The sequence below is a fragment of the Schistocerca serialis genome, chromosome 3, assembly GCF_023864345.2.
Source record: "Schistocerca serialis cubense isolate TAMUIC-IGC-003099 chromosome 3, iqSchSeri2.2, whole genome shotgun sequence".
Lineage (NCBI taxonomy): Eukaryota > Metazoa > Arthropoda > Insecta > Orthoptera > Acrididae > Schistocerca > Schistocerca serialis.
In genome coordinates this window covers 382524863-382596951 of record NC_064640.1, presented here as the reverse complement: position 1 = coordinate 382596951, position 72089 = coordinate 382524863, and positions in this window count along the sequence as shown.

Genomic DNA, 72089 nt, shown 5'->3' with positions numbered 1-72089 from the left:
AAACTTTGTGACGATGTCATTAAATAATGTCGGGCGCGAACAAGAGAAGGACGCGATACTAAAGGAGGTGAAAGAGAAGTGGAAGGACAGGTCCCAAGCTGCTATTCGGCAGTACTACCGAATAGAGAACGGAATCCTCTTCCGGAAACGGAGCATAGAAGATCCGCGATGGCTGGTGGTAATACCTGAGGAGCTAATAAATAAGCTAGTGTGGTATATACACCTAAGTTACGGACACTTCGGAGCACGGAAGTGCTTCCAGAAGTTACGAGAGGCCTGTTACTTCAATAACATGCTAAAGAGGATACAGCGGGTAATTAGAGTGTGTAAACCATGCCAAAGGACGAAACCGCCCACCACAACTTTTGCTGCACCGATGTACCCGATCATTCCAAGCAGGTTGCGAGAGGTCGCCGCGGTGGACTTGTTTGGGCCAATAACTCGAACGAAATCTGGCTACGCGTTCATTCTTGTAGCCGTGGAATTGACATCGAAGTTCGTTTGCTCTACTCCGCTGAGGAAAGCAACGGGGAAAACGGTGGCGGCGGCATTCGCGAACGATTTCTTGCGCGAGGTCGGGCCGGTGAAACGAGTGATATCGGATAACGGACCGCAATTCCGATCTAAACATTGGCTGCGGATGTTGAGGCGGAGGAAAATAAAGCCGAATTTTATATCCTTGTTCGACCCGTCGTCTAACCCCGCCGAGAGAATAATGAAGGAATTAGGGCGGCTGTGCAGGCTGTGCTGTTATAGGAAGCATAACACGTGAGACATACACCTAAAGGCGTTTCAGGAGATCTTAAATGAATTGCCAAATGCCTCTACGATGTTGCCACCAGTGTTAGTGCTAAAGAATAAGGAGCCCCCTAATCGAATCCGGGAAGTCATACCTTGGCCAAAGGAAAGACAACCAAGACACAAGGAGGTCGTTGATCTCGCGCTGGAAAATATCAAGAGTGCGGCAGACCGGAGGCAAAAGGCGTACCAAAAGAAAACGAGAAAAATAAAATTCTTCATTGGACAGAAGGTGTGGGTTCGGTCACACAAACTGTCAAACAAAGGTAAGGGAATCTGCTAGAAGTTCCTAAGCCTGTACAATGGTCCGAACCGTGTGTGGCGTATCCCTCATCCGAACGCAATAGAAGTACAGACACTGAGGACGAGAAAATCGAGAGGGCTCCATCACGTATCAAACGTGAAACCCCTCATTGAATAAAAACTGTGGAACAATAGAATATAGGTAAAATAGATTTAGAGTATATTGTATATGTTGTGTGTAAAATGTATTAGGATAAATTGTATTCCGAGCAATAAGATGTACCATGTGATCAATGAGCAGATAAGTCGCACATGAAAGTAAGGAGAGTAAGGACGAAATTACTCCAGAAGGAGATAAATATTTAAGGAGAAAGGTTAATCCGTATCCAGAAGTTGTGTTACAGGAAGGAGCGGTAACCAGAATGAAGAGGAACGATGCAAAAACCTCAAATGAGGTGTACAAAGGAAAAAGGGTGTAAGTTATCGTAGAAACTGGTTGTAGTGGGAGTAGCGGAAATTGTGTGTGTAGGATTTTGTTACTATAAGGCATGTTTTGGTTGTTAATTATATGTTTCGTAGTTGTTACAATAGTGCATGTTTTGTAGTAAATTCTCTGTTATACCTGTTATAGTAGCGCATGTACTGTAAACTAGAGGGGAAGGTTGCCCTAAATGAGAAATTGTGGATGCGAAATGTGTGACGTCACAAGGAATGCTTGCTATGTAGCTAGTAAGGAGTGCCTATGTGTGTATGTTGCATTTATGTGAGAAGAATGAGAAATGAATGACTGAAGGATGTGGAAGTGTGATAAGTTAGTCTTAAGAATACTATAGATCATAATCTAAAACAAATGGAATTCTAGTTCTATCCATTTCTTGTCCATCAGTAAAGAAAATATAGTAGATTAATGTTGATTAAAATATCCCTATTATAAAGCCACTGAGGGATCAAATAAGGAATAAAAAAATTGTTGTAAATTGATAGGATAATGATTCATGCATGAAAAGGCGGCTAAATTAAAAGCCATGTTAAAATATCATTGGAAGGATAATGCCCATAAGGCACAGTAGGAGAAGGAGAGAGAGAAATAGAATCTGAGTAATGTAGGAAGACCTTATGGATTGCTCAGAACAGTCGGGGACTGTGATGGAAAATTTGTCTGAAATGTATCGGTATAGCCAAGCTTCCCTGAGTTTAGATTAGCAACCAGGGCCCGCGCCAGCAGGTGACACGCCCCCAACTCTGAGGGCGCCGCACAGCAGCAGATGGTAACGGGCAGTCCATATGGACGACCCGTGAGGTGACGCGCTGCCACGCCTGGTAGACATCGTCACAAACAAACCCGGGATGGAAACTGCAGCACCTGCAAGAGGCGAGCTTGGCGTATCCAGGTCAGGCGTCGCGGTGCAGCAGCGCCAGGGGCGTGGCACCAGTGGCGGCGTGTCAACAACGTCACCACCACACCTACAACGTCCGCAGTACCGATTCAAGAGGCATGTCAAACTCACCACTTGAGTCGGACATGCCGGGACTGCAGACGGAAGAGAGAGGCGAGTGACGTTACCGAGGGGATGACGTCATGAGTGTGGCTGTCGGCAATAATTGCGGATATGCTCACATATCGACGAGAGGTAGCCAGACGGGTCCGGGCGCTCACGATGCGGCACGCGGCAACGACTGCTAGGGGGATGCTATTCTGCCCTGGAGGTCGACGCCCACCTGACGCGGAAACGCGTGCCACCACGTCCTGAGGCAGCCATCAACGCGAGGCAACATGGGTCCTGGGGAGCTGACAAAGGTGAGGGAGCGGCCGAATGCAAGGAGGCGGCCGACATGATCGACGGAGAGCCTGCAGTTGCTGACACCTGCAGAATAACTTCCCCCCCTGTCCTCCAAGTAGCCCAAAACTGTGGTCCTCCAAGTACCCCGATCCCATAGTGAAGTGCAATGTGTTTGGAAGTGCCACGTACATTCAATATGTAGCGCGTGTGTTTACTTTTCAGCAGAACTGATTTTGCATATATTATGGCTAGTTACTAAAGTAAATAGGGAAAGAGATAAAGAAAAAACTTGAACACGTCAATCCAGAAGTGAACGAACGAAATTGCTTAAAGATGTAATATGATTTACTGAAAATTTCTCTAACTAATAGATTTTGTATGTTTTCTATACTTCGCAAATGTTTCAAAGTGGGATACAAATGCGAAAAGACGCTAAGAATTTAAATGCCCACAAGCTTAATACCAACTTATCTATATGTTGTATGAAATTCAATTCTTTATATAATTTGTTTAAATTGTGCATTTTCAAGAATTTAGGTGTTTTGATAGATCTTGTGAAATACTTCAAAGTGGGACACACTGGCAACAGGACTTTAATAATTTAAGTGCCCACAAAGATTTAAATGTCTAGTATATAAGAACTGATTATGTTTGTCGAAAAATTTAAAGTTTTCACTCATGTTACATTTGAAAAACGGATGCTTGGCCTAGATGATAGGTAAAATTTGTGTTAAACTGAAATATTAATGGTAAATTGTATATGTTTCAATGATGATGTTTAAGAGGGGCATAGGCCCATATGTTTATGCGTTAATAGCTGCATAATGCTCTCAGAAGGAGACAACCATGTGTGAGGGTTTTGAATGTTAAATTTTGTAGTCTGAGTTTTGAATTTGAATACTATGTTCTACGGAACAGATGAGGAGGATGTGTAGTAAACTCAGTAAAGAATCAAATACATAAATTACACACCTCCGACCACTCGACCACTAGGTTTAAAAAAAAAATGCTTGAAAGTGCCCTTCCAAAGGCAAGGACACTTGCTGCCCATTTTTTCGTCAGAAGGGGAGGGTTATGTAACGGCTCCATGTAAGCCGCTACATGGCTTGACCCCACAACTAAAGACACCTCAGTGCCCTTCCAACACTCAGGGAAGAGTCCGTTGATGATTAGTAAGATAGGGTTATTTAAATATAGACGATCATTTTAATATTAGATATGGTAATTGTCTGCAAGGTGTGAATGCGAACGTATGATGGGGTATGCGTGAGATGTCGGCTGTGGGTGTGGTATAGGCATAGTGGAAGTGTAGCCAACCTCGAATCTAGTAGAGCGCGACTGCACTGGACCAGAGAGGCATAAGCTCCACGCGCGTCATTAGCGCTCGTTAGGTTGGCAAATAACCGTGTGCGGTATCTCTGAGTCCCTGCGGCCACGATGTGTGGACCTGGACGAGGGAGACCGTATCGGCGTTGTTGCTGGGAAGACCTGGGTGAGTAAGCACGCTCTGCTCTATCGCTCTGATAGTTAGCGAAGATTTAGAATTCCATGTTCACTTTGAACTTGGAAGCAGCTTCCCTGCTGAGGAAAGCCACTATGGTATTTCCTAGAATCATCGCGGTTAGGAGAGATAGGGAGATGATTTCTTTTGCCAAGTAATTTCATGGGAATTATGTTCACTGCACTTGGGAGTGAAGAGGCGCTCATTGCCGAGTAATACACAGAATTGCTCAATTTGCATTTCAGTGTGAGTGTGAAGTATATATGCAAAGTGTATTTTATTTAAATGTGTTTATTGACTCCTGATTGTGGAGAGATTGGTAACACGTGGTCCGCAGACCCCGTGCATTTCTTGGTGATAAGCTTCAGCTCGACGTAATCACATTTCGTGATCTAGCTGGATCTTCTACGTAAATTCACGCGTGTGATTTAATTGTTCCTTCATAACATCCAGTAAAACTCGGGGAGCTAGTTAAACGTGAAGACGGGACTTGCCCGAATTAAAGTTACAGTTGGAACCATGTGCTCTCTCCCAATGTTGTCCCACTTGGTGTATGGGAACCTTCCTCTTTTATCTGTTAGATAAAATGAATAGAGTGAATGTTATTGTGTGTGTGTGTGTGTGTGTGTGTGTGTGTGTGTGTGTGTGTGTGTGTGTGGCTAAATGATGATAGAAATGTGCAGGCGGTAGACATTGTCGATTCACGGCACATGTTAGCCGGATGTTTAACTAAGTTTACTTAGATATGATACTATTTGTATCACGCCAGCATTCCGTGATAAGTGAGAGGGAATATCTGAGATGGTAATGTTTATTGAATAAATGTGATTGCGTTATTATATAAATATGTTACAGTGACCTCTCCCAGCCACACCATATTCCCTTATCATTTCACAGAATATTTGGTATGCGTATTTCAGTTAATCACCTGTCTATGTCCCACTCATGGACATATTTCATTTAATAAACTCTGTAAGGTGGTATTAAAACTTCATTATAATAATATTATAATTCTAACTTGATCAAAACCACCGAATAAAACTTTAGTTTGAGTATTGATGCTTGTTGCTGCAAATGGCCGCCGGCGTCTTCTATAGTACAGGTGCCATTTATAAAATTGAGAAGGCCTGCCGAGGGTGTGGAAAGCAAGTATCATAGATAATGGCGACCCTTTAGCCTAGGATCTCGTTCAATTTAGAGAATGGATTGCGTTTGTGTATTACCACTAAAATGTCGGGAATAGGATCTGTGATCTAAGTCCATCTGCTGTCAAGAGCAGCGTGTCAAACTACAGAAGTTTTCTAATCTCCCAGGCCACAGATGCATGGAAGTCTGATGACATTGGAGCAGTTGCTCTTACTGGGTTTCTGAACTGGCAGGGCCATCGCCCAGCAGCGGTGTCCAGTGTTTGGGGTTCCAGCGCTTTGTCCATGGTTCTGTCGGTGTCTAGTCTGCTGCAGTGGAATTTAATTATATCCCACGTTTTACCATCGACTTTTTCTTGTAAAGCTATCATGATGGTCGTAGTGTAATTGTGTGTAATTGTGTGTAATTGTGACATTGGCCAGACGGGTAAGGATTTTACCACAATGTTTCGAGAACATGGGCTGCCGTATGAGGGAGACTGGCATAAGCTGGCCCCAATAGAAGATAGCCTAAGGACTCTGCACTTAGAACGAAAAGGGAAGATTTTAGATAACCTTGAAGATCTGGAGATCTATGCACGTATACAGCACGCTGCCCACTCAGTCTTTAATGAACACATTTCCGGTGGGAACAACTGGTTTTTTGGCTTGCTTGGACGGATAATATTTTGAGTTTGGTGTCTGTTAGCTCCTCATAAGAAGTTATGATAGCGTATTTTATAGGAGTTGGCGGTTTTCTGTGCACGTACCGTTATGAGAGGCTAGGTGCTTTTTTTCTGAGTGATTGGCTATTGGCTAGTTTAACGTCATATGGGGAAAGTTAGATGGGTAGATAGGTTGGCATATACGGATTTGTTCACCACCGTACCCTTTGGGTGGTCCTTGGTGGCTCAATGGTTTATTTTATTGATTTGAGACTTTAAAGTTTTAACACTTTTAATGATTTGTTTTTTTTTTTTTTTTTTTTAAATCTAGAGCTCCCTAGTATCCGGATACCATAGGTAGGACTCGGGCAATTGTCGTGCCACTAGTTTATATAAGGAATGTATGAGGTATAACCCACATGTGTCTTTTGGGATTTTATGAAAATGTTCTTCCTCTCATCATTAAACTTTTTTCCATGTGGTAGAGGGGTGTATGTTGTTGTTTGAAGGCTTCTATTTGGACAATCATGACCCATGAATATCACTTGGTTGTAATTCGATAGGCTTGTGGCTGTCGCCGACGTGGTTGCCGTTGGCTTTAACAGATGTCACCTAAGACGTTTGCTTACGCGAGCTGATCACAGGGTTTTTGTGTAAGATGTATAACGTTGCTTATATTTAATTTGTTGGTATTCTTTTAGAGATATGGGAGGTTGATAGGTTTATTCATGAAGGAACACCCCCCCCCCTATTATTTATTTTATATTGACATATGGTTTGAGTTATGCTTAGTGCCACTACTGGCTATAGGTATAGTATGGCAATGAAAGAAATTTTGGAGTTTTTAATATTTAAAAAAATCCATTAGTATTAACGTGTACAGAAGTACCATTCCGGCTGCTAGTCGTAATTACACCCTGTTGGATGTTATATGCTGAGTATATTATTATTAAATTACATGTGGACGCATGGAGCACGTGACCATGCAGCGCCCCCTACCGAGGGCGCTTCGCTGCTAGTTGACTTGTTTAGCGACAGTATACGCTCTGCTTAAAGACTGCTTGTGTCGCAGTTATAGTCATACGTTATTGGACACTTTCTTTTAGTTGTCAAGGCTGTATGCCTGGTTGGTTAGGAAGGAGTTGAAATTTGTGGTATGTAATTCATATGACCCGATCTCATTTTCTGTAACGTTGTCACTTGTAGAGTGCCATATTCACTTATGTTTTGTACTTTTTGTAACAGATGTCTGAAGATGGGAGTACTCCCGAAACTCGTAACATGTTCTAATAAAAGATTCAATTGAACATCTCATGACTTTATTGCGATTGTACAGCATTGATTGCCAAGTATTAGTAATTGAGAGTGTCTAATAATATGACTGCTGTGAGTAGTTTTATCGTCAGTATAATTTGTTTCATTGCTACTTCACTGCTTTTCACATGATGTAATTACACATCCAATAAACTTCTCTTTGGGGGCCATATGAATTATAAATTTACTACAGTCTTTGTTTTAAAATGCTCGAAGTAGGTTTGTGTAACCCTCAACACTTTCATCCTTTCTGATTTTTTATCAGAAATCTCTCTCTGAATACACTTTTTATGCAACCTGCAGTTTCACCTATAGGCGTCCATTAAGGACAACAGCATATTTCTCCCACCCTCAACCTTCCACACCGTGGTACACGGAAGTTGGCCAAAGGAACACCTGGAATAGAACCTGAATGATTGGCGTTGTATTCTCTTCACCAACGTGTGCAGGATTTTCTTTTGCGCCAGATGATGGCCATAGAAACGTGTGAATGTAATCAGGTACCAACGCATGTCTCAGGGATGCAATCTCATGAGTTCACCAGGGTTGGTCAGTCACGCTTTAGGCTAGTATTTTGTACTTATGCTGCTAACGTTCTCATCGTTATTGACTATAATTTCAGTGCTGTCCAATGTCGAGGCAGGATCTTCCAGACCACTGACCAGCCCTATAGTCAACATTTCATTGATGGGTTTGCTTTTCAAGATGATAATGCACGACTGAGCCACTCTCACCACGTGAACACTTTTCTTCAATAGAAAGCAATCAGCCAAATGGAATGGCCTGCGGAATTTGCTCACATGAAGAAGATTGAGGATTCTTAAGTTCCACATGCAATGCGACATTTTAGAAACGTTCCTCAAGAAAACAGAAAATTTTTGCTTGATTGAGTGTCCAGTTATATTACGTGAAGGGGTCCTGCGTCTCTTAACCTATAGCTACATCGGAGGATACACAAAAATTGACTGAACGAGCACGAATACCTGTAAATAATAATTTATTGATGAAAAAATTACGGCGTGAGCTACTTCAAATCTGAAATTATCGTACGAGTATTTAAAATCAAACTGTATATTATTCCAGAAAATTCAGTCCATTGATGTCGCCTTTCGTAGGAAACGCGAAACGTCCCTCGAAATTAAATATTAATATGGTGGCTAGAAACTGGGCTTTAATTCATACAAGAAAATTAATATCATAGATTCGTAAAGATTATTCCTTCATTATAAATTTCCGCACCGTTACAGTTATACAAGTGTTGCAAATGTTGCACACATGTAGTTGCAAGTGTCTCTCATTACAAAATTGTTTTTGTCATGTGTCCAGTAAAATTAACATTTACTTTCATCTTACCTACGTGTTTTGTACGGTATATTAAGACCTGACGTACTCTATCATACGCCCCGACCGTTACTTATCGGAATTTTGGGTCGTCTTGAGGCGACTCAGTTGTAGTTTTCACGCAGACAACAAATTCCTAAAACGGATGGCCAGCGTTTTCTGAATTTTGTGTTTGCTGAAATTCAACACAGAGATGCACTCTGTCACCCTATTTCTGTTTCAGATTTTAAAATAAGTACTGTACTAATGGTCCGAACTAACCCTTTTTTTGTTATACAAGAGTTAAAATCCATTCATGTAAAAATTTTGTGTCGCTCTGTACATGGTGTTTAATCTGCCGTCTTACTCTGAGCTTGCGCGTACTTTGTGTTATACCGCCGGCACATACCATCATCTGTGCTTCAAAAAACGTTTTCTTCGAGATCGCCTTAGAAAGCACAAGTGTGCTGTGCCGAGTGCTGATAGTGCTACCTCCCTGTCACCCGTCTAGCTCTTTCTCCTCCCTTGCGCGTTCCTCTCCGCTCTTTCCCTCCCGCAAGACGTCTGTTACGACGCCGCAGATAATACACCCTCCATCACCGTACTAGAGAGAAGCGCCATTAAAGTTTGTCGACGTCACACACGCGTATGTCTCCTTCCCCACTGGACAAGCCACATGCTCTCTCGTCAGTCGGAAGCTTGTTTACACAGTGCGTGCGCATCTGTCGCCCAAAACAACATTCTAGCTGTGAATATTTTCGTATTTCATGAATTGATTATAAACTCAATACATTCTTTCCCTTCCTTTATGTGAAGTTTTATGAACAGGACGAGGATGTTGTTAGCTGTTTTATTACTATGGACACACATTTTAATTATCTTTTCTAGACTATGGCCTTGCGAGGTCCCGTGGCTAGCAGTGTATTTAACACTAAATTCTTCTAGAATCTACATATATAAATGATGCTCTAAGCCCCCCCCCCCCCTATTCTAACTCCGACTTTTGCTGTTGCACAAGGATTAAAAAAAATACGCGAACTGACTCTAATCAACCCTGCCAGTGGAGTAGAAGAGAGTTTGGCACCTGCAATAATTTAATTTGATAAATAAGTTAAATAAACGAGGGTTTCATTAACATAGTGAGGAATGGTAGGGTTGCTGTACCGATTAACAGAATTAAAGTTCTGTCCAAAATAACAATATGATTTATTAAGTCTAAACACAAAATAATAAACAAAACACATGAAACATTTACAATACATCAAATTGGCTCAAATTGAATACTCAAACAAACGCTGTGAATGTGAAGTTGGCAAATGGTTCAAATGGCTCTGAACACTATGGGACTCAACTGCTGAGGTCATTAGTCCCCTAGAACTTAGAACTAGTTAAACCTAACTAACCTAAGGACATCACAAACATCCATGCCCGGGGCAGGATTCGAACCTGCGACCGTAGCGGTCTTGCGGTTCCAGACTAATGTGAAGTTGTCCCTCAACTAGATTGTGAGGATTATGACGAAGTGGTACGTGCAGCCAATTCCTTGCCACTCAAATCTTAAGAGAGCCACACAGCTAACCCAACATTAATTGCTGCTACTCAAGACAGAACAAAGTTAGAAAAAGACGAACAGGCGCGCTCTGCTGAGCTCTGATTATCACCTAGGAAAATCCCTATCTGCCGGTGCTGCGGACATACATTACCAAACTGTCTTCTTAACTGCCAGAACACGATCTGGCGAACCGGAGGCGATGGCTGGTTGCTTCGACGTCCTCGACCGAAAGGCGAGAGCCGACTACCTAGAGCACCCGTACAGGCCGAACACACAACATTCCCGCCCCCACGACAGTGGCCGTGGTTAAACGTTCCAATCAGCAACTCGAAAACCGGCGGAAAGTTCCACTCCATTGCCGGAGCACTACCATTCCACCAATGGAGATTCTTGGCGCCAATTTCTGCGCTGATTTTGCTACGTCACGGAGCTATGCCCTGAGCAAGCCAATCACAGTTACTATTTTGCAGAAAGCGCGGGAATTTTCCCGCCACAACTGCCTGTGTACACAAGTCATTCCCACGCCTCGCTGGTAGCCCGCCAGAAAGTGTTTTCGCTAAGATCCTGTGAAGTAACGGAACCTTTAGCCCAGCCGCTACTTCAGACCTCTCCGGGCATGTCTTTTGACAATGTCGGCCTCTGCAAAGCATTCACTCGACTTCCTCACACCCGTCGGCTTAACCCTTTCCAGATCAGCAGAGGCCGGCTGTCACCGGACCGCCGATTCATTCTGTCTCCCTGCAGCAAGAATAACCTTTACAAAATGTTCCCTGAACTGATGGTCCATTCACAATGACAGTGGTGGTATCTGCTTCAGTTTATGTGGACTTCAGGCACACTGTTTGCATACACACAACAATAAATACAAAATACAAAAAAAAACATGGTGTGGAGAACAATACAGTAATTTGTAATAAGAATTGCAGTGTAAAACACAAGCACATACAAGGTATAACGTACATTACAAAAACAACACAAGAGAAAGAAATTTAAGAAGAAAATCAAGGTTCATGGGGCATCAAGTTGCCTTTACAAAATGTTCCCTGAACTGATGGTCCATTCACAATGACAGTGGTGGTATCTGCTTCAGTTTATGTGAACTTCAGGGACACTGCTTGCATACACACAACAATAAATACAAAATACAAAAAAAACATGGTGTGGAGAACAATACAGTAATTTGTAATGAGAATTGCAGTGTAAAAGACAAACACATACAAGGTATAACATACATTACAAAAACAACACAAGAGAAAGAAGTTTAAGAAAAAAAACTAGGTTCATGGGGTATCAAGTTGTGCATGCACATTGCACAAAGTTCACGACTGTGCTGAGAATGAGGCACTAAATCACATTGTTAGAAATATTCGAAGCACTTCACAAATTCCACAGTACTGACATCACATAGGGCTAAACGTCGGGTGTTGTTGCTACGTTGTTGCAACGGCAATAGGGTGTGCTGGAGCATCTGCAGTACTCTGTTGAGATTGCACCAAGACCCACGCATAAGATCACGGCAGTACGGTAGGAAGACACAGTGATAGGCTCTCCTCACGTCGATTAATTGTCTCTGAGGTCTACTTGTTGGGATACATCACTAGTCTAGGTCTCTTCTCTCGCTGGACAGTACTTTACGTTTCCCAATATTGCAGTTCGACAAGGGATGATGGCACGTGGAGTGACTCCACAAGTGTGTGCGGTCATCCATACAGGATCGAACTAGGAGCGATGATTGCTAAAACTGCTCTCTAATAGAGAGGAGAAGTTAGAAATGAGACCATTCATTTGTTAGTGTGGCACGATACTGCTTTGTGTATGCAGATCGGCCAATGCTAGTGAGTTGTAAAAACCCAAACAGGTGAGTATATAGCGTCCCTTTCTGTCCTGAGGCACATGAGGCGCAGGTTCTGACACGATATGTGATCTTCTTCGTGTACTCACGACAACGTGGTCTGCCGCAGGGAATCCCTCCAAACGGCTGCCGCGTCCGGAGAGCTAGCAGGCTGTCGCGTGTGGGTCGCGTGTCAGTGTCAACGGCCAGCCTCACTTTCGCTTGTGGCCCGGCGAGGATCCCGCCTAATCCCGCAGGTATACGGCCTGGTGACTGTCAGCTTGCAGGACCGGACGCTCGCCTTCTAGCAGCTAGCCGAAGACCTCTTGTTTTTGCGCTGGCTGGCCTCTGCATTGCCACGATACCCGTCATCTGCACAGTTCTGACAAAAATCTTATGCCTTACTTTTTCCCATGACCTTCTATGTTATAATAAATTTACATAATGACACATTGATGGTCTGTCATTTCAGACACTCTTATTTTACTTTTATGGTTATTAATCTATGGCTATCATTTTAACAAAATCTCGGTGTATCAAATTTAGACATGGAAATAATTTATCTTGATCTTTGTGTAGAGACCAGACTCACTACTGTACATGGTGTGTGACGCTACACTGGATGAACAGCTAAATGTGCGGGCCCGCACTAATGTTACTATTAATTATATAGATCGACAGTAGACATGCTCAAGAATTAACTACCATTTGCCAACGATCTACATTCTACGTCTTTTGAATAAATTATGTTATTATGCAGGTCGAAGTTTTACTGAGCTTATAAAGAACAAGCAACTATTCTACGTTCGCTCGCCGGTCGTCCCTCCATCTTGGTTGGCTCTGAGCACTATGGGACTCAACTGCTGAGGTCATTAGTCCCCTAGAACTTAGAACTAGTTAAAGCTAACTAACCTAAGGACATCACAAACATCCATGCCCGAGGCAGGATTCGAACCTGCGACCGTAGCGGTCTTGCGGTTCCAGACTGCAGCGCCTTTAACCGCACGGCCACTTCGGCCGGCTCCTCCATCTTGGATCTGTGATTTGATGACCTGAAAAATAACATCCCAACAGGCGCGCGCCAAACACTTGTGATAGAAAACCCCCACAATATTAATCTAGTTATTGTTAAATCCTACAGTTTAACTTATCCTAGTATATCGTACCTTCTTTTTTTGTTTGTTAACCTTATACAATACTCTTACATAATTCCTATTACGTTGAGATGTCTCGCTGCTCGCCGCTATTGACGACAGTGATGTGCGCGCCGTACGACATGACCTCCGAGTTTTCATTACGCCTCACTGAAACTCCAGAGACTGGGTTAGCCATGGCTATACACGACAATAAATTTATAGTTGCAACTTCTTTTTCTATGTTATGCAGTATTCGCGATCAAAGCACACCATTCCAGAGGCAATATAATATGACCAAGCCAGGACTGGTTCCTGTTGAGGATTCCGTCGCCCACCACACACCAGCTACACAGTATGTCACGAATTTCCAAGAATAATTCCTTGGTTATTCATCTGTGACAGTCACAAGCAGCACGCTAAATCCCCAACCAGTACATTGGCATGGTAGGCTTTATGCTCGCATTTCTACCGCCTAGGCCCTAGGGCACCATTGGAGTCAAACGCTCACAGGTTCACCCCGACTTGCAAGACAACGATGCTGGCGCATCACTGTAAAAACTATACTGCACATGTTCATCCTCGAAGTCACGCAATATACCACAATCTTGCAGTGCACTGACGCGTGCCTGCAAGCACTGGTATGAACGTCTCACGAACTGGTTGTGGCCGCTATGGACCGTATCACGACTTCTCAGAACGCTTCTAAGAGCACGTTCTTGTATGCGCCCGTTTGTGCGACATCTCCTCACTCATCATTATCCCTCAACATGGACACCAGACAGGAAAGGACTAAAACATTGCATCATGGAAAGATAGTGTCTCCTACTCCACCGACGTTGGAAGTCGCGAACAGAAAAAAGGGATAGCAGCAGTAAATTCTTATGCGAGACAACGCAGCGTGTTAATGCTTTAGCAATCTTAATCTATTAATGCAGCGATTATCGTTCCCCGAAGAAAGGTTCATATATATTTGCCTATTCTACTATGTACACCACTTACACTACTACTATAGCACGAACTTCTTTGTGTGAGAGATGTGGTGGAGTCCTATGGACTAGCGCCAATCCCTTGTCAGGCTCCCCCTCCTCTGACGTGCATTAGGATTTGCAGGTCTAATTTCAATCCCCTGGTTCTCCTGTTGTCCTTGGTTTCGCTCTCTCCAATTACGGTCGCTTTGCCGTTCGTTATTCCCACTCTCCCAGATTCCTTGTCTAGCATGACCCTGTTCCCTGACGTTCTGGTTTCCGTGTCTCTGGTTTCCATAACCTTGAATAGCGTAACCTTGATTTCCGTAACCCTGGTTTCCTAACTGACCAGTGCGATTATGCGATCTGTTGTCGCCTTCCCTTGCTGGCCAGTGGTATTTGTTATTTTGCGCCTTCTTCCTGTCCTTTGCGTCTTGTTTATCAAAGACTACTTCGAGTTCGCGCAATATACTCTTGAATGCTTCTATGTCAGATCCACACTTCCCGACAAGTGTCTCTTGATACCTAACTGGCAATTTGGAAAAGCAAAATTTAAAGACTTCTCCGTTGCTATATGGACTATCTAAAACCTGATTCTTCTTGAGTAAATCATCAAAAAATTTGGTTGCGCTCCTATGCCCGGACATTTCCAGTTCAGGACAAAATATTATTTCCTCTTTAATCCCGTCTTGCGTTTCCTTTGACCAGTAGGTCCGCAGGAATGCACCAACAAATTGCTGATACGTCCGACACGTCGCTGCCACACCCCGCATCTTTTCCGCGGCTTGGCCTTCGATGTGTCCACACATGAATTCTAATTTTGCCTGGGTTGGCCATGATGACGGTAATGAATTTGTAAACTGCATCACCCAGCTCTTCGGATGCATCGACCCTCCATTATCTTTGAACTTCTGGAATTTTAGTATCGACAGGAAGTGATTCTGATCAAAATCCTGTCCGATCCTCGCACTGGTGTTGTCAGACTTTTCCGATACTTGCACGTCTGCTGAGTGCCCTGATCTATCTTGCTGATAACTGTGATGTGCTACCTCTGTATCACAGTGGAAGTGGCACTGCGAATTCACTCTCCTAAGTGGGCTACAATTGTAGGAGCTATTACTAGCAGTTTCTGCGTGTGCGTTGTTAGTTCCGCACTCTGTCACTGGGCTAGAGCACTGAGGGCTTTTCCTCGGAGACACAATTCTGTGTACTCCATCATTGGTATCCGAACGCGCAGGGCTCGTGTGCCCGTTTCGCTCTAGTTTTGCTATCCGACTCTCTACTTCTTTCATTCGTTTCGTGATGTTCGTAACTGCAATATTACCTTGAGTTTTTAAGAACGCTAGGGATTTTGAGTGGGCTTGTGTCGCACGTCGCAAGCGACCTGCGAGTTGAGTAGTTACTTTTGCGATTTTCATTGCCCCTGTTGCTGCCGTTTTGGCTAGGCCTGCTACTTTTTGTGCTACCATTGACATTTGTTTCGCTTCTACACATTCTTTCTTTATTGTTAGTAATTCCCCTCGAATCTCTCCTATATGCGAAATTATTGCCTGAGTGTCCTTCTTACACTGTTCGTCAGCTTCTTCCTTCTCCTTCTTCTGTTGTTTCTCATCTTCTTCCTTCTCCTTCTTACGTTGTTTCTCATCTTCTTCCTTCTCCTTCTTACGTTGTTCATCAGCTTCTTCTTTCATTGATCGTAGGAAGCTCGGTATTGGGTTTACGTCATCTTTTTGATCCTCTTCAAACATGGGCGATGTAACTCTGGACACCTGAGCGCTAGAGCTCTGACGTGACCGAGCTGGCCACTGTCTGCACTCGTTCGTTTGACTATAAACTTCCGCTACCGTCTCGACCTGTGTGCCTGTCTCTGTTCCATCCTCCACTTCACTATCATAATCACGGTCGCGACGTTGCTCTAAGATCGCGTCCAAATCATCTTCCTCATCAATGACCCTGTCGTCCTGTGCTGCTAAAAATGTGCCCATCTCATCTCCGAACCTATCCTCATCAGTAACCTGCCTCTTATCCATTATGCTATCCTCTTTTGTTTTAGTTTCTCTCGATAATAGTCGTGCCTTACTTCTCGTGATCATTCATGAAAAAACAATTTTGTCTAAAATTCACAATAAAAATCATCTACTCCCAATATTTTTCCACATAGACATAAAATTTCAACAACGCCGTTCCAACGCTGTAACTACAAGCACGATTTGTTGTGGTACAGAAACTGCACACAAATCCGACAAAGTGTGATGAGGTACGGACACCACATCAAAGAAACACAAAGAAAACAATTAACACACAAAAAATATATACACTGAAAACAAAAACTGTAATCATGCACCGCTAATAAAAACTAATCGCAGAACTACAAGAAAAAGAACTTGGGTACTAATCATAAAAATAGTAGAGAAAACAAATTTGAATGTTCCTACTAAGACTACTGTTTGTTAATCAGTGATTCACAGGAAAGATCCTGGCAGGGTCGCCATTTTCTGTGAGGTGCCGGGGCTAGCAGTGTATTTAACACTAAATTCTTCTAGAATCTACATATGTAAATGATGCTCTAAGCCCCCCCTATTCTAACTCCGACATTTGCTGTTGCACAAGGATTAAAAAAAATACGCGAACTGACTCTAATCAACCCTGCCAGTGGAGTAGAAGAGAGTTTGGCACCTGCAATAATTTAATTTGATAAATAAGTTACACTCCTGGAAATGGAAAAAAGAACACATTGACACCGGTGTGTCAGACCCACCATACTTGCTCCGGACACTGCGAGAGGGCTGTACAAGCAATGATCACACGCACGGCACAGCAGACACACCAGGAACCGCGGTGTTGGCCGTCGAATGGCGCTAGCTGCGCAGCATTTGTGCACCGCCGCCGTCAGTGTCAGCCAGTTTGCCGTGGCATACGGAGCTCCATCGCAGTCTCTAACACTGGTAGCATGCCGCGACAGCGTGGACGTGAACCGTATGTGCAGTTGACGGACTTTGAGCGAGGGCATATAGTGGGCATGCGGGAGGCCGGGTGGACGTACCGCCGAATTGCTCAACACGTGGGGCGTGAGGTCTCCACAGTACATCGATGTTGTCGCCAGTGGTCGGCGGAAGGTGCACGTGCCCGTCGACCTGGGACCGGACCGCAGCGACGCACGGATGCACGCCAAGACCGTAGGATCCTACGCAGTGCCGTAGGGGACCGCACCGCCACTTCCCAGCCAATTAGGGACACTGTTGCTCCTGGGGTATCGGCGAGGACCATTCGCAACCGTCTCCATGAAGCTGGGCTACGGTCCCGCACACCGTTAGGCCGTCTTCCGCTCACGCCCCAACATCGTGCAGCCCGCCTCCAGTGGTGTCGCGACAGGCGTGAATGGAGGGACGAATGGAGACGTGTCGTCTTCAGCGATGAGAGTCGCTTCTGCCTTGGTGCCAATGATGGTCGTATGCGTGTTTGGCGCCGTGCAGGTGAGCGCCACAATCAGAACTGCATACGACCGAGGCACACAGGGCCAACACCCGGCATCATGGTGTGGGGAGCGATCTCCTACACTGGCCGTACACCACTGGTGGTCGTTGAGGGGACACTGAATAGTGCACGGTACATCCAAACCGTCATCGAACCCATCGTTCTACCATTCCTAGACCGGCAAGGGAACTTGCTGTTCCAACAGGACAATGCACGTCCGCGTGTATCCTGTGCCACCCAACGTGCTCTAGAAGGTGTAAGTCAACTACCCTGGCCAGCAAGATCTCCGGATCTGTCCCCCATTGAGCATGTTTGGGACTGGATGAAGCGTCGTCTCACGCGGTCTGCACGTCCAGCACGAACGCTGGTCCAACTGAGGCGCCAGGTGGAAATGGCATGGCAAGCCGTTCCACAGGACTACATCCAGCATCTCTACGATCGTCTCCATGGGAGAATAGCAGCCTGCATTGCTGCGAAAGGTGGATATACACTGTACTAGTGCCGACATTGTGCATGCTCTGTTGCCTGTGTCTATGTGCCTGTGGTTCTGTCAGTGTGATCATGTGATGTATCTGACCCCAGGAATGTGTCAATAAAGTTTCCCCTTCCTGGGACAATGAATTCACGGTGTTCTTATTTCAATTTCCAGGAGTGTAAATAAACGAGGGTTTCATTAACATAGTGAGGAATGATAGGGTTGCTGTACCGATTAACAGAATTAAAGTTCTGTCCAAAATAACAATATGATTTATTAAGTCTAAACACAAAATAATAAACAAAACACATGAAACATTTACAATACATCAAATTGGCTCAAATTGAATACTCAAACAAACGCTGTGAATGTGAAGTTGGCAAATGGTTCAAATGGCTCTGAGCACTATGGGACTCAACTGCTGAGGTCATTAGTCCCCTAGAACTTAGAACTAGTTAAACCTAACTAACCTAAGGACATCACAAACATCCATGCCCGAGGCAGGATTCGAACCTGCGACCGTAGCGGTCTTGCGGTTCCAGACTAATGTGAAGTTGTCCCTCAACTAGATTGTGAGGATTATGACGAAGTGGTACGTGCAGCCAATTCCTTGCCACTCAAATCTTAAGAGAGCCACACAGCTAACCCAACATTAATTGCTGCTACTCAAGACAGAACAAAGTTAGAAAAAGACGAACAGGCGCGCTCTGCTGAGCTCTGATTATCACCTAGGAAAATCCCTATCTGCCGGTGCTGCGGACATACATTACCAAACTGTCTTCTTAACTGCCAGAACACGACCTGGCGAACCGGAGGCGATGGCTGGTTGCTTCGACGTCCTCGACCGAAAGGCGAGAGCCGACTACCTAGAGCACCCATACAGGCCGAACACACAACATTCCCGCCCCCACGGCAGTGGCCGTGGTTAAACGTTCCAATCAGCAACTCGAAAACCGGCGGAAAATTCCACTCCATTGCCGGAGCACTACCATTCCACCAATGGAGATTCTTGGCGCCAATTTCTGCGCTGATTTTGCTACGTCACGGAGCTATGCCCTGAGCAAGCCAATCACAGTTACTATTTTGCAGAAAGCGCGGGAATTTTCCCGCCACAACTGCCTGTGTACACAAGTCATTCCCACGCCTCGCTGGTAGCCCACCAGAAAGTGTTTTCGCTAAGATGCTGTGAAGTAACGGAACCTTTAGCCCAGCCGCTACTTCAGACCTCTCCGGGCGTGTCTTTTGACAATGTCGGCGTCTACAAAGCATTCACTCGACTTCCTCACACCCGTCGGCTTAACCCTTTCCAGATCAGCGGAGCCCGCCTGTCACCGGACCACCCGGGTGACGAGAGACGCTGCGTGGGAAGTCCGCGTGTGAAGGAATAGCGACTTTTCACTGCATGCAATTAGAGAGGAAAATCGTAAGATAGAAATATGAGAGGGGGCTCATGCCACCTCTCAGCCTTTGTGTGTTTCTCCATTTATAAAACTTTGCTTTGCAAGCTTATTTTATGCCATATGATAGTCCCCCGATAATCTTAAACACTAAACTCTAATATCAGTAGACAAGACACACAGTTTTCCTAGAGCTTTGTCAAAAAGAATGTTCAAACGTGTGTGAAATCTTATGGGATTTAACTGCTAAGGTCATCAGTCCCTAAGCTTACACACTAATGAACCTAAATTATCCTAAGGACAAACACACACACCCATGCCCGAGGGAGGATTCGAACCTCCGCCAGGACCAGCCGCATAGTCCATGACTGCAGCGCCTTCATTTCAGAATGTGGTAAAAAAAAAGTACAGTTGGACGCGAACACGCGACTACAAGTCAATAATTCGCGATGATTACCACTTTTTCTCCCCGACACAGGAAGCACATCGAAATTATACACTCAAATGGCAGTGTATTCCTTCAAAAAACGAAAATATTCACTCTTTTTTTCCAAAGTACTTATTGAAGGCAATCAATTAAAATAAAACGGAAGAAGTCACTTCGACAAAAACAAAGGGTTGAAATCAGAAAAACGTATAGGAAGGAATGGGGCGTCAATTTTAACGTGCCCACACATGCTTTCTTCCTTCACTTCTACATGGTGGAACATCTAAATCCGTAGAAGTGTCCACAAAATAACTAACTAACTAAATAAATAAATCAAAGGAGGGCATGGCAACTCATCCAACGCCTTGTCGATGAAACACAAGATACAACATATTAGAAAAAAATTCACGACAACGGGGCATCCTGAGCTACGTCCAATGTGCGGTGGCCATATATTGGGAAAAGGTACACGGATCTGCATCATATCCACTCACCATCACGTAGTGGTCACAATGACCAACAAGCCACATGATGGTATTGTCCTTCGATCGAGGAAAGAAGGTTGAATCGAGACGCACGAGAATCTCCCCCGAGATAGCCACCTCCGACGTCCTGAGGAGAAGAGCCAGTTGTCGGCGAAGTCATCTCCAATGGTCATAACCGCAGGAAATCAACCAATGAGGTAATGTATCTGTTTCATGGCAACGATTTCAGCGATCCGTTACACTGAGGCCAATACGACAAAGTCGCACGATGGTAGGTACAATATCATGAACAACTTGGTACCACGAGGACGCCACTTCCATGGGGAAAATCGGGAGACTGATGGTAGACCAAACAATCTTCCAGTACGTTTCTGGCGACAGGGCTTCCACAGACTGAAGACTATAAGGAACTGGCCAGCGGCTTAACAGCATTTTTAGGGAGAGATTCGCTTGGGAAAGGATATTTACTCCTAAACAACTGACCTCAAGAAAAAATTCCTTGAATTGCCGTAATTTAGAACTAATCCTACCAATATCTACTGGAGGTGTTAAACTCGCCGGTCGGATACAGTCATAATTTGCGAGCTGTAAGTGACTGGGGGGCGCGTTGACACGTTAACACGGTGCGATGGATGAATAAGGCAGAAGCTTTAACTCGAATGTTAGGGAGGCCCAAACCTCCCTGCAAACGGGGCCGCGCCATGACTCCATAACTCACGCGAAATACAGGGTGGGGCCAGATAAACCTGCCAGCTAAACTTTGCAACTTGCGGGACATCATCACAGGGAGTGGAAGGATTTGTGCAATAAAATAAACCTTATTTAATACATACGTTTCCATGGCCCAAACATTATGAAGAAGTGAGAGGGACCGACGCTCGTGTTCAATCATTGCACTCTGAATCTTATCCGTGACAGACTTCCAGTTTATCGTACCCAACTTTAGCGGACAGCTGTCAATTATAACACCCAACGATCGATATCGGGTGACCTTCGAAGCCCACGGAATTTCAACAGCGTCATATCCCCGCAAATTGAGTAAACGACATTTCTCGTCATTAACCCGCGCTCCCGTAAGGCGACAAAAGGCATCCAAAAGTTCCTTCAGCAGTGGTATATCATCATGGGTACGGAGAAGAACCATAACGTCATCAACATATGCACGAACGGTAAACCTTTTTCCCAGCAGTGACCAGCCACTCAAACGAGCAGCTATAGTTCGCAATAATGGTTCCAGAAACAGCACGTAGAGCTACATTGAAAATGGACTCCTTTGAAGCACGCCCTGACACACCGCGTTGGGGGAAGTAAGACGGCCATTTACGTCAATACTAGTGATGAGAGAGCTAAACAGCCGTCGTGCAGCATGGTTAAAACCAAGGGTCGTCAATACTCGCATAAGGAATCCATGATTGACGCGGTCGAACGCTTAGTGAAAATCAGTCCAAAGCTAATTGATGGCTAAGCCAAATCTTCTGCAGGAGGCATTCAGCAGATTTATGTAAGTCTGAAGAGTTTCGCAAGAATTAGCCATCATGCATACACCATCCGCGTAGAAAATCTCTAAGATGGATAGTTTGGTTACGCGACTTTTTGTTCTGAGGAGAGGTATGTTGAAGACACTTTTGTGTGTCCTTGTGTCGAGACTAATTTGATTAGTACAGGCTTTGGTCGCGTCTCCCATAACAACTGCGAAGTAAAGTAAGAAGAGTGTGGGAGGCAGAACACAGCCTTGTTTTACACCACATGTCACGGGAAACTGTTCTGAGAGCTTGTCCTCATGGCGTATTTTTGCCATCATGTTTTCATGAAACTGCCGAATCAAACTGACAATTTTGTCAGGGCACCCAGTTTTCTTTAGTATGATCCAGAGAGCTTCCCGTGGGACACGATCAAAAGCTTTTTCCAGGTCTACAAAGCACATGAACAAAGGCCGATGTTGCTCTAAGCTTTTCTCTTGCATTTGTTTGACAACAAATATGGCATCCACTGTGCCTCTGTTTGGGCGAAAGCCACACTGGGTCTCTGGTAGCAGTTTTTCTGCAAAGTGTGTTAACCGGGTGTTAATTATGTGGGCAAGGACTTTTCCCGCTGCTGAGAGAAGAGAAATGCCCCTGTGGGAGCTGCAGTCTGATATGTCACCCTTGCCTTTATAGATCTTGGAAATACAAGCATCTTTCCAGTCTTGTGGAATCATTTCATAATCCCAAATCCTTAAGATTAGAGCAAACAATGGTTTCTTGATATTTGGCCCCCCATATTTATATAGCTCTGATGGCAAGTTATCTAATCTTGCTGTTTTGTCATTTTCCAGCTTAGCTAGTGCTGAAATGTATTCATCGTAGGAATGGGCATCCGCAAGTTGTTCCTCAACTGGCAGGTCTTCAAGTGCTTCTATGTATGGAATATCGGTTGTCTGATGGTCGGGATTAAGAACGTCATTAAAATGTTCCGCCCACCGAGACCGGATGTCACTCTGTTGCGTCAGCCGACAACTTTTATCTTTGTTATAGACTGGTGCTATCTTCCCAACTCTTGGACCAAAGATAGTTTTCAGGGACTCAAAGAATCTGCCCGTTTGGTGTATGTCGGCATATAACTGTATTTCATTTGATTTATTTGCCCACCAACTGTCTTTGAGAGCACGTACCTTCACTTTCAGATTGTAATGCGCTGCTCTACGCTTGTTATCATCAGGGGTGCGAAGAGAGGTTCTGAAATCATTAATTAGCTTTCTGATCTCTGGATCTGAGTCGTCAAACCAGTCCTGGTGCTTCTTCTGAGGCTTTCCCAAGACTTCTGAAGCACAGCCACGCAGTCTGCTAGCGTATGCACTCCACTGTTCACCTACAGGGGCAGATTCAGATATCAAAAGGCCATCGACACCAAATTTTTCATCCAGTTTGGCTCTCATAGTCTGATCATTGGCCAAGATTTTGCAGGACAATTTTGTTGGTATTTTGTGTGAAGCTCGGCGTGGTGCCTTCAAAGTTATCTTTAATTTGGACCTCACGAGTCGATGGTCTGTCCATCCCTGAGCGCCTCTCATTGCACGTGTGACCAGTACGTCACCAAGATCTTTTTTCCGTACTATCACATAATCCAGAAGGTGCCAGTGTTTAGATCGCGGATGCATCCATGTCGTTTTATATTTTTCAGGCAGACGAAAATATGTATTTGTAAGACAGAGTTCAAACTCGGCACATAGAGTTAGAAGATCCAAACCATTCGAGTTGCATTTTCCAATCCCATGGCGACCGAGGACTCCATTCCAAGCACTGAAATCATTCCCAACACGAGCATTAAAATCACCAAGTAACAGAAGTTTATCTGCAGAAGGAATATCTCTAAGAACATGTCGGAGGTCTTGGTAGAACTTGTTCTTCTCTTCATCCGGAGATGGACTTGTAGGTGCGTATACATTGATCAAGTGAAGATATTTCTTGGATGCCAGGTGAAGTCTGAGTGTTATTATTCTGTCACTGATACCTTTTGGGAGTTCTGTTAGTGAACATGCCAATTTATTGCGTAAGGCAAAGCCTACCACACTTTCCGCCCTTTCAGTGGATGATTTTCCACTACAGTAGTAGGTATAACCTCCGAGCGGTTCACATAACTGTCCAGAGTCACTAAGATGTGTTTCACCTATGGCGGTAATGTCGATGTTATATCTAGCCAATTCCCTTGCAATAAGTCCTGTCTTTCTCTCTGGGCACTGATTATGGTCGTTATCCTGTAAAGTACGGACGTTCCAGACTCCAATCATTAGATATTTAAGGTAACTGTTTATTTTATTATTTTTTTGACCGCATATTTTAGTGAACAAGTGACCGGAGTTTGCCACTTGTGCTGGGTTGAGACGGGATATGTTTAGGCCACCTTTTCTAGGCCCCTCCCTGGATTAGGGAAAGCAGAGCGATCCTAAATAGGGCTGCTTTGTCATCTGACGAGCTGCCGAACCAACCCTCCCGTCTCTCACGAGTACCAGAACGACCATCACCGTCTGAGCGCCTAACGTGCAGAGCACCAACTAAGGTTCAGGTACACCAAACCCTTGCCTCACCATCAGTACTCCATCGCCGCAGGACTTTCAAAGCTCATAGTCCATTGAAACTTTGCCGGAGTCATCTGCGCGTGAAGGTATTTAAAGTGGACAAGCAGTTGCGCAGATGCAGATCCACTCTCTCGTCCTCTGCCTCTGGTTGGCAGTGGATCGTAGGGCCGATACGACTCGCAAGAGGCAGGGGATGCAGTGAATGTCCATATGCCACTGGAAGTATCCTGACATACGCCCTTAAGGCACATCACAGGTGCCTTGCTTCGTCGGTACAGAAGCCGTGAGTGTTTACCTATCGATATTACCCGCCTCCTACACCGATGAAGAGACTGACAGAAGGGAAGAAGGAAAGGGAAGGGACTGGAAGGGAAAGGGAGGAAAGGACGGTAGGTCGTTGTGAGGCACAGTTCGTCTGGCTCCTCTGCTAAGACCTGACCGGCTAGGTTGAACCTGCCAGTAGCTACGCTACCACCGGTATAACTCTCAGCAACACAGGAACACGCAAACTCTCCCACCCGCACGGACAGTGCTACGATAAGGTGGTGCCTCCAGAGAGGTGATATGACGACGTGCAAGCGGCTGTACATCAACGTACGATACCATCCCGACATGCTTATTTGGCTTCTTTGTCGACTGTGTTAATTCCCTGTATACCGATGTGAGCAGGTACCCAGGAAAAGACCACATTCTTGACTTCGTGTTGGAGCCGCCGTTAAGTGTTGTGGATGAACTGAATCAACTGGTCCGTTGGGTAGATTTGGCGGACTGCTTGTAGCCCACGGAGCGAGCCAGAACAGATGACAAAACCTTGTTATTTATGTAAATAAACACAGCAAAAGTTACGTATTTTTTTATGCTTAGCAGGAGGTGTTTGGAGAATTTATCATCACTGACAAGTGCAAACGTTTACATAAGTATTACGTGTCGTTTTTGCACTGTAAACGTCGTATTAAGATTATACTGCAGTCGGAAAACCGGACAAAATAAATCATTGGATGGCTTTTACATGCTGATATTATAAATACTTGTTCCTATGTCTGCTTACATGTACTGCACCTCCCCCGTTACGCAGAATAAAACATACATGCAAATCATCACTAACACTGCTTCTTTTTCAAATCAAAATAAGCTGTAAAGATATTATGACTCCTTCACAAGGAGTCTGGATATAGTCAGAGGTGTTACATTTTCTGTGGATTACATCACATGCATGAAGTTGTCACAGATATTTGTTTCACCTATTGTGACTATTATTTATTTTTAAATTATCGACTATGGTTTTTGTTCTATTTTGTTGAAAATACTGAGTAGGGTTCCTGAAAAAATCAACTTATTTATGGATTTAACGACAGTTTTTGCATGCAGGAGAAATGGAAAAAATTAACTAATTCACTGTCACACTATCGAAAAAAAAAAATCGCAACACCAAGGAGTTGTGCCACATAAAAGAAAGTTGAAAGTAGTGTTTCTACACGTGACAGATGTTCTATTCAAATTTCGTGTCGGTCGCAAAAGAGTGGCGCTAGCAGCGGCAGTATGAGGATTCAAATCAGATTTGCTTTAAATACACGCTGTAACGGTAGTGAACGTTAGTTATCTTTGATACTGGACGTGGTGAGTTGATGATAGTCAAGAATGCCTTTAAAGCGGCAAAGACGCATTTATCGACAGTTCACTGAGTTTGAACGTGGTCGTGTGATAGAACTACGAGAAGTTAGATGTTTCTTCTGTAATGCTGCAGATAGACTTGGCAGCAATATAGCCACTGTACATGATTTCTGCGGTGGTCACGAGAATGTATGGTTGAGGAAGAATGGACTCCGCACGACCACGTGGGAAGACCACTGTGTTTGGCATATGGCTCTGGCGCATCGTACTGCATCTACAACAGCAATACGAGGAGCGACTGACACCCAGTGACACAACGAAATATTACAAATGGGTTACCTCAAGGACAGCTCCGAGACTGACGCCTTGTAGCGTGCATTCCATTGGACCGACGCCACCATTTGTGACTTCTGTGGTGTCAAACTAGAGTTCATTGGAAGGCAGGGTGGACGTCTGTTGTGCTTTCTGATGGAAGTTGGTTGTGTCTCAATGCTAGTGATGGCCGTGTGTTGGTTAGGAGGAGACCAGTTGTGGGCCTGCAACCAACCTGCCTGCGTGCCAGACACACTGGAGTTTCACCTGAAATCATGGTCTACGGTGCGATTCCGTATGACATAAACTACAATGCACGTACGTGTGCGTACTTGCATTCAACATAGTTATGTTAGTAACTTAAATATGTTACCTACACAAATGAGTCCCGAGATTTCATTACCCTAAATTAACTATTTTTCGGAGTTGCAATTTTTTTTCCGTCAGTGTAGTTTTTCACGGAAAATATTTTCCCCTTGGTGTTTTGTGATATACAAAAGCTTGCAACTCCATTAAACTGATTGTAAGGGATTTATGGAAGTAACTGGGTCTCTTAAGATCTTCATCTATGTTTCTGAATCAGTATGCAGTGTGTTTTATGTATATTGCTTGCCGCATCGATCAACGCAGAACGACCGCACTTTGAAATACGCGCCGTGCTAGTCACCGTTGCGCTTCTCACAACCACCGTGATCAGGGATTAGCATACTGAACTCGTATTCGGGAGGACGACGGTTTAAACCGCGTCCGGCCATCCTGATTTAGGTTTTCCACGATTTCATTAAACCGCTTCAGGCAAACGGCGGGAAGGTTTCTTTGAAAGAGCAAGGCCGACATCCTTCTCCATCCTTCCCTAATCCGATGACCTTGCTGTTTGGTCCCTTCCAAGAAATCAACTAAACAACCACAATCGACGCTACTACTTCGATGCTGTTACGTTAGCGTCAGTAATCTGCAAATGAAGCCCCTCTCTCAGTTGCTGTGGCGGATGAATTTGAGTTGTGAAAACAATTTCTATTGCGCTCACTTGTTACTTGTCCCTGTACTTGTTATTGGGTGTTCTCATGTAGTTGGCCAGGGCTTATAGACTTTATAATTATCATTCATAACGTAAAATTTAAGCGGATAAATCATAATTTGAGTATTTGTCTTAACAAGGAGCTTTTAGAGTCCAGTCAACTACTACCATAAATATATGTATTTATTCTTTTCTTAACGTAGAATAAAAGGTAACTGTCTGTGTTTGGTGCATTGTGTTCCATGCTCCTCTCAACCAACTGAGATCCCCACATGTGAAGAACACAACATATAACATTGCTATTGCCGATTTTGTGGAATGTTTATGTGTGTAACAGTTGATGTGTCCAGTATATCTAGTATGAAATTTTCTACCAATCAGTCTTATGTAGTAGCCTATGAACTTTTACATGTGATTTTCTACATTCCTGAACATGAGAATTTCTTTTCTTTATTGTCAAAGGTATGCACTACTTTTGTTGTACTTTGCTGTTCATGAAGAAAACCACTTTCACTTTATCACATAAGTAGAACTTTTTTTTCGGACATGTTACCTATGTAATGTATGTGTATGTAGGCACGGAACGGGGAAGAAGGTTATTGCATCCGGCTTATAACGACAATGTGCAGAAGGTCGACCTGTCAGACCTTGTAAGTGGACATCCAGGTCTGCCATTAAATGACAGAACAGCAAATCAGGTAAAATAAAGATAATATATTTCAATGTACATTATATAAGGGGCGGAAGTTACCGATGATCCTGACCTCGAACAGGACAGACGCCATTCTTCGGAGGCAGAGCATCCGACTTTGTGTCCCATGATTGGCCACCGACATCAATTAAAATGAAATGCCTCCCCCTCCGTTGACAATTTGAATTAGTTGTTCGACCTCTTAGACTGGCCTAAGCCTGGTAACAACATGACAGGATACTTAATTGTATGATAAGCAAAGTATTTGGGTAAAAAACATAATAAATCAGCATACTGCAGAACATTAATACCTCTCTTGGGTTAGAATAGGATTACGTACATTTGAAAAAGAGTGATAACTAGACCTCGGATTTTAGGCAAAAACCTATTTTGTTCTTCATTAAATAAAGGAAATAAAAGTTGTACATAACACTAATTACGCCAATTTATGGCACCTAAAAATACATAATTTCAGGTTAGTACCTGATTACACCTAAATTTTAAAAATCCAATAAAATAATTTTTTTATGACTAACATTCTCTCGTCGTCTTCCCAGCTAAGAATTATGCAAATATTTTATCCAAAATTGTAATTTTATAGTACCTAAAATACTTAATTTCATGTTGGAACCTGATTGTACCTCGTTTTTAAAAATCCTAAAAATACCTAATTTCATGTCAAATGTTCGAATGTGTGTGAAATCTTATGGGACTTAACTGCTAAGGTCATCAATCCCTAAGCTTACACACCACTTAACCTAATTTATCCTAAGGACAAACACACACACACATGCCCTAGGGAGGACTCGAACCTCCGCCAAGACCAGCCGTACAGTGCATGACTGCAGCGCCCTAGACTGCTCGGCTAATCCCGCGCGGCGATCTCATGTGAGAACCTGACTGTACCTGATTTTTTAAAATCTAGTCAGATAAAATCTGTACGACTAAAACTACTCTTCTGGTCTTCCCAGCTACCTAGAAAACAGTGATTGAATGATAACTGGTTTGTTTGCATGTGGGAACGCCAACCGTGGGTCAGACGACGACAGCATAAGCCAGGCTGCTGCAGCTCAACCTGCTCTGCAGAGCGTTGTCGCTCGCTCTGAGCCGTCGAATGGGTTAGTAGGGCAAGGAGGAGCCTTGTGATCTGCCTCCGGCACCTTCCTACCCTGTCGGAACAGTCTGCACTGTCTTCATTCAGTCGGTCAGCGTGCTGCTTGGATGTGGCGAAATATTTCACAGCGACTGCCGAAAGTAGCCAGCACCAAATGATCTCTGATTCGTCAGTGGTTACAAGAATTTCCTGTTTTGTCTGCAGATGGAAGAGTTATTCACTGCAATGTATGCAACAAAGACGTAAGTAGTACGTTAGCCTTTTATCTGCTACACCCAGTCAGAGAACAGTGATGTCCCTGTATTTCCCGAGTTAACTTGGACTGGACACATGTGAACGCAATAATATTGTTTCTAAACCCTTAATGTAGGTTAATTTTGCTAAGTAGACGTCGTATGTAAATACTTCCACCAAGTATTTCTCATTTCTTTTTGTTTTTAGGTACATCCCAACAGAGGTCACATTTAAGTCAGCCTGTTGCAGGGATTAAACACCAGGAAAATTTAAAAATAAATCAAACTTTCGTAACTAAACCAAATGACACAAACAAAAACGAATTTCATCTTCACCTGTGTCGAGCCATTGTTGCAGCAAACTCTCAATTGCTGTTGGATTAACTGTCCAACATAGTATGTAATTATAAGTGAATTTTGATAGAGTACAAAAAACTTTTAGTGTAAAAATTTGTGCGTCATGGTCTGAAAGGTCATTCACTCTTTTACTAATAGAATGCCCATCTGGTAATGAAAAATGAAAAAAAAATTGTCTATGGCTGCGCTACTGTTCCCCTGTACCCTAGTTGGAAAAATCACAGTCTGCATCAGATCATATGAATTTTGGAGATCTACCAACTCCTTTTTCTTGCACTATCGTATACAAAATTTTTATTCAAGTCACCGCATATAACTAATTTCTAGTATTCCTGTAAAGTGAATCCAGAACCCTCTCTAGCTTGAGCAGAAATGCTCTGAAGTCAGACTTGGGGACCTATAAACAACCACAATTATAAGTTCAGTTTCACTAAATTCAACTGCCCCTGCAACCATTCAAATATCTGCGCTGTGCAGTGCCGCGAAACGTCTAAGGACTCAAATGGAATACTGTTTTTTACATACATGGCCACTTCCCCACCTTGAAAGGAACTCCTTGAAAAACAGCCAGCTAATCTGTATCCTGGTAGAGGAAGCCTCCAAATTTTCAAATTCCTTTAGTGGTGATATACCAATAATTTCAGTGTCAACATCTATTAGCAGTTTGCTAACTTTATCTCTAATATCGTCCACCCCAGTAGCTGAGTGGTCTGCGTGACAGAACGTCAATCCTGCGGGCGTGAGTTCGATTCCCGGCTGGGTCGGAGATTTTCTCCGCTCAAGGACTGGGTGTTGTGTTGTCCTAAACATCATCATTTAATCCCCATCGATGCACAAGTCGCCGAAGTGACACTAAAATCGAAAAACTTGCATCCAGCGAACGGACCACGCGACGGGAGTCCCTAGTCACAGGACATTTTTACACCTCTAATACCTCCTATATTTTGATGAGATATGCTAATTCCTTCTCTATTTGGAAACGTGACGTCCTCTGAAAGTGAGCCCTTAGTTAGAGGGACTTACTTTAAGCAGGTATACCTATCAGTTTACTTCAGTCTAAAACAAGGTGCAGCTCTAACGCCAACTACTGCAGGAAATTTTCCATGAGTGATCCTGGCACCACCCACTACACTGTCACCTATAAGCTTTGCCAGCCTCCACTTCCCATACCTATTGAGGTGCAGGCCGTGCCTAGTGAAACCCGATCTACTGATAGAGACGCTACTCTTGGACAGCATCAAATTGATTGTGCCATTTTCAGTCATTTGTGCCCTAGAGCCAAAGACAAGATCCTATCCTGTTATAGTCAGATCTGATTTAATGGACTGTACACCATAGTTTGGAAGGAAGCAATATCTAAACCAGGCAAGGATCGTGCTAGCCCTAACAGTTATCGCCGATCGGAGTGGCCGTGCGGTTCTAGGCGCTACAGTCTGGAACCAAGCGACCGCTACGGTCGCAGGTTCGAATCCTGCCTCGGGCATGGATGTGTGTGATGTCCTTAGGTTAGTTAGGTTTAATTATTTCTAAGTTCTAGGTGACTGATGACCTCAGAAGCTAAGTCGCATAATGCTCAGAGCCATTTGAACCACTTGAACCTAACAGTTATACCAGCTGTATGAGTAAATGTCGAGTGTGTGGTCAAACACCGTCTCGTCTGACTCGTTGTATCCCAGGGTCGTCTGTGCCTCTCCAATTGCGGTTTGAGGTGCTACCGTTCCGCTATTGACAACTTAAGTCTATTGGAGTCGGTGATACGGAAGTCTTTCTTACGCAGCAACCATTTGGTCGGTATGTACACTCCTGGAAATTGAAATAAGAACACCGTGAATTCATTGTCCCAGGAAGGGGAAACTTTATTGACACATTCCTGGGGTCAGATACATCACATGATTACACTGACAGAACCACAGGCACATAGACACAGGCAACAGAGCATGCACAATGTCGGCACTAGTACAGTGTATATCAACCTTTCGCAGCAATGCAGGCTGCTATTCTCCCATGGAGACGATCGTAGAGATGCTGGATGTAGTCCTGTGGAACGGCTTGCCATGCCATTTCCACCTGGCGCCTCAGTTGGACCAGCGTTCGTGCTGGACGTGCAGACCGCGTGAGACGACGCTTCATCCAGTCCCAAACATGCTCAATGGGGGACAGATCCGGAGATCTTGCTGGCCAGGGTAGTTGACGTACACCTTCTAGAGCACGTTGGGTGGCACGGGATACATGCGGACGTGCTTTGTCCTGTTGGAACAGCAAGTTCCCTTGCCGGTCTAGGAATGGTAGAACGATGGGTTCGATGACGGTTTGGATGTACCGTGCACTATTCAGTGTCCCCTCGACGATCACCAGTGGTGTACGGCCAGTGTAGAGGATCGCTCCCAACACCATGACGCCGGGTGTTGGCCCTGTGTGCCTCGGTCGTATGCAGTCCTGATTGTGGCGCTCACCTGCACGGCGCCAAACACGCATACGACCATCATTGGCACCAAGGCAGAAGCGACTCTCATCGCTGAAGACGACACGTCTCCATTCGTCCCTCCATTCACGCCTGTCGCGACACCACTGGAGGCGGGCTGCACGATGTTGGGGCGTGAGCGGAAGACGGCCTAACGGTGTGCGGGACCGTAGCCCAGCTTCATGGAGACGGTTGCGAATGGTCCTCGCCGATACCCCAGGAGCAACAGTGTCCCTAATTTGCTGGGGAGTGGCGGTGCGGTCCCCTACGGCACTGCGTAGGATCCTACGGTCTTGGCGTGCATCCGTGCGTCGCTGCGGTCCGGTCCCAGGTCGACGGGCACGTGCACCTTCCGCCGACCACTGGCGACAACATCGATGTACTGTGGAGACCTCACGCCCCACGTGTTGAGCAATTCGGCGGTACGTCTACCCGGCCTCCCGCATGCCCACTATACGCCCTCGCTCAAAGTCCGTCAACTGCACATACGGTTCACGTCCGCGCTGTCGCGGCATGCTACCAGTGTTAAAGACTGCTATGGAGCTCCGTATGCCACGGCAAACTGGCTGACACTGACGGCGACAGTGCACAAATGCTGCGCAGCTAGCGCCATTCGACGGCCGACACCGCGGTTCCTGGTGTGTCCGCTGTGCCGTGCGTGTGATCATTGCTTGTACAGCCCTCTCGCAGTGTCCGGAGCAAGTATGGTGGGTCTGACACACCGGTGTCAATGTGTTCTTTTTTCCATTTCCAGGAGTGTATTTCGATCTTGAAAAATCGTCCGACACCATTTGTAGCTACAATAAACATTCTCAACTTCATGGATGGGAACTATTTGAAAGTCTGCCAATTGTTATTCAATCGTTCCTGGAGTACAGGCGCTTTCATTATTGCGATGGTGATTCCTTGCCTGACCACTTTATTCAGCAGAATGGGATTCCCAAAAGGCAGTGTGCTCAGCGTCACGGTATGTGCAATAGCTATCAGTGGTATCATGTCTGTAGTCAGATTACCAGTTAGAAATTCTTTGCCTAAGGATGATTTTGCAATCTTTTACCCTTCTTCCGATCTTCCATCGACGACGACGAGGCAACTTCAGCTGACTGTTAGGAGGTTGGAAATTGGCCAGTGTAACTGGTTTTATGTTCTCACTTGCATAGACCACTATTATCAACTACAAAAATGGCTCTGAGCACTATGGGACTCAACTGCTGAGGTCATTAGTCCCCTAGAACTTAAAACTAGTTAAACCTAACTAACCTAAGGACATCACAAACATCCATGCCCGAGGCAGGATTCGAACCTGCGACCGTAGCGGTCTTGCGGTTCCAGACTGCAGCGCCTTTAACCGCACGGCCACTTCGGCCGGCTATCAACTACAATCCTGGTCGTTACACCTGAGTTCTCGATGGGGGACAGTTTTATAAAGGTTAAGGACAATGTTCGTTCTTTGGGCCTATTAGATGACTGGAAATTAACCTGGCTGCCGCACCTGAAAGAGCAGCGAACACAAGGCTTGAAACCATTGAATATTTTGAAAGTTACTGCCCATTTGGCCAATGCAAAATTTGTGAGCCTTGGCAATTTATTTCATAAACACCCTATTCCGTGAATTTAGCCATGTATTTCATTTTTATGCATTGCGTTTATCTTTTCGTCTATACTGCAGACCTCATTCTTATCACCTTCATAGAGCATTATGACGTCATTAACATATCTTATGTCATTAACAATTTTTTGAAATGTGTCTGGATTTGAAGCAGAAAAGCTGTTTTCTAATCCATCAGCTCCTGCAATTTGCTCAAAAGTGTGTCATTCTTTCTCTCTGTCCTCTTTGTTCAGTGGAATTTTGTTTGCAGCTTTCTTGTGTGTATCTGGGTGACATGAATGGGCAGGAATTATGGTGCTCGACATTGTCTTTTTCCAGTAGATTTGAAATTGTGCCTATTGTTGGGATATACATAAGAAAGCATCATACAGAACACCATTAAGCAAACAACAGTGCCTGATAGCTTCCCCAGCTCAATGATAGACAATATGCAGAAAGAAAAACCGAAAAGAAAATAATAAACTGCTAGCAGTTTGGAGGGAAACAGTATTATAATCAAATGTATTGTAAGCGTACTGTAAAGGGTGTTTGCCAGTCAAGGAATATTTTACGGAATCGGTTTAAAAAAAATTATTCCAAATGCCAAGTGAAACCTTTACAAGTTTTCTCGCAGAGCAACTTTGGCTGTCCCTATGTGACACAAGTTGCCTTCCTTTCAGAACCGAACCAGTTCTGTCCACTTAAGGCTGCTGACAAAAGACACCTTCAGCCCTCTGCTGAAATTTCTAGCAAATTCACGCCATCGGTTTTAGCCAATAGTGTGCATGGAATACAGGTCAAGTGTATGGACTCTGGAGCGGTCTGCAGTGTAGAACACAGTTGCTTCTCTCTCTCACGATCCGGACCTCGAGCAGAACAGACGTCTTTCTTGTGAGGCAGAGCCTCCAGTTCTGCATTCCATGACCGGCCACCGACATCAATTAACATGAAGCTCCTCCCCTTCCATTGCCCAATTCTATTAGTTGTTCGACCTCCTAGACTGGCCTAAACCTGGTAACTTCCGACCCTAGGAGCGCCCCTTCTGCACTGTACCTTGAAATATATTCTCTTCATTTTACATAATTTGCTATTCTTTCATTTAACGACAGCCCTGGGTGCCCTCTCACAAGCCCTTACCGCTCGACTTCCGGTACATTGTCATCGCAAGCCGTTTATAACAAACTTCTTTCCCCTTTCCCCCCCCCCCCCCCCCTCCATGTTCATTGGTGTCAGAATCGCGATTCGTTCCCACCCCTCGGTACATAGGGTGGCCGTTTACTTTTGGTTCGTCTTTGATGTTATGTGGTCGGTCAGTATTCGCCGCTACGAGCCGAGCTAGGGTGCTGCAGCATGGCGGCTATGGTGCCGCACCAGGCGCTGCGTTTGCACATACTGTACCAGCGCCCGGGGCAAAGTCTACTTACTACCTGCCTGTCGCAGCGCGCCGTACCAACACGTGCGCGCTGCGTAGAGCGAGCTGTGCCTCACAGCACACGTGCGTACTGTGTGCGCTCCGGCCCAATTTGACTGTCGCAGTCGGCCTAGCTTCTCAGTCGCCTTCAGCTTACTCTGAGCTGGGAGTCGAGACATGAAGAACAGGCGCGAGGCGTCCATGCCGCTGCAGTGGCTCACGGAGCGCACGGGCCCGCTATTCACGGTGGGCGCGGCTTCCCTGCTGCTGTCGCCGCCCACCACCTGCGTCACACACTGACACAGCCCGGTAATTGAGTGCAGTGTGGCAGGCCACGGAGCCTAGCCTCCACGCACCGGCCATTATGTCCGCGTCGCACCTAAAGTGCGCGTCATTTATGTTGGCGGCCGAGTTTAGGTTCGTTCTGCGCATCTGACGTCACAAAACACAGTCAGCCAATGAACAGAGAACGACGTTGCCAGATCTCGACTGCAGAGCAGGGTACGGACGAGTGTCTTCAGTTTTAGAAACGTTCAGTCATAAATAAAGTAATAGAACAAAAGCAATGTCTTGGTAGCAGACTTCCTTTTATAGAAACTTTGGAAAAAGCATTCTTTATACCAGTTGCTTCATATTCTGTCAATTAATTAAACAAAACAAGCAATAAGACTCCTAATTCAGGCGAAAGCAAGGAAAGGTGTTTGTATCAATCTCACGAACCGCTTTCCGCAATAAAGAACAGCGGTAATTGTTTATTTCCTATTGTACTTCGACGAAGTGTGAGTAATTCATAGTCATACCAAGTGTTTGTTAGTATTTTGCATGATCTGTTAGAGTCCTCATGGAGTTACATTGCAGTACGAGCTGCGTTCATGTAACGGTTAAGGCGTTGGGCTAATAAGTGAAAGGTTAAGATCTCAAGCCTTGTGCAGTGCTTAATATTTTCGTTATTTAAAAATAATATCAAAGTGTCTTACTTCACAAATTTTATTCGTTTGAATGCAATTTTTTTAAATTTCTAGTGCTTTGTCTCTTCATTAACCCTTTCGCTGCTGCAGACACGTGCTCCCCGCATTCCGCGCTGTGCGCGATTTTGTCATCACTGCACTGCTCACCTGTGCAGACACATGGTGTTTCGACTGCATTGACACACTTTCTCACTCGATTTCACAAAAATCAGATTTTTACAGATCTTCATGACTGATACCTTCCCTCAATAAATGACTTAATTTTGTTTACACAGAGGCGAAATCAGCGTCTAGGCCTTGCAAGTAAAGTGACAAACCAAAGATTCTGAGGATCCAGGTATTGTCAGTCAGTTTAATATTGGTACTAGACGACCTAAGGCCCCAAGGGCATACACAATCGTAATTACAAGATTAGCACTTGTGTTACCGAAACCGATAGGACGCTGTGTGTCGAGCTGGATTGTGGAGCGAAAGAAATGAATTTTTTCTGCCTTCTCTTTCTCTTCTTTCTCATATATCTTCATTCTCGTATATCTTCATTCTCTTTCCCGACCGTTTATTCTTTTTCTATCCATGCCTTCTGTTGTTTGTAGATGGTAGTTGCCTAACTGGTTAACTCAATGCACGAAGATAAGTATGTTAAGTGAGGTACAGTAATAACAGTTACAATGAATAATGAAGGAGAATTGATCGGTTGCACCCCTGTAAGTTGGTAAGAGAGGATGTGATGACTTCTGCCTGCTATCCCACAGAGGGCAGCGAAGTTTTGTTGATATCATGTGATGTAAGACGTTGGTTTACTGAGGTTATTTGTGAGCAGACGTTCGTTCATGTGGTTGAAGGTAACTATGTGCATGCAGGAGTTCTTGTGTCATTTGTTTTAATGATGTTTCTGTTGTACAGATAATATTTTGCTGTGGAAGCTGAGAAGGATACTATGAATGCTTATTTTATTGCAACTTGTGTAGAAGTTAAATGGTCTGTTTTGTTCTGTCACCCCCAGAGGTCAGAGCAGAACAGTTAACCATGATTCATTTTACGATGCTGCGAGTTTTCAGGTTAGAGAATATTTTTGGAGTCGTTTAAATTGCAGGCTATGTTATCAGTGAACGCTTACTATGAGCAGAGACTGCATGGAGCAAACACGTGGACTGGGACAGCTGTCGTATTGCGTAAGCCAGCCACGACCTCTCACGCTACAACTTCTCTGCCTCTTCTTCGTCTGGACTGTCATAAATTGAGTCTAATTTTCATTTGATTTATAAGTCATTTATTTCATAGGTTTTGAGTGACAATGTACTGAGAGTATTATATAGAGTATAAATATTAAGTGGTTGTAAGTCCCCGTTCAATATTTTTTGTGAGAAGGATGGCCCAGGTACACACCTATTTGTATTATAGGAAAAGTTTTGATATTTCTAAAGATTTTGAGATGTTTAAAGGCACGCTCTCCCATCTACTGTACAGGTTTTTGTCATTTGATGATATTAAGTTGTTTGCAGTATTCAGCTTTCTTGCAGAATTTTGGTGTTTTACTGTATTTCACTTGTAGATCTCTTTTACTGATAAGGTTTTTGTTTTGCATTTCGAAAGAATGCGTTAAGTTACGTAACTAAAGTTTTCCTACAATTCTATGTTTTACTAGCCTACGTCGTTGAATGATTCGTTTTCTTGTCAAACCTGGAATGTGCAGCCCTCTTTGCGGTGTCCATTCTGCGTGTTTTTTACTGTTCAGAGGACGATTATACTGCGAAGTTCCAGCTGACTTTCATAACTAATGTTCCACTGTTCCACTGACGAGCTAGTTCCACTGTCGGGTTAGGAGCATTTATTTTCCTGTTTTCTTTCAAGCTGTCAGTAAGAGTTAAAAATGATTGCGAGTTTTTAATTCTCATTTCCGCCGAGTTCATTGTTTCTCTCCGGTCTCTCTTCACAAAAATTTTCTTGTCATGTGTCCAGTAAAATTAACATTTACTTTTTCCTTACCTACGTGTTTTATATGGTATATTAAGACTTGACGTACTCTATCATACGCCCCGACCGTTACTTACCGGAATTTTGGGTCGGCTTGAGGCGACTCAGTTGTAGTTTTCACGCAGACAACAAATTCCTAAAACGGATGGCCAGCGTTTTCTGAATTTTGTGTTTGCTGAAATTCAACACAGAGATGCACTCTGTCACCCTATTTCTGTTTCAGATTTTAAAATAAGTACTGTACTAATGGTCCGAACTAACCCTTTTTTTGTTATACAAGAGTTAAAATCCTTTGATGTAAAAATTTTGTGTCGCTCTGTACATGGTGTTTAATCTGCCGTCTTACTCTGAGCTTGCGCGTACTTTGTGTTATACCTCCGGCACATACCATCAGCTGTGCTTCAAAAAACGTTTTCTTCGAGATCGCCTTAGAAAGCACAAGTGTGCTGTGCCGAGTGCTGATAGTGCTACCTCCCTTCACCCGTCTAGCTCTTTATCCTCCCTTGCGCGTTCCTCTCCGCTCTTTCCCTCCCGCAAGACATCTGTTACGACGCCGCAGATAATACACCATCACCGTACTAGAGAGAAGCGCCATTAAAGTTTGTCGACGTCACACACGCGTATGTCTCCTTCCCCACTGGACAAGCCACATGCTCTTCTCCCGTCAGTCGGAAGTTTGTTTACACAGTGCGTGCGCCTCTGTCGCCCAAAACAACATTCTAGCTGTGAATATTTTCGTATTTCATGAATTGATTATGAACTCACTGCATTCTTTCCCTTCCTTTATGTGTAAGCTTTATGAACAGGACGAGGATGTTGCAAGCTGTTTTAGCACGATGGACAGCCCGCATCTCGTGTTCGTGCGGTAGCGTTCTCGCTTCCCACGCCCGGGTTCCCGGGTTCGATTCCCGGCGGGGTCAGGGATTTTCTCTGCCTCGTGATGGCTGGGTGTTGTGTGCTGTCCTTAGGTTAGTTAGGTTTAAGTAGTTATAAGTTCTAGGGGACTTATGACCACAGCAGTTGAGTCCCATAGTACTCAGAGCCATTTGAACCATATCACTATGGACAGACATTTTAATTATCTTTTCTAGACTATGGCCTTTGTGTATTTCTCCATTTATAAAACTTTGCTTTGCAAGCTTATTTTATGCCGTATGACAGTCCCCCGATAATCTTAAACACTAAACTCTAATATCAGTAGACAAGAACATAGTTTTTCCAGAGCTTTGTCAAAAAAAAATGTTCAAACGTGTGTGAAATCTTATGGGACTTAACTGCTAAGGTCATCAGTCCCTAAGCTTACACACTAATGAACCTAAATTATCCTAAGGACAAAAACACACACCCATGCCCGAGGGAGGACTCGAACCTCCGCCGGGACCAGCCGCACAGTCCATGACTGCAGCGCCTTTTTTTTTCAGAATGTGGTAAAAAGAAAGTACAGTTAGACGCGAACGCGTGACTACAAGTTAATAATTTGCGATGATTACCACTTTTTCTCCCCGACACAGGAAGCACATCGAAATTATACACTCAAATGGCAGTGTATTCCTTCAAAAAATGAAAATATTCCTTCTTTTTTTCCAAAGTACTTATTGAAGGCAATCAATTAAAATTAAACAGAAGAAGTCACTTCGACAAAAACAAAGGGGTGAAATCAGAAAAACTTATAGGAAGGAATGGGGCATCAATTTTAACGTGCCCACACATGCTTTCTTCCTTCACTTCTACATGGTGGAACATCTAAATCCGTAGAAGTGTCCACAAAATAACTAACTTAATAAATAAATAAATAAAAGATGGGCATGGCAACTCATCGAACGCCTTGTCGATGAAACACAAGATACAACATATTAGAAAAAAATTCACGATAATGGGGCATCCTGAGCTACGTCCAATGTGCGGTGACCATATATTGGGAAAAGGTACACGGATCTGCGTCATATCCACTCACCATCACGTAGTGGTCACAATGACCAACAAGCCACATCATGGTATTGTTCTTCGATCGAGGAAAGAAGGTTGAATCGGGACGCACGAGAATCTCCCCTGAGAGAGCCACCTCCGACGTCCTGAGGAGAAAAGCCAGTTGTCGGCGAAGTCATCTCCAATGGTCATGACCGCAGGAAATCAACCGCTGAGGTAATGTATCTGTTTCATGGCAACGATTGCACTGGTCCGTTACACTGAGGTCAATACGACAAAGTCGCACGATGGTAGGTACAATATCATGAACAACTTGGTACCACGAGGACGCCACTTCCATGGGGAAAATCGGGAGGCTGATGGTAGACCAAACAATCTTCCAGTTCGTTTCTGGCGACAGGGCTTCCACAGACTGAAGACTATAAGGAACTGGCCAGCGGCTTAACAGCATTTTTAGGGAGAGATTCGCTTGGCGAAGGATATTTACTCCTAAACAACTGACCTCGAGAAAAAATTCCTTGAATTGCCGTAATTTAGAACTAATCCTACCAATATCTACTGGAGGTGTTAAACTCGCCGGTCGGATACAGTCATAATTTGCAAGCTGTGACTGGGGGGCGCGTTGACACGCTAACACGGTGCGACGGATGAATAAGGCAGAAGCTTTAACCCGAATGTTAGGGAGGCCCAAACCTCCCTGCAAACGGGGCCGCGCCATGACTCCATAACTCACGCGAAATACAGGGTGGGGCCAGATAAACCTGCCAGCTAAACTTTGCAACTTGCGGGACATCATCACAGGGAAGGATTTGTGCTATAACATAAGCCTTATTTAATACATACGTTTCCATGGCCCAAACATTATGAAGAAGTGAGAGGGACCGACGCTCGTGTTCAATCATTGCACTCTGAATCTTATCCGTGACAGACTTCCAGTTTATCGTACCCAACTTTAGCGGACAGCTGTCAATTATGACACCCAACGATCGATATCGGGTGACCTTCGAAGCCCACGGAATTTCAACAGCGTCATATCCCCGCAAATTGAGTAAACGACATTTCTCGTCATTAACCCGCGCTCCTGTAAGACGACAAAAGGCATCCAAAAGTTCCTTCAGCAGTGGTATATCATCATGGGTATGGAGAAGAACCATAACGTCATCAACATATGCACGAACGGTAAACCTTTTTCCCAGCAGTGACCAGCCACTCAAACGAGCAGCTATAGTTCGCAATAATGGTTCCAGAAACAGCACGTAGAGCGACATTGGTAATGGACTCCCTTGAAGCACGCCTTGACACACCGCGAGGGGGGAAGTAAGACGGCCATTTACGTCAATACCAGTGATGAGAGAGCTAAACAGCCGTCGTGCAGCATGGTTAAAACCAACGGTCGTCAAGACTCGCATAAGGAATCCATGATTGACGCGGTAGAACGCTTGGTGAAAATCAATGCAAAGCAAAGCGCTTGGCGCGGGAATGGTGGACGCAATCGAAATTAAATCTCGACATTCTACAACGGGAGTCATTTCCAATTGACAATACAGAAAATGCTGTTTCTAGTCTTGTCCTTCTGAATTTCTGGTTGTAATTTTAGTTACAGAGAATAGTGTGTTAATAATTATTGTAACATGTTTGTAAAAAGTTGTGGTTGAGTGATACTACCGGAAAAAATATTAAGTCTGTGTGATGACTGGGAAGTTCTTAACCATTCAGACAACAAATTGGTCACATTTTAACCTTGTTAATTTCCATTTGCCTAAATTACGAGTAATTAATTTACATGTAAAACTGAGCGATGTGCATAAAGAGTATAATCCCATGAAATCATTTAAAATGGTTTGTAAATGAACAGGTATATATTTTGTTTTGCCTTTCTGAGATTTTCACTGTCATCTGGCTGCATTTACCATTTCGAGTCATGTATGCAAGTTGAGGTAGTGACGGCTCATCAGATGCTCTGGCTACTTTATGCTAAAATTTTTCCAGTTGAAACTACTGAGTAATTCTGACCTAGGTCTAATATTTCACTGTCTTTCTCTCTTACTGGATATTCCTAAGTATTGTAGCATACCGTGTGTCGAAGGACTATTGCTCTATGTAGCAATTTAAGGTATTTTTAAGTGAGAAGGTAGCATTTTGGTTTGTATTCTTTGCTGTCCCCTGATTTCGTCCATAATTCCAGTATTTCTTCGGTATAAAGATAGGTCTTGTACCTTGTATTTTAACATTAGATAATGTGGTTAAAGATTTTCATGTGATTGATGGTACACCATCTCTTCAACTTACTAACTGCATTCTACGTTTCATTGAAAATGTCTTAATATGTTGTAGCCTGTGGAACTTTATATAACCATTACCTATAACCAATACACGAAGGATGTACTAAGATTTTACATTTGTTATCACTAGACCTCGGGCTTTTAGGTTCTAAAAATGTTAAATGAGGTACCTAAAATAAGTTCTATCACTTACAAAAGTAGGTTATAAAAATCAGAAAATAGGTGACCAAAATCTAACATTTTATTGTCTACAAAGATAAATAGATTGACAAAATTCCACATTATCGTCCATGTCCATAATTACAGTCACAGTAAATAACTAACACTTTCTTCGGATTTTCCGTTGATAAACTGCATCGCTTGTCTGTTAATAGCATCTTATGTGCCGAGAAGGAGCGTTCCACGTCGACAGATGCCACCGGAGCACATTTAAATGACGGTATTAGGCGCAATGGGACCCCACACTCATGTTCTGTTGATTTACCTGATAAGATGTCAGCCACTGTGCAGAGCGTGGTCAGTCCTGCGTTTTCTTTGTAGCACTGCCGTTAGTTTCTCACTAACTTTCATACCAAGAGAACCTGGAACCAAACTGACTTTTTTTTGTCATCTCTTCTATCAATGGCAGTTGCATGTAGACTGGCTTCCCTGAACACTCTAGAGCTTTAATAATAGGGACCAAAAATGCATAATGAGATTTTATGTATGCAGTGTCGTTGGAAATTGTTGGGTCCTTTAGAAGATCTTAAGCTGAAGTTATACTCACTGCCTTCACCCGCAATTTAAGAACAATGTTTTTAATGTCTTCCAAATGTTCGCTATAAAGTTCCAAGGCCTTTAGCCTCGTTCCCCAGCGAGTAAGTGTGGGTTCTGGTGGAAGTGATACATTGGGAAGTGCCTCTCGAAATAACTGGATCTTCTAGATATTTAATGAAAACCTTTCTGATTGTTGAAACTAGCTTATCTGCATGTGGAAATTCGACGCGTATCGTCGCAGCTACGCGATTCATGGCATGGGTAGGACATGTGATATGGCCCAAGGCTGGGTAAAATACTTTCAACAATTTAACAGCACCTGTCAATGTGGCTGCATCAGTGTGGATCACAAGTACTTTATTTTCATCTAGACTGTTGGGGAAAACTAATTTGAGGTCTTTATTAACAAAATGAGGAATTATTTCCTAGTTAGTCTTTTTTAGCTCCTTGTTTGGAGATCAGATGAGATTCAGAGCGAGTGTCAGGATCTAGTTTTCCAACAGTCAAATTAGCCACATATAGGCCTTGTCTGTTAGTTGCCTCATCGACAGAGATCCACATGTATGAACAGCTTGTACCTTCCCTTGTCCTGCTCAATGTATTTTCATATAAAGTACCTAAATAGTTCATTCTCAGTGTGGATTCTGATGGAATGCTGCAGTGACAGTAATTCTGTACAAAACTTTTGAATTGGATATTTTCAGCTGCATTGAATGGTAAGTTTGCTGCAACAGTGGCTCGACACAGGTCAAGATAAACTCGTTTTTGTTTGTGGCATTTGGTTTAGTTACAAATGTTTGTTTCTAGTTCGATTTATTTTTTAATTTTCCTGGTGTTTAAGCCCTGCATCATGCTGACTTAAATGCGACCTCTGTTGGGACGTATCTAAAAAAAAAAGAAATGAGAAATACTTTCTGGAAGTATTTATGTACGACGTCTACTTAGCAAAATTAACCTAAATTGAGGGTTTAGGAACAATATCTTTGCGTTTCTATGTGCCCAGTCCAAGTTAACTCGGGATATACAGTGGCATCACTGTTCTCTGAGTGGGCGTAGCAGATAAAAGGCTAACATATAACTTACGTCTTTGTTGCATACATTGCAGTGAATAACTCTTCTGTATGTAGAGAAATCAGGAAATTCTTGTAACCACTGACGAATCAGAGATGATTTGGAGCTGGCTATTTCGGCATGCTTCGCTGTGAAACATTTCGGCACATCCAAGCAGCACGCTGACTGACTGAATGAAGACAGTGCAGGTGTTGTAAACAGACTGTTCCAACAGGGTAGGAAGGTGCCGGAGGCAGATCACAAGGTTCCTCCTTGCCCTGCGGACCCATTTGACGGTTTACAGCGAGCTACAACGCTCCACGGAGCAGAGCGAGCTGGAACAGCCTGGCTTATGCTGTCGTCGTCTGACCCACGGTTGGCGTTCCCACATGCAAACAAACCAGTTATCATTCAATCACTGTTTTCTAAGTAGCTGGGAAGACCAGAAGAGTAGTTTTAGTCACACAGATTTTATTACATTCAGTGGGGTGCAAGCACATGATGTTTGTTAACGAAGGATTAAAGCGTCACAGAGATGTCAGCAGTATCAAAGATTGTCAAGGACAACTTCCTATTGCTCATCACACTGAAAACTGTCGTTTACGACCGCGAAGTGTGAGAGAATTAACGATCCAAAGAAAGGGGTTGTTTCATAGACGCCCTTTTACCACCCTGTGTGGGCTTTTCATGTAGATTCTGAGCGTCGGCGTGTCTGAAATATTCTCCTAGGCAACTCATAAGAAAACTGCGTGATATCAACGCTGGGAGCCGCGGTTCTGACGTCCATCTCGGAGACGTCAAACGATGGTGAAAAGTACGCGATTTGGAACTTCAATCATGGCAACTATTTATTTGTAGCTCGTCCAAAAAAGATATGTGTTTCAAAGTTTTACTGACCTTCAGAGTGGTCACCAACATTGTGTATAACCCGTTGTCAGCTACGTGAAAGTCGTAGGATACTCTTAGCAGTACCAGTTGTGTTGACAGTTCGAGCGGCGTGGTCTATGGCCCTGCAGCTGTTCTGAAGCGAATGCTGTGAAATGTTTCCTTCAGTTTAGAAATCTAGTTGACGTTACAAGGGCTTAAGTCAGGGGAGTGCAGTATGTGGTATAGCACTTAACAGCCCCATCAGTCGAACAAATCAGTAACAGCCTGCACTGAACGTGCTTGAACAATGTCCTGCAAAACGATGGTCAGGTCCTGCAGGAAGTGTGATAACTTCTGTCTCTAATCTGGTCATAGGTTGTGTTCCAAATATGAAGTCTCACATGTACCACTGGATGTACCTGCAAAATTATATCATTATAGAGTACATGGTCCAGGAGATACGATGCCGTGAATACTGAGCTGTCTGAAACTGAAATTACAGGGCGTAACTCGCTAGAGATACAGGTGAAACATGTGTATGAATATATGTGAAATATGTTAAATATCTGTGAAACACATTTGACATCTAACTATCGCGGCAAAGCCACAGGTAAAAAGCTCATTCTTAACCCCTCCAAAGATTTCAACGAAACTTGGTACACATATTAATTACAACCAGGAAAGAAATACTGTGAGGGTAAGAACCAAACGCTTCCTGTTGGGGTGAGCGTGATAACGTAGAGAGACAAGGGAGGAGAGGGTGAGGTGATAGACTTACAGCGAAGGTGAAGGATTAGGTGGGCACTGATAGGGGAGAGAAGAATATGGACAGAGAGAAGGGATAGATGCAGATGGGCAAAAATGGAAACAGGAGAAGTTGTACAAAGACTTTGGGAGGAAAAGATGGAGAGAAGGTAGAGGAGGAGCTCATCAGACGGCAGAGAGGAGATGGGCACAGGAGGAGGAGCAGATTGACATAGAGGAGGTGGAGAAGGAGATGAACAGAGAGAGGGGCTGGAGAGAGAGTGGGGTTTAGAGGAGGTGGACAGAGAGAGAGCATGGAGGAGAGTGACAGAAATGGGGTGAAGAAGGAGATCAACAGAAATAGGGGGAAGGGGGAGATGGACTAACAGAAGATGAGATTATATACATACACGGGCAATGCCAAGTGCTCAGCTAGTGTATTTGTATTCTACATAGTCCCACCTGGAAATGGGGAAAGGGAACCATAGCTTTCCTCATCTTCTGTACCTTACTTTGCCTTTCGCGAGTTCTGTAAAAGTTCTACAGGATATAATGCTCAGCTCTGAGAAAATTTAAATTTAACGTGCTGTCGACACTGAAGTCATTAGAAAGTGGATGCAAGTTCACTTGGGCAAATACAAGCAGGAAAGCAGCCTTAGCCTCATTATGAGACCATCATGCTTTGCGTGAAGCGGGTTACGGAAACCACAGATACCTGGAAAGAACATCCGAACTGTGAATTCAATCTCGCTATTCTCAGACGTGAATCCATTGTATTACCTACTATGCAACCTCACTCACTAAATATGCTTTGGAGGCAGTATATCTGAAATAACGGTTCTATAAACTCGATCTACAGTGTTCCACGATGAATTTTCAAAAGGCGCTTTGGAATATATTGCACTCACAGTGACGTGAACAACATCGTGAAAGTGCTGTGTATTGTGTCAGCTAGGTTTTTTACAGTTATTGGTAAATTAATAGCCTCTCAAGTATCCTTAGGGCATAGGTACTCCATAACTGCGTAAATAAGTAGTTGCATGTAAAAGATTTTTGTAAATTTTCTAATGTTAGAAGTGTTACTTTGAATGAGTGTGTGCCATTCATCACTCACCACAGAGCTTTTTTTAACGACTTTGTGAGATCTAATCATCAGTTATTGTCCTGAGAGAAGATCGTTGCCATCTCCGTTTCCGGTAATCCATTCCTTCCCTTTAAAAACTGCTGTATTTACTCTTACATTAACTGAAACTGTCGCTTGTCCGCGTCTCTTATTTCCCCTCATGGCATCCATCAGTAACTGTATTGATGGTACCAATTTCCCTAAGGATATGTCCTACGCAAATTTCTATTCATTATAGCACTCCTTTGCGTACCATATCGACATAGTTCATCTTTCCCACTTTTCAGACACATTTATCCTCTTCTTGAGCATTCACGTTTCTACAGCATACACTAAGATGCCAGAAGTAATGGTATAGCGATATGCACATATACAGATGTAGGTAGTCTAGCGTACTCAAGTTGTAAAAGGGCAGTGTATTGGCGAAGTTATCATTTGTACTCAGATGATTTATGTGGAAAGGTGTTCGACGTGATTATTGTCGCATGAACTGAATAAACAGACTTTGAACGTGAAATGGTAGTAGAAGTTAGACGCATGGGTCATTCCGATTCGGAAGTCAGTAGAGATTTCAATATTCAGAGGGCCATAGTTTCCAGAGGGTGGCGAGTATACCAAATTTAAGGCATTACATCTCACCACGGACAACGAAATGTCCAATGGCTTCCACTTAACGACCGAGGGCAACGGCGTCTGCGAGGCGTTGTTATCGCTAAGAGACAAGCAACACTGCGCGAAATATCGGCAGAAGTCAATTTGGGACGTAAGACGGACGCATCCATCAGGACTGCGCAGCGAAATCTGCACCTGTAGCGTGCTCGTGACCATAGCACCTGCACCCTAGACGACTGAAAATCGTGGCTTGGTCAGATGAGCCCCGACATCAGTTGTTAAGACCTGATGGTAGGGTTTGAGTGTGGCGCACATAGAAAGAATCCATGGCCCCAAGTTGTCAACATAGCACAGCGGTGGCGTGATAATAGTGTGAGCTGTGTTTGCATGGAATAGACTGGGTGGTCTGGTCCAACTGAACCGATCATTGACTGCAAATGGTTAAGTTCGGCTGCTTGTAGACCATATTCGACCATTCATAGACTTCATGTTCCCAAAAAAAAAAAAAAAAAATGGAACTTTTATGGATAACAATGCGCATTTTTCTGAGCCTCACTTGTTCGCGATTGGTTTGAAGAACATTCTGGACAATTCGAGTGAATGATCTGACCACCCAGACCACCCGACATGAATCCTATTGAATGTTTATGCGACATAATCGAGAGCTCAGTTCGTGCACAAAATCATGCACCGACAACACTTTCGCAATTATGGACGGCTAGAGAGGCGTCCTGGCACAGTATTGCTGCAGTGGGCTCCCAACGACTTTTTGAGCCACGTCACGTCGAGTTGCTGCACTGCGCTGGTCAGAAGGACGTCCGACGCGATTTTCCGAGGTCTCCCACGACTTTTATCACCGCAGTGTATAACAAAATACTTGTCATGGAACATTTTATGACTCTGAAAATCGTGGTGTTTTATCACCAAGTGCCGCTGATAAAATTTCTCTATTGGACAACGAGTTTAATCCACGGACTATCATCACTTACATAAACCATTTAAAATATCACATTGGGCGATATAAAATGAATGGCGACAGATAATAAAATCGATGAATGCTTGACTGTCATTTATAAAAACGCGCTAGACAGTGCAGTCTGAAGTTATAAATGTCTTATGAACATGATGATGGACCGTGGAGCGAAACTGATTATTCAAAAGAAATTTTATAAGCAGATCTTTGCGGTAGAACATGGCGCTTTTCAAACATTCAAGAGATGTGGTGCAACCACCTTTTTAAAATTTTCTCAGCCATTTTCTTAGGCTAGGTTGAATGTTGACGCCAAACACTCTCGCGCGTATTGTAAACACAAGCATTTTTGATGCAATTAATTTCTTATTTGTTCTCCACTTGTCGATTTTCTGTTGTACTTGCAATATATATTTTTTATACGTTACAGCTTTTCCTCTTTTATACGTTGTTGCGAATATCATTTCTCCTCGTCTCTGCGTAACATTTCTTTATATTTCATTCTGTAAGCATCCTCAGAGTACCACACTGTTTCACCGTTTTCTGAAGTACTTCTTCATTTTTTGCTGAGAGGAGCATATTATTTACAAATATCGACCATCATAATCTCTAAAGTCCATTTCTCATTTCACTGCCTTTCAATGTGCATTTATTGATTACACGTACTATCCACGTTTGCGCAATTGGCAAAACGTTGTTTTACACCTTATCCTATTTCGATTAAGAAGAAGTTTTGCCCTCCCACTCCGAGCAACACATTTCGATTTCCGTACTGTAAATTAATGAGACTTTCGATCTTCCGTTTCGTTCGCATTTACGTTATTATTTATGAGTGAATTCCGATTCAGATTATCAAAAACCTTGTCCAGATTTATAAAAGACATAAATAAGGTCTTCTACTTCTCCATAAGTGTCTATCCTAATCCCTGTGACTGTCCAACTGATATCTTGTCCATCTGAATTCATTGAATTCCAATTTTTTCTGAGGTGGACTTTCTTCCGTTTTCTGCGCCATGTGTTTGGTGAAGATTCAGAGAATCACCTTTTTCCTTGTATGAAATGAGGCTTTTACCAGATTTCAAAGTTCTTTTTCGTTGGGCCAGGGATCATCACAGATCTTTGACATAATCTTCCCATTATGTGGGGAATTTTTTTAAGTACCATTACTTTTGCAACTCTGTTATGAATTTCTACTGTGCATCTTCCACATGTGTTTTGGTTCAATACTTTATTCCTAAAACTCTCCGCCTAATGCCTAGAAAGATGTAATTAACATTTTAGACAGCGTCCACAAATTTTAAATATCGTGTGTGAAGAGAGCTGCATTACATAGGCTTGAAAGGAAGCTTTTTCGAAAGATGTTCCTTTACACTGGTTTTGAATAAGATCCATTGCCGCCCAACAGAAACATATTAAATACACCGCTGTTTAATTTTTAATATAGTTTCTTTTCAGCTCGTTGTAAATGAAAGTGACTACTCTACATATTTTGTTATGTATGGATATTCAAAATAAATATACAAATGCAAGTCAACAAAGAATTTATAAACTGTGTTAACAATTCTCTATGTCGTCTTTTCGGTAGCCATGATTATGAAAACAAGGAGGAATATGTGAATGTTGATAATAATCATCAGGAATCCTACTTATTTTATGTACAGTAATAAACTAAAATTTGGCCATTCGTACATACATGTGAAAACACTTGAAACCAGTGAAAAAATGCAAAGTAAATTTGATAACCTGAGTAGTGACTGGATACCACGAATCCTTTCCCAGCAAAGTCTTTAGCATTCCGTGACGAATCGTTCAGGTACCGTCGCTACCGGCAAATCACTTTTCCTTAATCTTCAGAGGGCTCTCGAATACTGACATTCAAATCGACAATCAAAGCGAAGTACAAGCCTTTGTACCAAATCTTGCTGTTGTCGTCCAGCGATAATAGACGCGCCAAAATCTTCCTTACAAAAGTATCAGGTCTAGATGCATTATGATATCTACCTGACGAACGTAGTTTCATAACTTCATCACTGACGCAAATGCGAGGGTGTATTTTACCCGCACCTAGCAAAAACTAAGAGAAAGCTACAGTTGTATCAACCCACGAGACGCGTTCTGCACCTACCCACAGACTTCGTAACAAAAATGTCATTCGAACAGGCTAGGAAGTGTATGTTGCAGTCCCAGGTCTCAACAGATCTCTTGTTCGGAATTCGATCAATGTGGAAAGAGTGGCTGGGAACACTGAGGGTGGGGCAGGGTTGGGGAGAGGGTGAGAAGGAAGGAGAGTGTTGAGGAAACGTCAGAATGTTGGGACTCCGCGATGGCGGAGCAGTGAGCCTGCTTTCAAGCAGAGGCTGACTGCCTGAGGTGCGCTCCAGAATCACGATGTGGTGGGAAGCGGGTAATTGCGTCATGAAACCTCGCACTATCGCAGCCCCTCCACCGCTGAACGCAGCAATTTACGCTGAAGGAGAGCTACACACAGACAGAAGGAGTCTCTTCCAAGCCACGCGCTTTAGGGAGTCCGCAGCCCCCAATGCAATCCAGTCGCCACTTTGACGTGAAGCAAACACACATACAGAATCTACGGAGTGGGGATTTATTAGGTTGAGATGCCAAATACGATTTCCAGTATTTCATATGTTCGTGTGGATCAGTTACTAGATTTATCATGAATAAAGACAGCACTTTGTAACACGAAACACTGGAGACATTTAACATTACATGTTCCTTAAGGATAAGTACTAAGGCCAATGTTATCTCTCTCTCTCTCTCTCTCTCTCTCTCTCTCTCTCTTACACACACACACACACACACACACACACACACACATAGTTGCAAGCTCATATCAACATAATTTGATTACCTCCCCAGCGACAGTCCTCAGTTGCGGAAATATCTCCCGAACTATATTCTAAATAACAGATAAATACTTCTGCCTGAGATGTTGGTATATTAGTGGAATAAGATATGAGCTCGAGTGGAAATATCGTATTTACCTGTGTGCCGGAAGATATAGGTATCGCTTCAGATGTCACGAAAACAAAGTAACCTTTCCTACAGATATGTCAACAGAAAATTGTCGACGGTATAGAATTTCCTTATTTTTCCAGTTCTAACACCTTGCAAAAACGACCAAGTACCGCAACTCCCGGCTTCACGACTTCTCCTTAAATTTCAGTGTTAGATGTTTCCTCCCACTGGTACCAAAGCAAGGAAACAAGCTGAAGACGTGAACAATTAAAATAATTTTGTTCAAACATTCAAAATATATGTAGGAGGGGTAGTAAGTTCTTTGAGTTATTGTAATTGACCTAATCCTATAATTATTTTTAATTCAATGAAAAATATTTCTATGTTCTCCGTTGACTAGATCTTGTTTCACTACAGTTCATGGACGGCACGATTATGTTACTGAATGGATATGTCAATCAAGTTGAAATGATAGTTGAGAAGCTTTAATAATGTCCACCCAACAGAAAAGCTCACGGCTGAACACAGAAATAGTGGTGCACTAAACGTTTTATATGTAACTAAAATAAAAATCGAAAGTAAACGTACGTTTTCAAATATACAGGAAACTGGCAGTTATTAACATTACTATCAAAGAAAGTGCGCGCATTATGTACATGTGTACTTTTAATGATGTTGTCTAAGCAATAGAATGTTCTTAAAGTGCACCTCTTTAAGCTGTTATTTGTGTCATTAAAAATCGTCCCTCGTTTCACTTTAATTTTGAAAGTCAACTACTGAATGTCAATAAAAATTAGAACCTTCAGTCCATATTCATAAATTTAAGTACTATTAACTTCAGATATATCACGCAAGAGGAAGTAGTATCGTCGTAGCATTTGAGTTTACAGCTGTTTATTCAAAAATGGCTCAAATGGCTCTGAGCACTATGGGACTTAACGTCTGAGGTCATCAGTCCCCTAGACTTAGAACTACTTAAACCCATCTAACCTAACGACATCACACACATCCATGCCCACGGCACGATTCGAACCTGTGACCGTAGCAGCAGCGCGGTTCCGGACTGAAAAACCTGGAACCACTTTTTTTTATCTCATTTTCTTCGTTATAGTTCGTTGCAATTGTTCGTGGCGGACGTTCCCTGACGCCCGTTGAAGTTCATTACTGATCCATTCACTCAGTTTTTTTATTACAGAGAGCAGCTAACCCTCTGACAGAACACGGTGAGCTACAGTGCCGGAGCTCGGCCACAGCAGCTGGCACTGTTTATTCATTTATGCGTCGTAAGTAGTGGCGAAATGCAGGAGAATATTTGTTTTGTAATACAATGAGGTACAACTGCGCTTCCAGTACGCTTTTAGAAGTAATACTTTTGCCGAGAAATTGGTAGTACGTAGAAAGTGTCAGGGAATATCCCTCTTTAGGAGAATTATGTTTAGCTAACAGATAGTCCTAGAGCAGTTAAGAAAATAGTAATAGCCTTAAAATGCATTTTAAACTATTTTTCAATTAGAAACGTGACTGCAAATGTTATATCGCTTTTGTCATTAGCAGGGATAGTTTATAAGTAAAGGCAGTTAAAGAGTGAAGAAGAAAGAATATGTCGCTAACCAAAGAAATAAGGTGAGTCTGTAAGTACGAAAGACACTGCAGCGTCCGGTCTACTTGCCGTGAAATAACCGTATAGTGTGTCTCAACAATATGCGTCTCCGCCAACGCTGTGTAGCAGTACATGTCTAGATGTAGTAAGCGAGCGGCAGTTCTTGGTTTCGACGCGCCTCTGTCATGTATTCAGTTAAACTGCTGCCATGCTATATTCGGATCTAGCAACTCATGTCGACTGAAAGAATTGGTGAGAGTCAAGTAGGCACATACACTGAACTCAGTACTTGTACAGGGAGCGGACAAAAACATGGAAACATCAAAAACACAACGTATTACCATGCCTAATAGGTTGTAAGAAAACCGCTGGCAATCAAAACAGCTCCCAGCCGACTTGTAAAGGATAAATGCTTGTCCTGGACGATTTTCAAGAGAATCTTATACCCTTATCGCTGCAAAATAATGGCAAGTTACGATAAAGATCATGGTGGTGGATAACGATCACACTGTAACGCTTTCGCCCTACTCGGACGTACGTTATCTCTATAAAGCCTGTATTGCAATAAGTTCACGGGCTTCACCTTATAAACAAGGATTTTAGTACATTAGTTGACCGCGTGTACCTAATAGAAGCAAGATCGGACTTATACTCAGTCAATAACTACAGTGATGAAGTCAAGCAAATGTAAAGTATAATTACTCTTTCGCATGGACAAGAAGTACACACAGTAGATGTCACCTATAATTAATAATTCGGTCGCCAGCCTACTTAGGCAATGAGTGAGTTTTTCCTTGTACAAGTGGGTGCATGTACAAGCATAGTAACTCGTAGTAATGAAGCGTTATATGGCAAAGTTTGAAACCGGAAAAATCCACTGAACTAAAGTTTTCTCCCTTTGTACTAATTTGGATGAACTACATTTACACAACACCACACAGCAATGATTACTACGAACTACATTTTGTATATTGATCAGACTGAAATCAGGCATAGATTGCCCTAGCATTAGCAATCTCGAAAGTACACACACTATGTCACTATTAAGGATGGAAAAACACTAATACACTTAGGATTAATATATAATTTAGCTTTACTGGTCGAATCTGATCAACTCATTTCAAGGTTTGAAAGAATGGACAAGAGAAGGGGGGGGGGGGGCCTGAAACTGTGATGGTCGTTATACTGAAACTATTAAGTACTGAAGGCAAATTAACACTCAAAATTATCAACCTCTGGATAACTACTCTTTTGTCTCACTTCTGAATTATTTAACTGTCATTATTTCTGTCTCAGATTAATTAAATAACATCGCTGACTCAATCCAACAAAAACTCTCTTCCAATTTAGTCACACTTTTGTTCTTTCTCAACATTTGCAATAACACATAGAAATTTTAGGCTCCTTTATGGCATAGATTAATCTGCTGATAATTTTCGTTAACACTAACATTAAACTTTCAGTTCAGGATACTCGGATTGCACACTACGAGGTAAGGATCCTGTCTAGGTCAGTGATCAGGATCAGTAATGGCTAAGGCAATTCTGGTAAAAGTCACGTTATTATTGAACAGTTAGAAACAGTTTCGACACTGGTTCACACAGATACACTTCTAAAGATGAAATAAATGTTTGACCTGTGCAAGTCGGTGCGGCGGTTGGCGGGCAGCGAGATAGCGGGCAGCACGGCACACATACAAGCACGGCTAAGGCTCACACAACATCGGCACTTTCCATCTTCCTAGCGTCGTAACCTTTCCAGTTTTGTGCCTCAGAATATAGCCATGCCAAGTAGTCGTCGGAATCGGTTCATCCGAGGCTCAATGGAATCCACTTTTCCTGGGTAGCCTCCTCGGTACAGTACGTGTACTTCCGACTGTTGCTCGCCTCCGACTGTTATGCTGAGCCCGTTGTGCCGAACCGCGCCAGTGTGCGTTTTCCCGCCTCGCCTGCCTCCACCTTTTCCCGCTCCCCTACAGGTAGGGTATTCCCCACAGGTTTTCTACTACACATATCCTAATGCATTATCTACGTATGGACCAAGTGTATAAATTACAATTTTCACATCTTACAATAGTTTTAACATTAAATACACTTCCCTTTGATTACCACATTATTTGAAATCTAATATAAATAATAATACTCATTTCAAAAGTTGCTCACAGTCTCTTTAACATAACGATACAAACCGAAAAAAAGTTCAAAACATTGCTTACATTAATTTATCTAAATTCATAAAGAAAAAAATTATTATATGTACAGTTGTCGTTACAACACAACCTCCTCTCAAACGTAGACGACAAAGTTTCAGTATTATTGAGACTTGGTGATTTTGGTGGTCAGGGCAGATCGAAGCGAGCTGTGCGAGGAGGAACCCTGCCGTGTTGTTACACAGCATCACCATTGAGGAACAAACATTATGCCATGGGATGGATCAGTGAAAATAGTCACACTATCCTTAACAATAATGTGACTTCCCAAGTAACCATGGAGCTCATGGAATAGCACGATATTGCTGCCCAGCTCATTACCGAAACACCATCATGTTTCACTCTTTGGACGTAATATCAGGCAGAAGTTGGAAACAGTGTGAAACAAGGCTCATCCCACCTAATTACAATCTTCCATTGCCCCATAGTCCACGTTTTATGACTTCGGCACAACGTTTGCTACGGCCATTTGCATTGCTGATAAGTGCTTTGGAATTCCAGCTCACCCTTCAATTCCTTTCTTCTAGAGCTCAGTTTTTGTTGATTTTGTGCTGATAGGGTTCGCGAGTGTGACATTCAGTTGTGCAGTGACTTTTTTAACTGTTGTTTTCTTTTTCATCACAATTCTCTTCAGTGACCGTCTGCCACTCTCACTCAACACTCACTGTCGGTTCTAGGCGCTACAGTCTGGAACCGAGCGACCGCTACGGTCGCAGGTTCAAATCCTGCCTCGGGCATGGCTGTGTGTGATGTCCTTAGATTAGTTAGGTTTAAGTAGTTCTAAGTTCTAGGGGACTGATGACCTCAGAAGTTAAGTCCCATAGTGCTCAGAGCCATTTTTGAACTCACTTTAGGCGTATTATGATTTAGTGGATGATGTTTTTTCGCTTTTTCCTGGATGTGGTATGAACTTTCGATACGGTGCCTCCTTAAATACCGAACACTTCACCTACCTTCATTACCGTAGCACCCACCATCCGAGCACCAACAATTTGCCCAGGTTCTAATTTAACTCCGTCCGAGCAGGCCTTGGAAGGCCCAAGGGTACCGACCGGCCGCCGTATCATCCTCAGCCCACAGGCGTCACTGGATGGAGATTTGGAAGGGTATGTGGTCAGCACACCGCTCTCCCGGCCGTATGTCGGTTTACGAGACCGCAGCAGCTACTGCTCAGTCAAGTAGCTCCTCAGTTTGCCTTACAACGACTTAGTGCCCCTCGCTTGCCAATAGGGCTCAGCAGAACGCATGGTCACCCATCCAAGTGCTGACCCTGGCCAACAGCGCTTAACTTCGGTGATCTGATGGGAACCGGTGTTACCACTGCAGCAAGGCCATTGGCATCTAATTCACTTAGCTCCAATTAATGCACTAAAAACTACACAGATCTCTGTTCTGACCACGACAGACACTTGCAACATATTGAGGACATAGCACAGGTGACGTTCATGGTCAAATACAACAGTGCAACCTGCAGGCTTGGCTAGCATCTACATTTATGCTCAAGCATGCATTTCTCGAGGTATTTCCATGTCTTTGTCTAACTGCTATTATTTATAATTGAGAAGGAGTTCAAGTAGCGCAGCAGTTTAGCACTATGTCTATCTGGGGTTTCATAGCACAACAGAAACAGTACTACCTGGAGTACTTTGTGCCAAGATGGGTTGAGATTGATCACATTAAACTCACTCTGATATGTTCCGTGGCTAAAAGGCCGTCGTGTAGAAGAATATCAGAAAAGGTCACAGCTCTGGTGTGATTGTCGATCACGATGACCTCCCTGCTCTGGTGCAAGGCACTCCGTAAAGGAGGAACCACCGTTACGATAATACTAAAATTATACGACATTAATACTTCTTCAATAGAAAATGAATTCGACATTTCGTAATGAAGTGGAACGTGTCACTTTAACATGAGCATCATAAGTTACTCGTTTCTGTGCCAGAGGCAGATTTAACCCAGAATTGTAAAGATCATCCTTTCTTCTATTGTTGTAGCTACGCACTTCGCAATTATTTTTGAACTGGGATGGGTTACTAATAATAAATTTCATACGTGAATATTCGTATTTCGAAGTTACTATGAATATCTCGAGTTCCTGAAATAAATGTTTGCCGGTTGATCTTGGGTGGGCCCCAGCTATTATTCTGATTACACGCTTCTGAGCAATTAATACTTTTTCTCTTAATAATTAATTGCCCCAAAACATTATATCATATTAAAGCTGTGAAAATAGGCATCGTAGACTAATTTACTCATATGTTTATCACCAAAATTTGCAATAACCCTAATATCATAAGTAGGTGAAACTAACCATTTCAACAGGGCATCAATGTATTTCTTTCAATTCAGTTTCTCATCAATGCACACGCACAGCAATTTAGAAAATTGTGCCTTAGCAACATACTTCTGTTCAGTGTCTATATTTGGCAATGGTGTTATGCCATTTACTGTACAGAATTGCATATACTGCGATATCTCAAAATTTAGGGATCGTCTACTTGCAGAGAACCATTTAATAACTTTCTGAGAGACATCATTCACAATTTCCTCAGCTAGTTCTTGTTTGCTGGGCGCGATTTCTATACTTTTACGATCAGCAAAATGAATTAACTTTGCATCTTCATGACTATGGAGTGGAAAGTCATTAATATATATTAAGAACAATTAAGGACCCAACGCTGAACCCTGTTGGACACCATTCTTGATACCTCCCCAGTTAGAGGATTTTGCGTAATTTTTGCAGACTGTCTGTATTGTTAATTCCAACCTTCTGCGTTTTTACAATTAAATATGAATTTAAAAAATTTGTGCGCAGTCCCATTCATACCACAGTCCTTAAGCTTACCTAGAACAATTTTATGATTCACAGAGTCAAATGCCTTTTAGAGATCACAAAATATTCCAGTGGGTGCTGTTTGGTTATTCAGAGCATTTAGTATCTGATGTTTGGTTATTTAGAGTATTTAAGATTTGATGTTTGGTTATTCAGAGCATTTAATATTTGATCAGTGAAAGCATAATAGCATTTTCTGTTGAAAAGCCTTCCTGAAAACCAAACTGACACTTTGTCAGAATTTCATTTTTACAAATATGTGATGCTAGTCTTGAATATTTCAAAAAATTTGGATAAAGCTGTCAGAAAAGAGCTTGGGTGGTAGTCGTTAGCATCACACATATTCCCTTGTTCATAAAATTGTTTAACACTAGCTTATTTCAGTATATCTGAAAAAATGCCGTGTTTTAGTGAGCCACTACATATGTGGCTGCAAATCCTACTTATCTATTGGGAACAAGCTGTAAGTACTCTGTTGGAAATGCCATCAGTTCCATTTGAGCTTTTACTTTTGAGCGAATTTATTTTTTTCCTAATTTCAGTAGACTTCTGACTTCTCGTTAGCAAACTTTTCATTGCGTTTGATAGCAATACAGTCTTCCTGTGCTCTCAGTTTTCCTGTTTCCCTTTTAACAATTTTCGAAATTGTTTTAATTTTATTATCAGAGGCGCTAATCTCAGACATAATGCACATACTTCTGGACTTTTTAATAACTTTACTGAATACAGTTCAACAGTTTTTGTAATATTTGATGGTTTCTGGATCAACACTCCTTCTAGCAAAAAGATACATCTTCCTTTTCTTTTTACAATATATTTTTATCCCTTTAGTAAGCCATGGCTTTTTAGATAGTTTCTTACAATTATGTCTCACTATTTTCTTAGGAAAACTGTTTTCAAATGTACTCACAAAGGTATCATGAAATAGGTTAAATTTTAAATTAGCATCAGGTTCCTTGTACACCTCATTCCAGTCTGTTGCAAGCATTCCCTAAAAGTTACTATTGATAAATCGTTAAATGAACGCACTACTTTGGAGGATTGTTTTGCATTACTGTATCGAGCTATATCATATAATGTAATTAGCTGTGCGTCACGACCAGACAGACTATTCATAAGTGGAAAAGATTTTATCTCATTACATTTATCTTATTCCATAAAAACATTATCTATCAGTGTGCTTAGGAAAATCAGTAACTGACGCCAAATTGAAAGAACTAGGTAATACCTGAAGGTCAAGCTTTCTATCGGACTCTTTCAAAAATCTACTCTGAAATCCCCATGTACAGTACTTTGCTTCCCCCTGTCTGACAGATGGCTCAATAAATAATCCAGGCTTTTCAAAAACAGACGAAAATTTACCAATGGGGATCTATACACAGCTACCATTATAAAAGTAACAGTATGTAGTTTTACCTCACACGCACATGCTTCTATATGTTGCTCTACACAAAATTTACTTTCTAAATTTTTCACACTGTTATAAATTTTAATAGATAGGAAACTTCTCTTCTCCCCATAGTGCCTTTACTTACACGTGCTGAAAGCTTTTATCAACCTACGTTTACCTTTTCCATAACTGTGACTATATTATGTTTGAGAGGTGTAGTACATCTATTCCACCCTTAGTTTCTAAATCTTCTGAACAAACAAGAAGCTGATCTACTTTGTTTTTTAATTCTCTGATATTCTGATGCAATATCCTAACACTTTTCACTGTGATTTTATCAGAATCTAGAGACACAGAAACATTATTTTTCAGTGTACTTTTACGAGAATCTTCTGATGTTTTAACGTCTCTAGTACCTGCCTGTCTGAGCTTCTAATTAAGCTTCGTTTCATTCAAAGTTCAATCGCTGGCCACTGAACTTAGCTTAAAAAAGAGGTACCCCCCATGATTTCAATGCCCACCCTTAGAGATTTTACAATCATCCTAACCAACTTACCCTTTCCTTTCCTAGTGAGATGCAGGACATGCCTTGTGAGGTCCCACACAAAAATAGCATCAACAGGAACCAAACCTATGCCTGACAAAGTAGCCGCCCGAAGTAGCTACTGCAACTCCATACTGATCCTCTTGACTTAGCTGTTCATTTGGGATAGATCATGCAAAATGAAAGCAGGAACCAAGCCAACATTTGTATGGTTCGTTGCAAATGCTATTTTTACCAGGTAACACTCAATATTGTAGTCCTGATCCCTATCAATACTGTTTCCCACTCCACCCACTATCACAACATGATCCTGCTTTTTAAAACCATTGCACAATGATCATACATGCTCTATCACTTGGCTAAGACATGCACTGGGCTTGAAAAAGCTTCTGGCCTGGTACCTGTCACCCAATTTTTTCTGAAAATGTAGGCCATATCTCTTCCATGGCTACTACCTAACAACGGAACTTTCCTCCCACTTTTTTTTAACAGTTGGTTCCCTGGTGAAAGCCTGTTGAGTATTAACTACATTTACATCTACCTGAGCCTCCTCGTTAGTTGACTAAGGTAGCAAAGCAAATCTATGTATGTGCCAATTATGAAATTGTCTGATCGGCTTACTGTTCTTTTTATGTGGCCCATGTTCCTTGCTACTATTTCCAACATATCTTCACCCTTCTCCCTCATTTACCTCTTCAGTTCCTCTCTAGCACTATCCATTTCCGCCTTAAGGAATCTAATCTTCCCTTCTTATTCAGCCATTTTTCTATCTCGTGAACATACTCCTCAACACTGTGGAAGAGACTCATTTACTTCCCCAGCTATCGTGCCACTGCATTCCCCCTAATGTATCCGTCTGTCACAGCAGCTGCATAGAACCCCAGAACTAACTTTCCTACAGCAGCTGACACACTTCCCGCTCGTGATTGTTTACAATATTTTTACAAAATTTATCTAGGCAATAACAGTAATATTCTATGAACTACTTATCATAAGAGTCGCTAAAGTTATGTGGAACACTAACAACTGTGTATACCATTAATATAATAAAGTAATGCACTTAAAATAACATTAAAACTCAAAGACTGTATATAAAAAAAAATGAGGCCTAAGATTGCTTGTGCGCGGTACAGACTTTACACGTTCTGCAAAGAAATGAAAGATAGAACTTAAAACCTCAAAATCTCCGAGTAGTTACGGCACTACTAAATATATATGTAATGAAAAGAACGTAAACTGAATTTGAAAGCAGGCCGCAGGAAACAACGATTAAAATCCGGGAATCATAACCACACTATTTTGTAAAATTAAAAATGAACCATGGAGCAAGGGCATAAGAGAAGTTTAGTAGAAGAAAAACAGAAATTAAACGTAAAATATGTAGCAGTGATTCATAAAATTCAGGTTTCTGCAACCATTGTGTGGCGCTGCCATAAAACGTAAGTGAAGGTACGTTTCCATATCGGTAACAGGATCGGTTACAAAGGGACATGAAATCCAAATTCGCTTGATCCGAAATATATGAAGTGATATGTACTTAGGACAGGCAGAAGTTCAAAAACGAAGAGGTGATGTTGGCAATATTGCTGTTCTACTTTGATCAGTGACGTCACTGCGTGGGGAGGCGGGTTGAATGAATGTAGTTATATAATGTTTAGTTTGTAATGTAATGTAGATGCAGAAAAGATGCATTTCCCGGCCGATTAACCATATGTGGGGCGGCGGGTGGAATTAGTTGTTATATAAATGTTCCTATTATTTATGCTGTCTTTTGCCGTTCTCAACACTGGCTCTCTAATTACAATATTGGCAACCATAAAGTGATTAGCAAAACGTGAAGCCTGTAATTAGAATTCCTAGTGCCCACTTCATCCTTGAAATAGACTTATAGCCACAGCTTATAGCTCCGAGGAATTAGGAGACTGTCTGGGATTCATAATCAAAAACGATCGTGAAAAAACGTTCGCTATATTCTGAAAGTCACAGATGAAAAAAAAAAGAAAGAAACCACACAATCCAACTACCAGAGCAGTTCAGAGTCTAATGCGCTGATGCAACTATAACTGTCCAAATTAAATGTTTAAGTGAATGCTCGCCATAATTTGATAATAATGTTCATCAAACGCCACGCTAAATAATGGTGGAATGTTAGTCCCGCGGCGGCACGTGAAAATACGACATACGCAAACTGAAGATAGATCATTAAAGTCATCCCCGAATTAACACTTCACTCGAAAACGATTCCATGGTTACGCGTATCCCGAGTAACTTATTACGGCATCCGAGGCTGTTTATAGCAATGATACCGACGCGACACGACGCGACTCCTGGCACAGGTGGTGTGCTATTCAGCGTCTGGAGAGAACTGGGGCCTTGCTTCCTCGCGTAGCCTTCTTATATATAAAGCTGCGGTGCGGACGGCTAAGGGAATGCCTGATCAAATCCGCTCTCCCGACTAGCCGCTGGGCTAGTAATGCACCACATTAAGTTATTGAATAATTCATCGCTTCCTTTGCTGATGGCCGATGAAGCTCTCAATTTAAATGTACAATCAGCACACAGGTAAGTAATCATAATAAAAGTCTGACGTGGCTAAGTAAAATATTTTGGGCGAGAGACTTAATTTAATTACACTACACGCAGTAGACGAGCTCTGAACTTACCCTTTGGAGATACGCTATCGCTATAGTTTAATAGTTATTCAATTGAAACTTCTCACATCTTTATGATTATAGCGGATCTCCCTTCAACTTAAATTTAAACATCCTAGCCTTATTTATTCGCCTACTTAATCTATCTTGCTTCCTTAATTCTTAAGACAAAAACCAGAAAATCATGAATTTCAACCAAAATCTTAATTTGTGAGATCCAGAAGACTGTTTCTACTAAATTATTATGAAAAAGGAATCTAAATATAAATTTTTAAGTCTCTAGCTCTTTTCTGTTGCGCCCATGATTTTTAAAAGAAAAACATCCAAATTTCGAAAATGGTTAAAGTTATTGAACTGACATTCAACACAACTTGATTTAGTATTACTCCTGACATGCTAGAACTGTTTCAGGTTATTTACTTGATTTTTAAAGCATTGCGCAACATTTATGACGTGAGAGCTAGTTACAGCGGACTAGGCTGGCACACAATGAAAAGACTGATGAGAATTTTATAAGGCGTGAGTAGGCTGCTTCCCTACAACTGGACAGACCTGTAAGGTAGATAGAGGACAGGGTTAACGAAGGCAACGAATTTTCCACTAAAAATATATATTTTAAATGACTACTACAACGTACTCACCAGCACACTATGGTTCAAATGGCTCAAATGGCTCTGAGCACTATGGGACTCAACATCTACGGTCATCAGTCCCCTAGAACTTAGAACTACTTAAACCTAACTAACCGAAGGACATCACGCAACACCCAGTCATCACGAGGCAGAGAAATTCCCTGACCCCGCCGGGAATCGAACGCGGGAACCCGGGCGTGGGAAGCGAGAACGCTACCGCACGACCACGAGCTGCGGACTCACCAGCACACTATCCTCAGAGTTCTAGCAAGTGAATGATATATGAAGTGCGTGAGCAATGTAATGCTCATTGATTATGCTTCGTCTACGGGACGGCCACACACCTACCGCATTATCCTGAAAAATGATCTGTTAACGTCTAACAATTGTCAGTTGCAAGCAGGATTACAGCCAGTTGTGGAAATAATGTTCTGAACACCAGCTGGTTATCGTTTTGAAATAAAATGTTTATTAAACCGTAATTTAATATCAAAAGACAGATAAAGTCAATAATCAGATTACGAAAGTTCCGAGTCAGGCACAACATGAAGTTATTTGATTAATCTACAAATTCAAACACAATGCAGCTCGAAGTTAGAATTCTCGAAGCTGACAGTAGGAAACTTTTCTTAGTGTCTGAATTGGTTACCCGAAAAATTTCAGTCACTTTACTCGCGACCGACCGTTCGATCATCAACACATATGTCCGACCTCGGTGTTGTCTCTATGCGAATCGTCTCAGTCAGTTTGGCCGCCTCCCTCAAAGAGACACGATCTGCCGTTGCGAAAATCACTTATTGCTACTACACATATAACACACGAACCAAGATTAAAATTTCACCAACTTTCCTGTGGTAACATTAGATTTTTCCTAGGGTCCTAGGTTTTATTGTTATTTACATTTCCCTCAGTGAGATAGTTAACTTACCTCAATTTGATCATATTTGTTGTTCAAAGCCGGACGCTGTGGCCAAGTGGTTCTAGACACTGCTGTTACGGTCGCAGGTTCGAATACTTCCTCGGGCATGGATGTGTGATGTCCTTAGGTTAGCTAGGTTTAAGTAGTTCTAAGTCTTGGGGACTGATGACCTCAGATCTTAAGTCCCATAGTGCTTAGAGTCATTTGAACCAATTTTGTTGTTAAAAATCATCAAACTTACACGTTTACAGATACTTATTGTCATTTGATGTCTGGCACTGCGCCTAGATTTATTGACTTATACTCTCTATTTCACTAAAACGTGTTTTTTTTAATCTCTCAATGAAGATTGATGCTCATAAATAACTGTAAATTACATTATTAAAATTTCCGAAACTGCATATCGGTAGCACTTTTTAGGTACTATCTGTGGACAATCGGCCTTTAAAATTGCTTACGGTGTTTAGAAGGTATTAATTTTGGGAGCTAACGGGTATATTGACATCTAACATCTTCAATGTATTATATTCCATTCTTTCTACCACGTGGGTGTTTAGATGCAGCTTATCGTCTAGTCTGTATCTGTCATTTGGAGTAATTACCTATTTTGCAACTTTATCAGTTTCTATTTTACATATTTTGTGGCCACGAAATGGTTTTGCGTCCTCTGACTCCGTGCCATGCCGACACCTCGCACCACAAGCTGCCAGCAACGGTCATGCACTTGTACAAAACTCCCACTAACCTCGGCTTACTTCGTAGCGCTCTTTTTTCCAGTTGTAGAGGCCCAAGTGTCCGCTAGGCCCAAGTGTCCGCTACACTAGAAGACAGCTATCTGCACGCGAGCTATGCTCGCCTCTGTCAGGACTCGACTGCACGGCCTCACCTGTCGAATTAACGCGCGTTCAGCCGCGCCTACCCGTCATGCCTCTCGGTATGGTAACTAACTGTTCTGCAGCGTAGCCCGAAGTCTGGTTTATCATGCAAGGGCGTTGTTTGGTTGTGCGTTAGCGCATACAACCAATATGTAATGACAATAACCCTAAGTAGCACATTCCATCGTTGTATTAATGTCCTCGCTGTGACTCAAACTTTTCTCGTTGTGGTCTGATATTTTCTAGTTTTTAATATGTTAAACCACGCGTTACTTCTTTCCTTCAACTGACTGGTCACGTGCAAAGAGGATGTATGTCTCAGACCTGACTTCACTAGCACGTGGAATGAGCATATGCCCTCTTAATCATAAATATTGTTTCACCAAGACCAAGATCCTATCAGCAACTCGCATCCATTAAAGCAAGTACACTCTAATGAGTTAAGGGTGAAGCACATACTAAACTGCACTAAGTCAAACGTGAAAGTATTAGAATAAAACAGACTGCGTCTAGAATGATCCTAGGCACATGGAATGCGAATTCATTTCATTTCTGGCCAACAGGAATATCTGTTAGATCTAATGACCTGATAGATAAATTCATGCGATGAAAATTTGCCTCGATTAATTCAATCTAGATAGTGGCTCAATGGATGTATCGGCGACTCTGTTCTACCACAGCTGCATCGCTACGCTGTAATATGCTTACGTCTTAGCTAAAATGCGTGTGTACATGTATCACGAATACAGCGTTAAATAAACGAAAATTGTTGAGATTATGGAAATAGGTACACTGGAAGTCTGTGACCGAAATTTCGTCAAAAATTATCGTCCATTTTCAAGACGTATGTTCAAGGAGAAGCATTGTTATACTAGAACTCCCACGGAAATGAATATAAGGAAACTCAAAATCGTATGTTCAGCAGATAAATGCATTCATTAATCTAACACACACGTGTTTAGCGACCTATATCGAGACATATTTGAACTGATGGTTCACACATTTAGTCCGACAAAGCATAAAACAGGGGTTACACAAGTAAAACTACAAATGAAATAGTTATCGGATAAGGTAAGACTCTCTGCATCACATGGGCTTTGTCACAGAATCGCTGTAGGCCAAAAACTGCGAGGATTTGATCACATTTGCACAGTTTCCGATAGTATGATCACAAGAAATACAATGAAATGGTGGATTATTAAATTAGCACGTGAATGTGGGTGCTGACTTTATTTCAGGTTTTACTATTCTTATGCAATACATTACCACCAGCAGCGCGTTAGGGAAAACAATGCAATGAAAACACACAAGCCATGAGATGGGGGTGAGTGTGAAAATCGTCATTTACACTCGGATTTCAACCAATGAAATCACTTCAACTCGTGTGTAAAATGCAAAACAAGTTGATTTCTGTGCAACGAGTTACACCATTGAATATAATTGATGAACATCTGAGACTATGTACTGAAGACTTAAAGCGGCTACTTGCGGCGGTCTACAACGGAAACCGGATGGAAATTCTCTGACATCACGTCACATGAAACACAGCAGAGCAAAACGAAATTCTACCGAAGTTTTGGTGCTACGAAGACTCCCTTCGTGCCTTCGTGCAACAGACTTCGTAAAAATATAGAGAACAACATATCCATAGCATGCATATATGCACATTGAGAGTTGACTGCTGGTGATATGGGTATATGAGCTGTAAAACTCATCTGCTGCAAGGTAATGCACGTAAACATAGTAGACTCTGTGAGTTTGAAAGTTACGGAAGACACAGCTATATTCCAGTGTTAGTTACAAAAACATCCTTGCCCAAAACTCAGACGTCTCTACAGCAGTCCCAGTAGTTTGATAGCGAAAGTACGCTCACGTTGATGACATAATAGCTGCTCTACTGGTTACGTTGCGCTAACAGATTTTATCCATGTCGACTTCGTCATCGTTCAAAGCTGATGCACTCTATCGCATTATTTACTTCCTCAGCAATGACATATGCATTGAGGTGACAAAAAGTCATGCGACATCGATATGCACATATACAGATGGCGGTGGCATCGCGTACAAAAGGTATAAATGGGGAATTCATCGCCGGAGCTGTCATCGCCCATCAGACAGTCGAGTGCGCGACGCCGCAGCAGGCGGATCGCGGTGCGCGCGGTGGGGACAGATGCCGCGGCCACGCTGGCGTAAGCGGGTCGTCAGCCAGTGGGGATTTCCCCTTCGTAGGTCAGCCACATCCGTTGCTTCAAGTATGACGACTTAGGCAATGGCAGGCGGCCCCGTGAGTAAGAAAACTCAGGTCATGAACCCGGTATACGAGCACGAAGCAAGTTAACACATTACGGCCGCCTTCGGCGCCCGTAATATAACACAGTACAATACCGACTCGGTATTAAAGGGAAATATACGTAAATAGGAGGTGGAGGTGGAAACGACCAACCGTTTTCAGCCACAGGACGCTGAGGAGGAGGAAGTACCGGCGGGACAGACTTCTCCCGTCACCAACAAATCAGTGCCAGTGGCCAAGACCACGCTACCGCGTAAACGTCCGCCTGTGACAGTCTACTACAAGGGCAACTACGTCAAATTGAACGAAATGTTGTAGCATCCTCTGAAAGGCCCCCTCAAGGAAATTTTTCAGGGAGACAGAATTAAATACCATCTTGAAACTTATGAAGACCATGCGCTGGCGATCATGTTATTTAAGCAATATCAGTGACCGCTCTTTACTCATCAGTCTTTGGAGGGCAAGGAACTGAAAGTCATTCTAAAGCGACTGCTGGCACAGGTAACACGGGCACGTCACGATAAAGGATTTCCTTCAGTGAACGTGCATCAGTACGAGAAATTGGACGAAAAGACGAGCAACCTTATTCCATCTCCAGCTTTCGTCGTCAGTTCACCAAAATCCAATGACAATGATAAGATATATGAGGTGCACTACCTCTTGTACACACGTGTCTGCATCGAAACCTACAGAAGCAGGCACTGTAGGAGATTCCAAAGTTTTGAGCATAATGTAAATTATTGTACCCTGTCGGCAATATGTGTAAGTTGCTCTGAAAATCATTTATCGAGAGAACGCACGGTGTTACACACGTCGGAACCCAAGTGTGCTAACTGCGATGGCAAACATCCTACTTCATGGCTCGGCTGTGAGAAGTACCAAAGATTGCTTAACAAACAAAAGACAGGAAAACTAGGGCGCCAAAGACGACGCAACAGATGCTAGGCTTCACATCACAACCACTAGTGACAGTTCCACCAGCACACAAACCACCTACTGCATCGGCTTAAACGACACCGCCGCTACCCAGCACGTATACAACAGGTCGGAAACTTCCAAAGGTCCTATTCGGTTACGTTCCACAACCGAACAGACACCTCAGCTCCTCCTGTTGAAGACGCCAGCCTTCTAACATGCCAAAACATAATGTAACCTTCTTAATGGACGCTTGGGGACACCGCAGCGCTTCTTACCTCTCTGCAGAAAATCACCTCCTTCCTCAGCTTGATGGAAAGAATTATAAAGGCTTTCGCGGCAAGTTAAGTGGATCGACGGCAGCGACCGCGACACCTCAAGTTTCTTGTACGGAACGCTAATGGCCTTCGACCCAAAAAGATAGAACTCATGAATTTGTTTCACGTTATCGTACCTGCGTGGCTCTTCTGACACGGACATACCTGATAAACACGATCAGCTTCCTTCTCCGTAACATGCAAATTTAGCGAACAGATAGACCTGGTTGACATGGTGGGGTAGTGGCCATTTGTATTAAAACTCCATCGGACACACACAGTTCGAATCATTGGAGGCGACAGCAGTGACGGTCAACACCGCAATGAGCAATGTAACAGAGACACACAGCTTAGATGCTTAAGAACGGCTTCGTATAAATATTTGACGGGTTCCTGAAAGTGCTACTTGGTTGGGACTTCAACGCGAAGCGTTACTCAAGGCACTCACGGAAAACAAAGGCCAGGCTCATGTCAACATTCAACACTACCCCAACTGTGTTGTACATGGCCCACGTGAACCAACTCCGGCGTCAGAAGAATCATGTCCTAGACATCACACTGATTAAGGGAATCAATCCGAACATCCACCTGAGGACTACAACAATCGCTCGTCAGGCCACCAACGAGTTGTGCGAGTCATCGAACGAAGGCCTCTCCTAGCCCCACCGATCAGTCAGACTGAGGTCGACTGGGTTCAGTTGCGAATGTATCTCGAGAGTAATATCTGACTGACTAATAGCATCCAAAGAGCAGCCCACGTGGATATAGCTGTTGAGGTACTGACAGCAAAAATACAACAGACCACCCAAAGAGATGCAGCGGTTACTGACCTTCCGGAGTCGCAATTCCACCCCTTTCCCCAGGCCTTGCAGGACTTGAAGGCATCTACATTTATACTCTGCAAATCACCCAACGGTGTGTGGTGGAGGGCACGTTACGTGCCACTGTCATTACCTGTCATTCCTGTTCCAGTCGCGTATGGAAGAACGATTGCCAGAAAGCCTCGGGGCGCTCGAATCTATCTGATTTTACATTCGTGATCTCCTCGGGAGGTATAAGTAGGGGGAAGCAATATATTCGATACCTCATCCAGAAACGCACCCTCTCGAAACCTGGACAGCAAGCTACACCGCGATGCAGAGCTCCTCTCTTGCAGAGTCTGGCACTTGAGTTTGCTAAACATCTCCGTAACGCTATCACGGTTACCAAATAACCCTGTGACGAAACGCGCCGCTCTTCTTTGGATCTTCTCAATCTCCTGTGTCAACCCGACCTGGTACGGATCCCACATTGATGAGGAATACTCAAGTACAGGCCGAACTAGTGTTTTGTAAGCCACCTCCTTTGTTGATGAACTACATTTTCTAAGGACTCTCAATGAATCTCAACCTGGCACCCGCCTTACCAACAGTTAATTTTATATGATCATTCCACTTCAAATCGTTCCGTACGCATACTCCCAGATATTTTACAGAAGTAACTGCTACCAGTGTTTGTTCCGCTATCATATAATCATACAATAAAGGATCCTTCTTTCTATGTATTCGAAATACATTACATTTGTCTATGTTAAGGGTCAGTTGCCACTCCCTGCACCAAGTGCCTATCTGCTGCAGATATTCCTGCATTTCGCTGCAATTTTCTAATGCTGCAGCTTCTCTGTATACTTCAGTCCGCGAGACATGGCAGTTGTTTGGAGACCTGGCCGACGGACGGGAGGTGATAGCGGCTGTCTAGAGGCTTACGGCAAAGCGTCATGGAATGGCGGCGGGAGACGTGGGAGACCAGGATGTCCCAATTTGTACTATAAACGCGTGACGAATGGCATTTGGTGAAAAATATCCGGGAGCAGAAGCCGGCATAACGGCTGATTAGAGGCCCAGATGGACTTATTTCGATACACTACAACAAGCGAAACTTTTCGCCGATGCTTGTGTCCAACAGATGGCGGTTCCAGTAAGTGACAACAAATGCCCAACAGGCAAATAAAACCAAACGATGGAAGAATTCACTATTTCGCGGCACAATTCCCATGAATGTCAATCAAGGATCAACCGCTGCTTACAACGAGGATGCAATGCTGATTCGAAAACCCAAAAATTCCGTGCCAGTCATGGACATTCCGCAAGGTTCGGCTGTTTTGCCGCTACTTTTCAACTTATACATCAACGACCTCCCAACGTATCCTCGCATCATATGCAGTGTTTAAGTCGACGACACTACGATCTTTACTCCAGGAAGAAACCTCGACCAGTTGATCACGATGGTGCAGCGTCAAATCGACAACTAGGAATTATTGGCACTTGTGAACAAGATCACCATCATTATAGTGAAATTTCCAGCAATTTTTTTCACGAAAAGGTGGTTGCCGATATTGAAACGCCGACTCCAAGTAACAGCTCAACCCATTCTATTTCCACCCTTAGGAACTCTACTAGATAAATCGCTTACCTTCATGCTACAAACACAATAACAGAAAGAAGCCACGCATAAGATGATGAACGCCTTTCTTCCTTTCTTTATCAGCAAAAGACTCTGTGTCCGAATGAAGCTTCAGTTATATCATTCCACGAACGCTACAGTATTTATTTAAACGTTAAGTGGCAAGACGCAATCAATATCTTCACTGCGTGATAACAAGGGTGATGGCATTGATGACAGTGCCACTAAAGCAGAGTTATCAAACACGATTTTCCGAAAGTCCATCACCAAAGAAGACGAAGTAAATATTCCTGAATTCCAATGAATAACAACTGCCAAGATGAGAAAGATAGAAATAGATACCCCGGGTGTCGCAAAGCAGCTTAAATCATTTAATAAAAGTATGGCTTCCGGTCCAGATTGTATACCAGTCAGGTTCCTCTCAGAGTATGCTGATACATAGCTCCATATTTAGCAATTATACACTCCTGGAAATTGAAATAAGAACACCGTGAATTCATTGTCCCAGGAAGGGGAAACTTTATTGACACATTCCTGGGGTCAGATACATCACATGATCACACTGACAGAACCACAGGCACATAGACACAGGCAACAGAGCATGCACAATGTCGGCACTAGTACAGTGTATATCCACCTTTCGCAGCAATGCAGGCTGCTATTCTCCCATGGAGACGATCGTAGAGATGCTGGATGTAGTCCTGTGGAACGGCTTGCCATGCCATTTCCACCTGGCGCCTCAGTTGGACCAGCGTTCGTGCTGGACGTGCAGACCGCGTGAGACGACGCTTCATCCAGTCCCAAACATGCTCAATGGGGGACAGATCCGGAGATCTTGTTGGCCAGGGTAGTTGACTTACACCTTCTAGAGCACGTTGGGTGGCAC